Here is a 70,345-nt window from a genome sequence, read left to right on the forward strand (position 1 = left end):
GGAGAACAAAAGGAAATGTTTCTAGTCCTTGAAAATCACACAGAATCGCAGAGGTTGGCAGCAAAGCAAGTCAGTCATACATAGAATTTAAAAAGAGAAGTCAGAGCAAGCTTTTCTGTTGAGCAAATAAAAAGATTATTCTCTACCAATTGTGGCCTGACCTTGGAGTGAGTAGTAAGGGGTAAATACCTGCAATTCTCATCCACCTTTGCGGGATTTCAGCTGGAGAGAAACTGAGGTGCCTGTGAATGGTCCTAATGTGGGTCACAGGAGTGAAAATGTTGGTGTAGAAGGACTTCAAGGTTGCTCTGCCTCTCTAGTATGTTTCAGGAACAACTTCAGAAGTCAACCAACCCAGGGTAGAGGGAAAAACTATGGGGGAAAAAAACCCCAACAAAACAAAACAAAACCAAAACAAAACCAAAACAAAACCAAAACAAAAACAAAACAAAAACAAAACCAAAAAAACCTCTGTGTGCTTCAGGACAGATTTCCATGGGGTTTTGATACCATGTGCCCAGAAGCGTTTTTCACGTCCATGTTGCTACTTTCGAGGGAGATCGTGCCACAAAGTTTGAGTGAAAAGTCCGAGAAAGGCTCTTCCTCAAAACCTGTGCAAGCCTGGCCAGAGTTCAGTAACTCCGCGAGCTCAGTGCATTGCCTGGCCTCCTGCAGGGGCTCCCCCCGCCATCCTCCCTCCTCCCCCAGCACCTCCCGGTGGGACACCCCGCATCCCTCTGCTCTTTGCAGAAATGCCTGAACCCTTCCAGCCCTGGCAAACTAGGTCTCTCCGTACTTATACATGTACATGCATCGATTCAACAAGTTGCTCCGGGGACTGTCGGGCATTGTGGGAGTTGTAGTTCGCCGCTCGCAGCACTACAAGTCCCAGCCTCCCGGCAGAGGAGAAAGAGGAGGAGGAGGAGGAGGAGGCGGAGGAGGAGAGGAGCCGGCACGGCCCAGGCCTGCAGCCCGTGAGGAAGAGCCCCCCGGGGGCGGGCCGCGCCGGCATGCGGCTCCCCGGCCGGCTCGCCCTGCTCCGCAGCACGCCCCTGGCTGCCCGGCCGCCAGGGAGGCTCCGAGCGGGGCGGGCGGCGGCGCGGCGCGGCTTCTCCCGCGGGCGGCTCGGCGGCACCATGGCAGAGGAGGCCAAGAAACGGGCCGCCTTCGCCGCCGTGGACAAGCACGTCCAGGTGAGGCAGCCCGGAGTGCTGCGGGGCGCGGGGGGCTCGGAGCCCCGGTGCACGGAGCGGCCGCGGAGTGCGCGGAGCCTCCGGGAGCACGGACGGACCCGGAGTGCGCGGAGGGGCTCCGGGCGGCAGGGACCCCCCAAAGCACAGAGAAACTCCGGGGTGCAGGGACCTCCCAAAACATACAGAGTGGCTGCAGGGTACTGGGGTCCCCCAAGGCATGCAGTGGCCATGGAGTGCACGGAGCGGCTCCAGGGTGCCGGGACAAGCTCTGGGCTGCCGGGACCCCCCAGTACACGGAACGGCCATGGGGTGCACGGAGCTTCGCAGCGCAGGGAGCGGCTCTGGAGTGCACGGAACCCCCAGGACACAGAGAGATTCCCGAGTGCAGGGACAGGCTTCGGGGTCCCGGGACCCCCCAGTGCATGAAGGGTCCCGGGGTGCGTGGAGTCTCCCAGTTCACGGACGGAGCTTACGGTGCACAGAGCGACTTCTGGGTGCAGAAACACCCCCCGCCCCCCAAATCCCCGGACGGATCTTGGGGTGCACGGAGCAGCTCTGGCGTGCAGAGACCCCCTAATGCACGGAGTCGCCAGCGGCATGGACGGGTCCCGGGCTGCGTGGGGCGGCTCCGGGCGCAAGGACAGGCTCTGGGGTGCTGGGGCTCTGAATGCACGAAGTGCCAGGAGTTGCACGGAGTCCCCCAGTGCACGGAACGACTCCGGGGTGTCGGGACTCCACAAAGCACAAAGCGACCACGGAGTGCACTGATTTTTCCAGTGCATGAAGGGGTCTGGGTTGCAGGGACAGGCTCTGTGGTGCCGGGACTCCCCAGTACACGGAGTGGCAGTGAAGTGCACGGAGCTTCCCAGTGCATGGACAGGCTCCGGGATGCACGGATCCCCCAGCACACCGAGTGGCTCTGGAGTGCCGGGTCTTCCCAAAGCACGAAGCGACCACAGGGTGGGCAGAGTCCCGCGGTGCACGGACAGACCCTGGGATGCATGGAGCGATTCTGGGGTGCAGGGACACCCTAAAGCACAGGGCAGCCACGGTCTCTCCCAGAGCACGGATGGATCCTGCGGTTCATGGAGCGGCTCCAGGTGCAGGGACCCCGCAATGCACAGAGGGGCCGTGGGGTACACAGAATCTCTGGTGCATGGATGGACCCTGGGGTGCACAGAGCAACTCTGGGGTGCCGGGACCCCACAGAACACAGAACGGACACGAAACATAGGAGTGCACAGAGCCTTCCCGTGCACAGACCCAGGGCTGTGTGAGGCAGCTCCAGGTGCAGGGACAGGCTGTGCAGTGCTGGGACTCCTCAGTGTATGGAATGGCCATGGAATGTACTGAACTTCTAGGGCTTCAGGTAGCACGGACCCCTGCAGTGCATAGAGCAGCCCCGAGGTTCATGGATGCAGTGGGGGGCACTGAGAATGCTCCCACTCGGAGCATGAACAGTCCTGGGTGCAAAGGGGGACGGACCCTGGGGTGCACGGATGGGTCCTGCTGAGCCTCTTTCTCCTTCGCTTTGGACTTCGCTCCCTTTAGCTGAGGCGAAGGGAGAAAACTGCTTTTCTTTTCCCAGTGTGTGCCTCCCTGGCAGCTGCTTCATGCCTGATCCAGCTCAGCATTGTGCACGCCGAATTTGGGGTAATGTCTTGCACCTCTAAACTTTCTCTGTGCACCCTCCTGCGAGCTGGGCTGTGGAGGGATTTCAGGCTAATGCCATGTACTGCTCCTTTCTTCAAGTCCACCATGCACACTACTGCACCCCGTTTCTGAGCACCCAAGCAAGAAGCAACAGTCCCTGACCAAGGGGTTCTGTCTTGTGCTCTGCAGGGAGAGAAATGCAGCCAGGGGCTTGAATCAGCCCCTTGAATGTCAGATAGGGCTGGAGCTGCCTGAAGTTTGGCACAGCCTGATTTGGAAGATGAACGGTTACAGTCACGCAGGGTTTATCGGAGCCAGCCCTTTCGCAATAGCAGTGGTGAAATCGGGGTGAGGAGTTGCCGTTAAGAAAGTCGATATTAGCAGTTAGGAGAAAAAAAACCCCATCCCTTTTCCTTCCTGCTTCCTCCTCTCTGGATTAATGTTTTGAAGTTCAGTTGCTGATGGCTTCCCTTATGTCCCATGAAAATTTGGCTGGTTCTGCAGCTCCCTTCCTCTGGGCAGTGTGTACCTGCCTGAGAGAGCACAGCCACATGCTGCGTGAGACCCAGCCCCTGCCAGGCCAACACGATCAAAAGTGATCAGTCTGTGAGATGGGGGAGCCTGGGGGCTCTGGCAGCTGCATAAAAATCCCCTTTCTTACCCAAGGCAAGCCCAAAATTGTGCATTGAGGGGTGGTGGGAGGAGGGACTCGTCTCACAAGGTGTGGAGCCAAGGCACCACTGTTGCTGTGAGTTATAATAAATGGGGGCTCCCTTGATTTGGGGTAAAACCAGTACTTTTGAAAATAGTGAAATAGCTGGCCTTTGTGCTGTTTTATGGCCAGTCAAACTTAGGATAATGTTTCTGGCTGTGTTCCAGCTGATTAAAGTTCAGTGTCCAGCTTGTGATGCTGGTTAAGAAAATTAGGCAGTCTCTGGGGTAACATCCCAATGCTTGTGCAAGCTGGCTTCTGGAAATGCTGGAGAAGGAGCTCAGAGTCACTGCCCAGGCTCTGGATGGTCTCAGCTGTCAGTTTGCACTGTCAGGGGGCAGATGCTGTTTGTAATAGATACGTTTCTGTTTGCTTGTTAGAGCTCTCAGGAGGGAGCAACTTTATCTCTGAAAGCAAAGCTAAGGCTTCCCCTTGCACAGCAGGGATGTGTGGGAGACACCAGGGTTTGGTTCTGCTGGGCGAATCTCTCTTGCTTAACTGTGCCATAAATCTGTGGCACCGAGGATTTGGGACTGGGACTGGATGAGGCTCCTCGCTTGGAATCCACCCTCACACCCATCCCTGCCTTGCCAGGACAGCAGCTCCTTGTGTGGCAGATGTAAACCTGGGTGTGGGAGGGGGGATTAGGAGAGGAAAACTTGTTTCTCTCTTTTTTTTTTTTTTCTTTTTTCTTTTTTTGATTAAAGCTAGATTAGTATATTTACCCAAAGCACTTGTCCCCCGGACAGCTGCAGGGGCAGAGTTCCCCAGTTCTGCAGTGGGCACTGAGATGACCAACCTCAAAGCCCGCGAACTGTGGGGCTGTGACAGCCTGGGGGAGCAGGGCTGGCACAGGGCTTGGGGCTTTAGAGCTGTAAGCTGCTTGGGGAGAGCTGGCTTTGTGTTTATACAACACCTCTGAGGGCGGGCCCTGCCAGTGCCTCTGTTAGAAATGAAAATACAGGTACTGCCCTATGTCCTGCTGCCCCAGAGAGGACTGAGCAAACTTGGGGATTTGCTCTGTGTTTATCTACTGGTTTTAGCTGGAGCTCATTGTTCTCTGACCTTGGAATCTTAGGTTGGACTGGCCAGTGCCTGTGTGCTGCTGATACTGCTCCATGTGTGTTGCCTTGTTGGCCTCTCTAATGCTGGACAGTGTCTTTAGACCCTTGGCTTGGCTGAGAAATGCTGCCCACTTCACCCATATGTGGGTCCTCAGCTGGGCTGTGGCTCACTGCCTTGGTTTTGTTCGGGCTTTTGGTAAACAACTTGAAATGTAATTTTTTTGCATGAGGTGCTGCTCCTCAGTGCTCTGCTTCTCACCAGTGTTTGCCCTGCCCTTGTTTTTAAAAGTGTATGCTTTGTGGTTGGTTTTGCCTCTGGTCTGGCTGAGGAGGGAGAGGTGGGAGTCACAGTAAGGCAGGGGCTGTGACAGCACTAGTTTAGACCGATTTAAAGTGCTGCTTCACCTCTAATCACTGATAAATGGATGGGCTGGGACCCTTGTGAGCTCTTCCTGCTTCATTACAGTGGAGTCGCCGATGCTGAGGCTTTCCCCATCCCTTTAGGGTACCCAACTGCTCCAAGAAGCTGTCCTATCCTACAGAAATGACGGCAAAGAGAAGAAACTGCCTGTCCCCAGGTCAAAAGAAGTCTTTTGGGAGCACTGGTACTGCCTGTGTCCTGCCAGCCTCTGCACAGCTTTGCTTGCCCCTTCCTTGGCTGGCCTTGCTTGGCTCTACCTGCTGGGTGGGTGACATTGGGAACCTCAGGAGCTGCTGGGTTTCTGCTGGCCACGTTGCAGGTGTGCAGCAGTGACCTGTTGCTCTGCCCAGCTTTTGCAAAGTCACGGTGGTTAGTGAGGGCTGGGATGTTAGCTTAGACTCTGGTTTTGCAGAACTCCTGTTTTCTTTAAGCTTTTAACCCGCAGAAGCAAGAGAAATGACTAATCCTAGGGGAGTGTGACCTGTCCTGAACTCTACCTTTCCAGGTAAATTTGCGTGACAGCAAGATTTTAGCTGGTTGAAGTGCTGCAGGTGTGGCTTTTTCCACAGCTTCCAAAATCTGGATTTGCTGCACATGAGGAAGGAGCTCCAGATCTGTCTAATGTCCAAGAGATAATGCACAACAGCTCTGTGCCTGCATCTCTGGTTGTCTTCATATCTTCCTCATCTGAAGTCTCTGTGGTGATACTGGGCCTCTTTAAGTCAATTTAAGCTTTGGATCCCATCCAAAGAAAACGAAGTACACTGAAAATGGGAAGTACAGAAGGCTGCAGGTCACTTACAGGGGATGGGAAACTGAGTTGATAATAAACAGAGAGTGACATGGCAGAGAATATGTCTTGCAGAAGTAACACAAGTGCACCCATCTACCCTCAGCCTGCAGCACCTTTTAGGAGTGTATCTGTGTTCTGGATGACAGGGCAGTGATCCTTCTTAAATCAGGCAATACATAGAGAAAGGCCAGGATGGCGCTGTGGTTAAAATTTCATCCTCTTCAGCACATGCTGCCAGGCTCACCCACCATCCAAGTTTTGCTGGACTCTCCTGTAGGCAGCTTTACACTCTGTTTTGGAAAACATTTTTCATTATTCACAGGAACAGCTGCTGTTCTCTGCTTTGGCTGCTGGTGCATCCGTGCTGTTTACAAACGATATGGTTGGCAGCAAACACAGCCTTTTACTGTGTGGCTTCCTTGGGAGATTTTATCTTGAGGTTGTTTCCCCTTCTTCCTCTGTGGTATTGTCTGAAATTCACAGCCTTCCGGCAGGAGAGCTTTCATGGAATGCCAGCAACCACCAGTAAGTGTGCATTGAACACCCTGAGATCGGACTGTGCTGGTAATTAGCAAGCACATGTCCTTTAATGAGAGGGAGAGTTGATTAAAATCCCTTGGCTGCAGACCATGGCCGTGCCCTCGCTGGCACAGCGTGTTCCCTCCCTTGCCGGTGGAGTGCTGAGATGCTGTGTCCACGTGCAGCCCTGGACAGGGCTCCTCTTGCATGTGTTTATAATGCCAGATTTGCTGGGGAAAGTGGACAGTCTGGAGCCTCCAGTAAGAGCATTCCTCTGTCTCTCTTTGATTTGCAGAACAATCAAGTCCTTGGGATCGGAAGCGGATCTACGATAGTACACGCCGTGCAACGATTAGGTAGGACACTCCCCTTTCTCTCTCTCCCACCGCACAAAGTCCCCTTTTCCATCTGCCCCAACTACTTGAAAAACACCCTAAGTCACCTGCATGCTTACTTAGAGCTGATGCCTTTGGTCTATACACCTGCTGCTGTGTCCTACTTGAAGCTGAAGGTTAAAACTGGGTGTTGGACTCCTAATTTATTGCCTGAGAGTCCTGAGGAGGTAATGATTTGCCACCTGTTCTCCCCACACAGCCAGGAAAAGCTCTCCACTGGCACCCACCACAAACTGGAGCTGAACTCCTTGGTCTGGTTCCAGCTTTGCCCAGCCCTGCCCAGTGCTGACTTGCTGTGTGGCTCGGGGCCATGCAGCTGCTCTGCTTCCTTTAACCCATTTGCCTGTGGCTCATTTTGCTCCCCACATCCACATGATTCACATTGAGGGCCCTGCTGATGTGTAATGAAAATGAGGAATGTGAAATCCTGCTGCATTTTATTTATGTACCCCGCAGCCAGGTTTACCTGCTTGCTCCAGGTGCAGGGGTTTGCTCAGGGTGTGATTCAGAAAATTTCAGCCAAATATTCAAATGCAAATGCAGTTCTGCAAAGTGATTGTGAGGGTAATTATTGTCACGGCTCATTACAGAGAGTGCAGAGGTTTAAAGTTTCTTTTCGGGGCACTCTCAGCCCTAGATCTGCTTGTGGGGGTGCTGAACTTGGACGCAGAGCAGAGCAGCTGTGGGGGCCATGGTGGGTTGTGAGTGCAGGATCAGCCCTGTTGTTCTTGGGGGTCTTGCTTGAATACAGAGGAAGATCCACAGAATCATTAAGGTTGGAAAACACCTCCAAGATCCTCAAATCCAGCGCAGCACCACTGTGTTCACCACCAAACCATACTCCCAAGTGTTACATCCACTCTTCCAGGTATGAAGATTCCACCACTTCCCTGGGCAGCACAGTTCGGTGTGTCCTACCTGGGTGGCACTGCCTGTCTGGGGAGTCTCCTGGTGACCTCCAGCTCCCTTGGGCAGAGTTGTCCTGCAGCCCAGAACAGGCTGAGTTCTGAGCACATCCCAGCCCTTCACTGTGCAGGGTCACAGCAGGGCTGGGGCTGTCCCTTGTCACCCATTTCCCACTCTGTGATGCACTTCATTGTCTGGGAGCTGCTGTTCAGCCTTCTGGGCTTGGCTCAGCACTGCAACCACTCCCTCCTTGAGCACAGAATCAGTCTCTAAATACATGGCTATTGTATTTGAAGAGGAGTGGCTGTTCCAGGCTGCAAATTCTGGCTTTTCATGTCTCCTGATTGCTTTGGAGCTGGGATGTGGCTTGTAACAACATCCAGCCTCATGTATTGCATGTGCAATCCTTCCAGCAGCAGCATTACCTTGGAGCCTGTAGCTCATGTGCTTGCTCTGGTGCATGAGCTCCTGCTGACTCTTGGGCTGTTGGCTTGTGCCTGAGTATTGTAATTACTAAAATAACATTTTGTCCATAATGATATCTTAGTAATAGATTTTAGTCATTTGAGGTTAGCCTGGGGGGAGGAAATATTTCTTTACATTTAATGGAATACTGTACTTTATTAGTTCTTTCCCTGCAATATATTTAAATGTTCTATAATAAATTAACGTGATGTCCCCAGGGCAACAAGCCAGCAAACCTTTCAGACAGCTGCTGGAGCTCTGTGTTTACATGGAGAGCAGCAAAAACCTGTCTAATGGAGTGAGAGAAGGGATGGGGCATATTTCCCAGGTGAGGATTTGATGATGGGGCTCCTCTGCTGCTGGAGACATAAAGGTTGATGGCTCATGGTGGCTTGGGCTCGGCCAGAGTGGGTGTTTAAACATTTCTGGCTGTTGAAACTGAGCCTCAGCCTATGGAGGGGGCACCTGTTTGCGTTTTGAGCGTGACTGAGTTGTTTGCAAGCCAAGCAAGTAATTACGGTGAATCAGAGGGGCTGTGCTGAACTGAGGTTTCTTAAAGTGGAAGTTGCTGTGTTTTTGCCTTGTGCAATGAACAGACCAAGGCTTCTGCTTTTTTTCTTGCAGCTGAGCGAGTTAAGGAGGAGAACCTGACAATTGTCTGCATCCCTACATCCTTTCAGGTGAGTGCTTTCCTCCTTTGCTTCCTGGCAGTCCAAACACTCCTGCAGGGGATCTCGCCTGGGCTGTGGGAGGCCAGCTTGCCTCTCTCTGGTTCACAGTGGTGTGAATGAACCAAAAGCCCCACTGAAAGCAGTTGTGGTGCAGCCTATAGAAAGACCTCACAAAGAAAGTGATGGTCCTGTGTTACCCCGCCCTGAGCTCGAGGCTGGGAGGTGAGTTTGTAGCCAGTGTGGTATGGCTGGTTGTGTCAGGGTTCCTCTGGATCCCACTTGCAGGAAAATGCTGCTTAGTGGTGAACCAGACTTGTAGTGCAAAGCTCACTGGAGACACTTTGTCTCCTTTGAGTCTGTATCAGCCCTGACAGCTGTGAAGAATAATAGCGAGCTCTTGTGTTTTCAGCAGGAACTTCAAATGCATCAGCTGGATTTGATAAGAAATTGCAGAAGAGAAATTGGCTTAACCTCTCCTTTGCTGTCAGCCTTTGCAGGAATTGGTTCATACCAAGCTAGATGTTGAGAGGGCTGGAGGGAGAGGGAGAAGCTGGCTTGGTGGTGGAATACAGATCTGCTGGGGAAGCTTCTGAGCATCGCCCAGGCCTCTGGCAACTGGCTTTGGTCTCTTTGCCTCTGTTCCCTGAGGTGGGAACCTCCTTTTGGGCAGGCAGAGGTGACATGGTTGTGACCACCCAAGGGGTCTTCAAGGCTGAGTGGCAATACCCCAGTCTTAGGAATTGGGCATGTGTCCTTCTCATGGTCCTGGTGTGGGCCTGGGGACTGTACTTCTGTCACAACCATGTCACTGTGAGGGCAGTCAGGCAGTGTGGCAGGCGGGGCAGAGCCTGTCCTGTGAGGTTTTCAGGGTGGGTAAAGCCCTGAGCAACCTGGGAGCTGACCCTGCTTTGACCTGGAGGTTGGATAGAGACCAACCTGAATTATCCTGAAATCTTAGGAAAATCTAACATCTTCTTACCCTGCAGTTGGTTTGGTGTGGGGGTGACAGGGCTCTCTCTTCCCAGCTGTTGCAAACAACTGGAGTATAATGCAAGGTGCTGCAAAGGCCAGAAAGTAAAAAAAAAAACAAACAAACAATTAAAAATCTAACCTATATCAGTACTTCTGTTGCTTATGTAGACTGTGGTGATAGTTTGTCTTTGATCTGTCTCAAATGATTCCCACCCTGAAATGTCATGTCCCCTGTGAATCTAGGAGAAGTGCTCTGAGTTCTGTCATCAGTTCTTAAAGAAAATATTGATGAAGCTCTTGTAGTGAGTGTGGGCTGGAGTCTGTCCTGCCTTGAAATGTTGCATGGTTCATTTAACACCTCTGAGTTACTTACCAGTAAGACAGAAAAGTTGCTGTTAAAGGGAAGAGAGAGACTGTTCACCTACAGGAGCCAAAATTCCCAGCATGGGGCTGCCTTGTATCTCTTGCAGTCCCTTAGACCTCAACCAGTTCTGAGTGGAGCTCCCAGGTCAGCAAAACAGCATTTTATTTTCACTGTGTACAGGTGTAGATGGCTGCCTGAGGTCACTGGCAAGGAAGAGTTGGTTTCAGTGGGCTTTTATACTCCTCCCTTCCCTGTTGTCAGGTCATTAATGCATCACCATCAGTAAAGCTAGAGCAGGGTAAGTATCTGTCCCCCGGCGTTTGCTGCGTTGTCTCTTTTCACCGGGACGTGTGCCGAGAGCACGGAGTGGGACTGCTCCTGTCGAGTGCTGTGCAGTCACCACCACTTCTCCCTCAGTTATGGGAGCTCTGCTTTTGATTCCCACTGCTCCCATCGCCTTGCAAGCAGAGCCTGGAGAGAGCCAAGCCACCTCGTTGCCACACTGCTGACTTTAAGCCTGTTCAGGGTCTGGCCTGCATGTGCAGCACAGTGTTTTTCAATGCTTTCAATTCCCCAGATCCCTGGAAATCTCCTTTTGTGGACACCATGTGATGAATGCCGACCCACTGATTTTTATTCCTTTCATTTTGTGAGTTCTTAGGGCCCCACAGCCCATGAGTGTTAAAACTGCATGCTATGAAATGCCGTGATAAACCCTTCAAAGCATATCTCATTGCCAGGAATGCCACCTGCTAATTCTGATGTTTATGGGATGCCAGTACCTGTGACTGATGCACTCTGTTAGTGTTAGTGGGCAGAATTCAGAGGAATCAGCTGATGCAGGCTTTTGCTCTGGGGTTTCTTGGTCTAGCTGCAGCGTGGTAGCAAGTTTGGACTCGAGCAGAGTCTGTGCAAAGAGGGAATCTCACTCGAATGATGATTTGTAACACAGAAAATTCAACCAGTTAGAGATTCTGCAGAGGACACCAAGCTGGGTGGGAGTGTGGATCTGTTGGAGGGCAGGAAGGCTCTGCAGGGAATCTGGACAGGCTGGATGGACAGACCAAGGCCAGTGGTCTGAGGTCCAACAAGGGCAAGTGCTGGGTCTGCACTTTGGCAACAACCCCCTGCAGAACTCGAGGCTGTGAGCAGAGTGGGTGGAAAGTGGCCCAGCAGAAAAGGCCCTGGGGGTGCTGGTGACAGTGGCTGAACATGAGCCATGGTGTGCCCAGGTGACCAAGGAGGCCAGGGGCACCTGGCCTGTGTCAGCAGTGGTGTGGGGGCAGGACCAGGGCAGGGATTGTCCCTTTGTACTGGGCACTGGTGAGGCCACACCTCGAATGCTGTGTTCAGTTTTGTGCCTCATGACAAAGGCACTGAGGTGCTGGAGTGTGTCCAGAGAAGGGAGTGGAGCTGGGGAAGGGTCTGGAGCACAGGTGTGATGAGGAGCAGCTGAGGAGCTGGGGGGCTCAGCCTGGAGAAAAGGAGGGGAACCTTCTGGCTCTGCACAACTCCCTGACCGGAGGGGGCAGCCACGTTGGAGTTGGTCTCTTCTCCCAAGTAACAAATAACAGGACAAGAGGAAATGGCCCCAGGTTTTCCCATGAGAGGTTTTGATTGGGTATTAGGGAAAATTTCTTCACTGGGAAGGTGGTCAAGCCCTGAACAGGCTGCCCAGGGCAGTGATGGAGTCACCATCCCTGGAGGGATGTAAAAGCCATGTATATATGGGACTTGGGGACGTGGTTTAGCGGTGGCCTGGGCTCTGCTGGGTTAAAGGCTGGACTTCATGTTAGTAAAGCTGGCTAAACAATTCTGTGATTCCCTGTTTGAGCTGAGGGACTGAGGCACGGGCAGCTCTGGGTGCCCTGTGTTGTGTTGCCACTAGAGGGAAACACATGGCCACTGCAGGAAACGCAGATCAGAGCCACCAAGCAGCTGTTTCAGCAGCTTCCCACACTTTTCCCACGAGTTGTGGGTTTGTTGTTTACTTTTTAGCTTATTTCCAATATGAAAAATATTTTCTCTGTTAGAAAATATTTTTAGATATTTACACCATTACTGTGGTGTAAATATTTAATTTTCTTGGTCCCATTTTTCAGGTGAAGGTGATGAGAAGGGCTGGATGGGTGTGAGGGAGAATGATGTTCAAGCTGAAACAACATAGGATTTAAAAATTTTGTATCTGCTTTAGTGCTTAGATACAAGGTATTCCCACCAAGCTGATGAGGCCTCCTGCTATTTAGTATGGAGAGTCCCAAACCCAGGAGTCCTGTTGCACCACATGAGCATTTTAGTTCAAATCAGCAGCAAGATTTTCTTTTGATTAAACTGCTCTGGTCTGGAAACATAATTTCCTCCTTGCTGTGTGTTCCTGCTGCAGCCTCTGCAAGAGCTTAGGGCGGAGCAGTGGAGCTCTCCCAGGGAGACTCCATCCTTGCTGCAGCCAGGGAATGACACCAAGAGTCTGTTTTTCTTTCCTGCCACTGGTAAATGGTGTTTTGTTGTCTTCTTGGTGCACAGGCCCGTCAGCTGATCCTGCAGAATGGCTTAACACTGAGTGACTTGGACCGAAATCCAGAGGTAAGTGGGACCAGGAGGTGAGACCTCCCCTGGCCTTCCTCTCACCTGCTCCTTCAGAAAGCATCCAGGCTCCTTAGTCCTCCCCTGAGGTTGAGTTTGGGCAGCCACAGTGCAGAACATGAGTGAGAACTCGAGTTGGGACAACAGGAAACGGCCTCAAGTTGTGCCACAGGAGGTTCAGATTGGATATTAGGAAAAATTTCTTCACTGAAAGGTTGGTTAAAAAAACCACTGGAGCAGGCTGCCCAGGACAGTGGTGGAATCAGCATCCCTGGAAGTGTTCAAAAAACATGTAGGTTTGATGCTTAGCGACATAGTTTAATGGGGACCTGGCAGGGTTTGCTGAATGGTTGGACTCAAGGATCTTAGAGGTCTTTTCTAACCTTAATGATTCTATGATTTTAACAGATTTAGTTTATTTTTCCCCCAAGTTCTGTCTTAGTTCTTGTCCCTTTAGATGGCAAGAAGGCTGCTGAGTTGTGTTGCCTCCAGGTGCTTGGCATCTCTTCCAAGATGAGGCTTGAGACAGGGATATTGCTGAACTGTCCAAGATTTTCCCTGGGAAAATCTTGCATGCTGGTCCTTGAACACCAGAGGCTAAAGAGATGTGCCTTGCAGCCAGCAGTTGGTTTGGGTTTCTCTTCCTCTCACATGCCTGGGGTTGTTACAGGGGCTTGGGTGGTCTCAGGGTATCCTTGGGTGGCCCATCCGACACTGGTCTCTGGTCAGGCTGCCATCAAGGTGATCCCAGCTCTGGTGACATTTGTGACTTCCACTTGGAGCCCTCCACCCCAGGAGCTGCACCAGGAGCAGGGCCTGGATGCTGCACAGAAGGGGTTTCCACATCCATTTTCTCCTCTTCCCACAGCTTGATGTTGCCATCGATGGAGCAGATGAGGTGGACTCTGACCTCAACCTTATCAAAGGTGGCGGGTGAGCCTTGCTGTCCTTCTGTTTGTGTGTCCCAGTGCTGGTGGTGGGGGCTCTGAGCGTCCCTGTGTGGCTGTGGGTGTCTCTGGGGTGGGCTGGAGAGGATCCTGGGCAGGGCTGTGTGTGCACCCACAGTGGGAGATGGCTCCTGGCCAAGGCTGCCAGGGACAAGGGGCACAAAGTGAGGGGTGGGGAGAAGGAGGATTAGGTGTGGGGCAATGCCAGCAGCAAAACCAGCAGGAACATACTGGAGGGGACTGGACTTCAAGGCCGTTAGGCACAGTGAGGAGCCATCTGATGTTTTCTGGTTTTATTTTTATTTTTTTCCCTCTTGCAGTGGCTGCTTGACACAGGAGAAAATAGTTGCAGGATTTGCAAAGTGCTTCATTGTTATTGCTGATTACAGGTGATTATATTTCTGTTCATAATATCTTTCTCCTCCATGGGAGGTTTCAGATGGTGCTGTGTTAGGCCATTGTTGTCATTCCAATGGTTACAGGAGAGCAGGAATGGGTGGAAATGAGCCTGGCTCCCAGTATTTCAGCAATTCAGTTTATCCTTTTTTCTTAATTTTCAACTCAGCAGGCCTGCTTGGGAGTCAGCAGAGCTTGTGGGGAAGTGGCAGTTCTGCTGTCTGAGCTCAGTGATTGTCAGCATGGGATAAATTTTCCAGCCATGGGCCTGTGGGAAAAACAACTCCTGTTCTGCTTGTCCAAAACATGTCAAAACAGGGCTTGTGAGTGGATAGGGCATCGTGCATTAAACTGGCTCTTGCTGCACTAGGGCACACATGGACTGACGCTGTCTCCTCCTGAGCTTTGTGCCCAGGGGCTTTGCAGAGGGCCTGGGGTTAATGGTGTCAGCAGTGTAATGTCCAACACTAATCCCACCTCAAACTGTGCCCTCAGGAAAAAATCTGACAGCCTTGGGGAGCAGTGGAAGAAGGGAGTTCCGATCGAGGTCATCCCCATGGCTTATGTCCCTGTCACCAAAGCCCTGACCAAAAAGTTTGGCGGTGTTGTGGAGCTGCGGATGGCTGTTAACAAAGCAGTGAGTGTCCCTGGCAGCCCTGCTTCCCCCGAGCAACCACCTCAACGTGGGCAAAAGAGAGGACCAGAGGTCTGGCCCTTCATCTGGTGAAATCTGGGCTTTCACTCCCACAAGTGACATCATGTGTAACTCCTCCTTACTATACTTTGGTTACTGAATTGTGTATTTAAGTGTTCAAGCTGCTCACTGAAAAAAGCCTCTCTGGCTATGACTCCTAAAGAAGCATCCCAGAGCAGGGAGCAGAGGGATTGCCAGCCTGGGTCTGACCTGCTGCTCTGGGGGTGTGGGGGGGCTGCTGGGCAGTCTGAGCTGCCAGTGAGGGTCTCGAGGGGGGGGTGATGGTTTCACTGACATGTTTGTTGTGGGGATGGCCCCAATTTACTTGAATTATGACTAAACCCCTGCAGTGGGGACAGCTGGTTCCAGTGAGGGCTGTGACAATCCCTGGCTGGGATCAGGAGACACGGAACTCATGCCATGACAACTGGGTTTGCTTCCAGGGTCCTGTGGTGACAGACAACGGAAACTTCATCCTGGACTGGAAGTTTGACAAGGTTCACAATTGGCATGAAGTGAACACCGCTATAAAAATGATACCAGGTAATGTCTGATTTCTTCAAAACCACAAAGGTGGCTGAGGCTTGGCGTGTGATAAGTAACCTGGACTGTGGCAGCTCTCTCCTGGATATGAGGAAATGTGTGTGTGTATTTGCTGCCCTCATGCACCCTGCATTTTTTCTACTCAAGAGAGCAGTCAGCTCAATTGGTACAATTGTGGCTTTTTTCCATATGGTGGTGAAAACCTGGAGTGATGCTGGTTGATGTTGACACTTTTCCATTAGGCACAACAGTCCCGTCCTCTTCCTTACTCTCCTTGTGCCCATTTAGAGAGGGACTTCTAGTGGAAACACCTGTGCACTCTGGAGGGAGGGTTTGTGCTGTGCTGTAGTATTTTCCAGGAGCTGCTTACAACTCTGCAGCCTATTCCCATTGGGAAGCCCTCCCTGCTGGCCTTGCTGTGAGGATAAAGCATGCCCAAGCTCTTGCTGGGCTTGAGCAGCAGTGGCTGAGTGCTCTGTTTGCAAACAAAACAGCCTCTTGGCAATGACTCCTGCCTTGCATGAGACCTGCTGCCCAGGGGCACTGGCACTCAGGGAAGGCTCTGAGTCCCCAGGGAAGCAGCATCTGGATGTCTTTCTGGTTATCTTGGCAAAGCCTGTCCCTGAAGTACTGCCTTCACTGATATTGCCAGATCATGCAGGAACATGTTGGGATCTTGCTGCACAAACGCCAACATCCCCACAAAGCAGCCATATATTGTTCTGGCTCCATAGCTGAAACACCAGACCAGGCAGAGGCTCTGGGTGTAGGCTGGGTGAAGAGTGGCCAGTAACTTCTAGTTGTTTCTGGTCAGTGGTTTTGCTTCCCTCATTAGTTCTTATCACAGAATCACAGAACTGTTGGGGTTGGAAGGGATCTCTGGCGACCACCCCTCGTGCAGTGCTCCACATCCTAATCCAGTTGCTGCCCATGGCTGTACAAATCTCTGTATCATCAGAGCTCTGTCTGTGCAAGAGGCAGACAGTGCCTGGTTACCCTGCACAGCAGGAGCTTCTTCTCTGCATTTCTTTTTGGTTGAGAAAGGAATGGTAAATAATGGGACCTGTTCCACCCTGTGGGTGGGGCCTCAGCACTGTTTTCTGCTCAGAAATGCACCTGCTAAGGGAAGAAGAGCTTCTTCCCTACCCAGAAGTGGATGAGCCTAAATGTGAGGCTGTTAAAGCCTAAATGCAGTGCTGGGAGAAGGGTTTTGGCCACCCTGTGCTTTTGGTAGCCCTTGTCCTCCATTTCTATCCACCTTTGTGGCCTCTGGCTGTGTCTCAGTGATCACTGTGAAGTTCGGAGTACCCTATAATTAAATGCAATCAAAAGCACATTTACTAATGGGCTACAAATTGCAGAGGTAGCACTGGAGCTGCCGAGTCTTAACATTTGAACAAGTGTTAGCCAGGTGATCCCTTACAGGATAGTCTTTCAGATGATCCCCAGTCCTGTGGGTGTGTGTAGCTTATTCCTGCTCCCATGGGTCATCAGATGGCAGAAAATGCTTTTCTTGTGATTGTGTTGGTGCAGCAGTGGTGGCTGGGGCAGCGTGAATGTCGGGGGACCTTTGGGAGTTGTTTCTCAGTCTCTGGAGAGTTTTTGCTGGGAGTGGCTGCATTGAAAAGACTTCCCAGCAGCTCCCTGTGTGGCCAGCACAGGTTGGACCCTTCTTCAAACTCCTGATGGACGCTGTGGCGCTTTTTAACGAACACAACCCCAGGCAGAGCAGAGGGCAGGAGCACAGGGGTGGCTCTGGCAGTAACCAGTGACCTCTCATTCTGCAGGTGTGGTGGAGACGGGGCTGTTCATTGACATGGCCCAGGTGGTGTATTTTGGGATGGAGGACGGCTCGGTCAGCGTGCGGGAGAAGCAGCCCTGCTGACAGGGCCCTGCCACAGGGACTCAGCTGTCCCCGCCGTGCCAACCCCGACGTTTTGCCTTAAGGAGCAGCGGCTGTCGCAGGAGACCCGCGGGAAAGCCCATCAGAACCTTCTGATGAGATTACTGAATGTCTTTTTTTAAAAAAAAAAACAAAACAAACCAAGTGAACAAACAAAACAAACAAAAAATAGATTCTATTTATATATATATATTTTTACTTTACAGGAATGTCGTCTTTTTTTAATGAGTCGTTTCAAGGAATTGCTTTAACGTTTTTATTTTCTTTTCTAAGAAATACTTACCAAAACATTACTCCCTGGTTTTGTGTTTGGAGGGTTTTTTTTTTCTTTTTTTCAAAGAGAACTTGAATCCTTCTGGTTGCTCATAATGCTTAAGGATGGAAGTCAGAAATACAATCCTAATGCATCATTCCTAACTATCCTGGCTGGGAGGGTGACGTATGTAACAGGAGCACATCCAGTTCGGACCTGCTGATGCCTTATTTGGAACCTTTTTGGTTCAGTATTTTATGCCTTTTATTTTTCTATACCACTGTTTTTTAATAGTTCAGGATGTCTGGTTGTCCTCTGTGCACCATGACAATTCTCTGAGCCTAGGGTGGTCTCTATGTCCCCCTCTCTGGGACACTAATAAGAGCCTTTTCTGGGCTTCTGTATGGAGGAGACATTCATCCTTTGAGCCAAACTCTGCTCTCATTTAATTCAGTACCTCTGATTAAAGTCTGTCCTGTAGCTGTTTGGGACTTCGTCCTTGTAGACCAAGAGCAGAACTGGGTGCTTGATGAAGTTTACAGGAGCATATTTTAGCAGCTTAGGGGCAGTATGCAATAGTGTTCAGTGGCAAATGATTTGGTTTGGAATGAAGGTTAATTATCACCCCTCACAGCTGGTTGATTTGTGGAAGGATAGAGCAGAACGCACAGGAAAATGGAGTCTTCCTGCCTAAATTTTCCACGTGTAGCAGGAGAGAGACACTCGTTCAATATCTCATTTTTTGGTGTATAGGTGCTTTGCATGGTTCTGATGTTGAAATGCAAGCCCTCTCTTTGTGTTTTAGACACTGAAATAAAGAGCTGTTATACCAGACTTGGTGGTAATTTTGTTCTCAAAGTAACTTATTTTGTGGATAATGGGGTAGATCATGGTCAGACCCACTTCTGCTAACTTCCCCCCTGGCCAAACCCTTCTGTATTTGATTTCTTTTTGGTTAAGGTAAATGAATTATTTTAAATGAACCAAATTATCTGGTCAACACTTGTTATCTGCAGTGCTTTCCTCAACAGACACTGTCTTCAATTTGCACAACTAAAATCTAAATCTTTGCACATCTGTGCATCTAAATCCAGCTCTTGTACTGAGCAAACTGCCAGCGGCTTGCTGGAAACACCGGGATTTCTTTCCCCACAAGTCTGGTGCTGCAGGAGCCGTTTGCAAAGCCCCAGCTCTGGCTAGGAGCTGTTTTCAGATGCTCTTGGGCTGCTAATGTAATCCTGGATAAACAGAGAGCAATCGAGCACAGCTTTGTGCCCAAGTGCCTTCTCACTCAGCGTGCTGCTGGAAATGAGATTAGCGGGAGCGAACGCTGCTGTTGACTCTCCTCTGTCTGAAATCAAACAGCTCCTTCTCAAAAAGCCAATAAACCCATTACTGCACCATTACTTTCTGGCCCTGGACCAGCTGTGATCTCATTCAGCTTTGTGCTTAGCAGGGGCTCCTTAGCCTGAAGATGGGCATGTCTGATTCCTGAGCTGCTCTGGGTGCTGGGATAGATCCCGTGGGGGCTTTTGCAGCAGATTCCCCTGCTGGGTGGGACTTTGAGTGGGTCTCAGGCTGTGGGTTATGGGCATGGTGTACACTGTATCACACAGCTGGAATTAAAATGTCTGTGTGGAATTAAAACGCCTGGAGAAAATTTAGCATCTGAAACCTTGTGCAAGCTCTCCCAGCTCACATTTGCAGAGGCAGTAGATGGGGTTTGACTTAAGGGGCTCTTGGCAATGGTCATGTCCTTTTCCTTGGGCTCTGCCAGGCTCCCTCACCTGTCCTGACCACCCTCATCCTCATCTGCCAGCACATTCAGGTGTGGTGCAGGGAGTCCATCCCCTCTTGGGGTGTTTTTGCCCTGCCTCTGCCCTGTCACCAACACAGCCCACTTACACTGATGCTCAGCTGCCTTGCCACAAGCACGTTTGAAGAAAGTGAAGTGTACTGGCAGCAGAGGTATTTCTAATCCCTGGTCCTTGCTTTTCTAGGCTATCACCATTATTACAAATGTTTATGGAGAGGTAACAGTTGATAGACGAGCATGCTGTGGTAGATCTCCAGCTGAGGGCAGGCACTGTAGCTCCCTGTCACTTCCTTGGGTAGAAGCAGTGTAGCTGCTCCTGAGAGCTCCTGAGCCTGAGTTTGTTGAATTTGATTTTACCACCTTGGCTGGTTTCACTGTGGCATTTGCTCTGGGTTTTGATTTGTCAAGGTGCTCTTCAAAAGAGCCCTCAATAGCCTTTAGAAATGGGCTGCTGCTTCTGTCCCACCCTGCTCCCTTACACCCTGGGAAGAAAAGCAGGGATATGTTTTTAGAAGATGGCATTGGGAAAAAAATGCTATCAAAAGCAGGTGGAAGGAGGTGTCCTTTTACCCCCAAGGCAGGCTGGTTGTGGCTATTTAGGGTGCATTCATGCAGTGGCTTCTGTTACCTGATGTGATCCAGCCCCCCCCATTGCCTTTTGGGTTGCGTGTGGTGGATAATGCACGGAGATTTACCATTAGCACTGAATTATGGATTAACTTGGCCCTGGAGGAAACAAACGTTTCAAGAAAGAGCAACAACAGCACTAAAATTAATGAGCAACAGAGGTAATGAAACACTAATCCCATTCAGGAAAAAAAAAGTGCAATATAAATATAGTAAGAGAGTGCATCAGATTCAATTTAATTAACCAGTGGTTAATAGGTAGGTTAAATAATTAAGATGAATTAATTAAACTAACTAGAAAGAAATTATGTGTTTTTGTTAAACCAACTCACCTTGTTCCATGTTCTATAGAAAGTATTACTATCTGTCAAGGTATTACAGTCAGTGTAGGATGGGATTTATGATCTGACATAATTACTGATCTGAGAAATGTGGCATAAAAAGAGGTGAAAATAATTAAGCAAGCAGCATAGAGGATGTGTGCTCTGGGTATTAAACAAAAAAATTACAGCTAAAGTGATGAGGAGAAAATCAGCATAGCATAACCAGTGAGAAAAAACTAGCTGTGAGGAATATTAGTAAGCAGTAATATGTATTAATATCTTTCAAACATAAAGCCAGATCCATTTTTTAATTGTGTGGATTTAACAAAAAATTGTGTAATGCCACTGTCTGTGGTCCAGCTGCACCAAGAAAAGAGGAGGAAAAGGAAAGATGTCTTCATTTTCAAAGTGATTTTTCAAATTCATCAAGCCTTTTGAATCCTCAAAAGTGTCTTTGCAGTTTTATTTCATTCAGTGCATCAGCAGAAAGGTGATGCATTTCAGATTAAAGATGAACTTGAAGACCTAAAACTGCTGGTTTTTGTACTGAAAACTTGTGAAGTTTATTCATTTCCCCTTCCAGTAACTCTAATGGGAGTTTTATCATCCCTGTAACTCCATAACCTTGGTAGCTGGGACCAGGAGGTTTTTTTTCAGAGCGTGAGACTTTTCTGTTTGTATTTTTACACGTACCAACACAAACACCTTTTACACTTAATTGTCACAACACTTCTAGCCTTCTGACAATCATGTCAGACCATCAACATTAAATGTAGTGAGCAAAACAGTAAAGGATCAGTCACTTGCTTTGCCGACAGGAAATTACATAAACTACTTTTTTAGTGAAAACAGAAGACTTTGTACAAGAATGTCTGAGTGAAAGATAAAACCATCAGTCATGTTGGAAAGCAAAATGCTTTTGATGATTTATGTTGTTTCTGGAAGTCAATAACAGAAAGATGAAATTCAGCAGAAGAAAAAAAGTTACATGAAAAAGCAGAAGAACAAATTAAGCCAAGTAATACCTCAGATCTGTAAGCCTCCCAACACTTCAATATCCAAGTTCACTTGGGGATGTTGAATTAGAAATATTCTTAATCACACTAAATTCAAAGTTCACTCATGCTGTATTGTTAAAAATACATGAATTTGATAATGCAAAAAAACCCCAAAACAAAACAAAACAAACCCCAAAAACAAACAAACAAAAACCCCAACAAACAAAGAAACAAACAAACAAAACCACAAAGAAGCTGTAGTGCCTACTAACTGGAATGGTCTTTTTTTATTGTGCACCAAACTCTAAATTCCCTCATGGTTGTCTTCCAGTGCAGGATTAATTAAAGAAAATAGTACATCAAGTACTCTTTCTGCCTATAAGTGTCTCACAGGTTTGTGTAATCTCCTAGTGAAGCTATTACTAGAATGCCTTATAGATCAAAATCTCTAATTAAACATTAATTCCCTTAAAACATTTTCAAAGCCTTGATTTCAGTAACTTGCAAGTTTTATTTGCCTGCCACAGCATGCTGTCGTCTTGTAATCAGTATTTAATACCCTGTACAGTTTAATCCCAATGTAATGTATTTGGCAATGACAAATGAATCTGAAAAACCCATCTGTAAATCTAGACGGTGAACTGGGATGCTGTTCTTACTATCTTAATTTATTGCTGGGAAAAAGAGAGAGTCCTGCCTTCCTCTAACCCTTAAGTGAGTATTATTTTTTGGAGAGGGGACTATAATCCTTTCCTTTACTTTTATGTGTAACTTAGGGCTGGACCAGATCAGTGAAGAGTCAAATCCAACAGCTCATAAGTAATGTACCAAAATCTTGTCTTATTGAAGAGCAAGCAGATAATCACACCTTCTGTTGAGAGGGTTTTCAGGGTATATGATCCACTGCATATGAGCACATATCTCATATCTATCTCACATTTCTTTTATCCTTATTTGAGAGCTCAAGCAGCATGTGCTGACCCTGGCTGGGGCTTTGGGGGCTGCATTGAGTGTTTTTGCTCACGCTCTGTGTTTTTCCTGTGGATTTGCTGCCGTGATAGCCCTGGCTATCAACAGCCTTTTCCAGCCTCCTTCCAGAGGCTCCTCAGCAGCCCAAGGCCATTATTGCTCCCTCCTCTGATTCTTCGAAGCTGCTCAATGGGTTGCTTTGCGGTAATTCATATCTCTGATGCCCACAAATGCCCAGTGGGCTTCATTTCCAGTTCCTGGGATGCTCTGCCTCACCAACACCATTACCCCAGCACCAGCAAGGCTGGCCAAGAGCTTTTTATCACTTTTAAAGCAAATCAGCAGGAATTTTTTAGCAGATTGAACATCCTCAGCTGTAGAATCATTAGAAAAATCCTTTCTGCTCACTGGGTTGTACAGCTGGGGGTTTTGCCACATGTGACACTCACAATCACATCGAAACATTACTCAGAGGTTCAGTATCATTTAATCCATCCTGCCTGGGTAATTTCTTGCCTTTCCTGTGTTTCAACTAAATCAGTTTTGGGTCATGTATAAAAGATAAAAAAGGTAGATTTTTTTTTTCTGAAAATCAGATGGACATGTTTGTAAGCTCCCAGGCAGGCACAATTCCATGTTCCCTCTCCACAGCTGAGCTTGGCCTGTGTTGAGTTGTGAAGAGGAAAACCCATCTAGTTACTTAGCTGGGACTTTTTTTTCCCCTGGATTAAATCTAATACCTGAGACTTAAAAATCACTTTCAGTTTCCTAGAGACAGTGAAGTGAAAGTAAAATTGATTACATCTCCTATATGCCAGGTCAGCAGGGAATATTTAATCCAAGCTCCTTTATCTCAATGTGACATTTCTTCACCTCAAGTGCCCAGAATTGATACCAGACAGAGGATATTTCTCATTGGAATTGACAGAATTCTGGACACCAGTCAGGAGATGTTGTTCACTGGCATCGTGGGACCCAGCCAGGCCATGGCATATTGGAGTTATTTTTTAAGGACTCTCAGGACACAGCCAATGCAACCACCCATGTCCTTGTGGGGAAATTCCACTGGCCAGATGTCAACTGGGAAAAGACAGGTCCAGGAGATTCCCAAGACACCTGGATGACAACTTCCTGGCAGAGGGCCTTGGGGAGCTAATGTGGAGAGGTGTCCTCTGTGCTTTGCTACTTGTTCCCAGAGAGGCTCTTGTGGGTGAGGTGGTGACTGGTGGCTGTCTTGGCCACAATGACCATGAAACCACTGATTTTTCCAATCTCTGGTGCTGCTGGAACCCATCTGGGTCCCAAGGTGGCTCACTGAACCCTGCTGGCAAATCACCATCTTTTACTGGTGTGTCCTCCTGCAGGAAAGGTGTTGGTTGCTTTGAGTCTCTGTGCAGTAACGAGGGACAGTGGCAATTCTCCAGAGCTCTTTGGAAATATAAAAATATTTATTGACAACTGAACTGTCCCAAGTGAACTGATTTGAATTACAGCCTGGCAGCAGGCACTAATCGTCCATGCAGGAGCACCAGAGCAGGATGCACAGAGCCCGCAGAGCCCGCCTGGGGCTGGAGGGCTGCCTGTGGACACCCTGCAGGTCGCTGAGGCTCTGGGCTGCCAGCTGAGTCCGTGAGGAACAGGGAGAGCAGCAGGGGCTGTCTGGGGAAGGGCACTGTGCCCCTGCTGCTGGAACCTGCTCGTCTGAGGCAGAAGGAGTTGCTGCCTTTGCCTCCTCCTGGACGGGGTGCTGGAAGAGCTCCGAGTACTTGGGGTTGACCCAGACAGTCTGGATTGCGATTCGTCTCCAGTTTTCATGCAGTGATGTTTTGTTGCTGTTGTTTTCCCCTTGGGACAGCTTCTGGATTCTGTTGACTTCCCATTGAGAAAGCTCTTGTTCCACGTGGCTTTCCCCTCAGCATGGCTCAAGGGGATGGCAGACTTCCCTCTTTTCCTCCTTGTTGGCCCAAGCCTCCTCCCCTGGCTCTGGTGCTGCCAGCATTGACCACTGCCTGCTGAGGGTCTGGGCTGCCCCCTGGGCAGATGAGGGGCCTCGGAGAGAGCAGGGGCTCAGCAGGGGTGGGACATGGTTCTGTGCCCCTGAGGGCACCTGCTCACCTGAGGCTGCTGCCTTTGCTGCCTCTTGTGCCTCAGGAGGAGCATTTGGGGAGTGCTTCTTGTTCTGTGCCTGCCTGTGGTCCACCTGTGGCTGCTTCAAGTCCATCTGTGGGACAGAGGAGGCATGGGGTGGAGGGGGCTGTCTTGGCCCACCTCAAGCCCAGCTTTGTCCCATCACCAGCCTCTCTTTCCTGCCCCGTTGCTCATCCTTTGCCTCTTCAGGCTCAGCAGCCCCAGAGTGGGCAATGATTTGGGATTCATCTTCTCCCCCCTAGGTGTCTCTGTCATGCGTTCCTGCAGAGGTTCTCAGGCAGCAGCTGCTGCCTCCTGAGAAAAGTGCCCTTGGGCAGTGGCATCCCAGGGCTCTGTGCCCCAAAAACCTCCCAGAGGTCACAGTGGCCTCTGGGCACAGCACAGCCCCTGTGTCACAAAGAGCCCTGGAGCATGCCTCTGTCACAAAGGGACACCCCAGCACCCCTGGAACCACCTGTGCCCAGCAAGGACAGCCCCTGCCCTGCCCTCTGAGCCCCTGGCTGGCGCAATCACAGCCCTCCCACACAGCCCCCCTGGGACACTTGCTCTGGACTTCTGGATCCCTCTGGATCAGGACTGACCTGCCCTTGGGCCTTTATTTCTCTGAAGCATTGATGGGGGCATCTCCCCTAGGGGTTCATTTATACAGGTGTTCTGTGTTTGAACTCAGCTCCTATACTCAGCTGCCTAAAAGTGGTGCAGGCACTAAGTCCCTAATGTGAGCTCTTGAAGCTTATTTCATTCATCCAGTTTGGGAACATTTTGGTCATAAAGGAGAAAATAAGCTTTGTTTGGTCAGTGTATTAAATAATCTCTTGATTAAATAATACTCAGAGTTCCAAACTGAATATTCAGTAAGTGAGACAGAAAAAAAAAAAAAAGAAAGCCTGATGCCTTTCTAGTCTTCATTTGACTAATTTAAGAGAAATAGATTAGATAAAACCAATGTGAGAGAGAGGATCCACATGTTGCCATTACTCTGTGGTGGATAGCTGCCTTCCTCAAGAAAAATTCAGTGGAGAAATTCATGCCCTAAGGCCTGTATTTATTGCTTGAGGAGTAAGTGAGGTATTTCAGGGATATCATTATTTACAGGATCAGTATTGCTATTTAGCCAGATGGCTGGCCAAGCATGGACAAATATTGTCTGCTATAATTCGTTTATTTGTCTATTGATCTGTCTCAGCACCCATTTTGCTGATCAAACAGATAGGTAGAGCAGGACCAGGAACAACTTACTCCTAGTTTTCCCTCATCAGTAATAGGATTTATCTCACATAACTTCCCACTCAAAAAAAGCTACATGAGCTTGGACAAACCTGGAGCCCTATGGAAAGAGCCAAGTGGATTCACCCCATCAATTTTAGGCAGGACCACTCACCTCCTGGGAGTGCCCACCGCAGATAAAGGCAACCCACATCCCCTCCTACCTACAAGTCTCTCAACACCAGAGAACTATAAAAACACGTCAGGAAAGTGTTGCAGTGCTTACACCAGAAAATGCAGTTCTAGCAGGGATGTGTAGAAGTGGAAAGGATTGCTCCAAGATTTTCCTGAATTCAGAGTATTCAATGGAGGATGCAGAGAGAGTTTTTCAGATCTACTCAAGTATACAGAGTATCTCATGTTGGCCCAAGTTGTTGTTCTACTTGCTAGGAAAACGTGATCTGGTGAAAGCTTCCACTGATCAGAAGGAGACAACCCACGGTGAGTGTTCCTCACCTCCACACCAGGCAGGAACATCTCCAGTGAGGCAGGTGGAGCTGATGAACCAGAAATCACTGTCAGCTGCAGATGGATTCACAGATGGAGAGGAAAGATGTTTTGAAAGTCTGAGTGAAATGCAGTTTTAAAAATCAAGGTGTTTCACAGAAAGATCCCTGATGGGACACATTCCCTGGGCTTGTTCTATGCAGAGGTGTGATCAGGGGGAGGATGTGGAGATTGATGTGCTGAAAAATTCCACAGAACCTGTGTGGGAGCAGGAGATGCTTTCTGGGAACCAGCCAGGTCACTGCAGAAACACGACAGGTGATTTTTGGAGAGTGAAAGGAGCCAACACACTCCAAATTGTGTTATTTACCTCCCCATCAGAGGGACGGTGAAGGTGGCTGTGCTGGGGATGGGGCTGCTTGCCAGGCAGCCAGTCACCCCCTACATCCAGTATCAGCCCTGTCATTGCCTTCATCACCCACAAAGGTCTTATTTAACATACTCAGGTGCCAACAGCCAGGTTGCTAAAGAGAATTTCTGGGTTGTGACCAAACCTGACCAGCCATGGGGCTGTTTGTTTTGCAATACATTTCCAAGAAGACAAAAGAGATGAGGGCTCTCAGTTTTCACCTGGCAAGAGGAGTTGTCACCCCTGCTGATAGACAGATGGTTTGAAACCATCCTGTTTTTCTGGAAACAGGCAAGGCCTCTCCAGACAAACATATGCAATGCTTGGGGAGGTCACTCCAAGCAGTCGAGGCAAAACACACAGGCAACCTTTGGTGTCCTGAGGATGATCACCTGGGGAATCTGATACACCATCAATCCTTGATGGGCTGGTCCAATTGGCACAGCTTGGGAAGTTCACCAGAGGGAGGAAGCCTCCCTGGGTGTCACAGGGTGCTTCCCAGGCTGACATGGGGCAGAGGAGGGGATGTATCTATAGCTGTGATTAATGTTTTCATCTAGGATTTGTTAGATTGATTTAGAAAAAGCTGAGGTACATATTGAGGATAGCAGAGGAGAGGGAAACATTTCTCTCTTTTCTTCCCAGGCAAATTATGGGCCAAGTTTCTTTTCCCTCCAGTCATGAAAGGAGTTGGCATCAGGCTTGGGTGAGCTGTGATTTGGTGTTATCTCAAAAGAAAACACCACTGAGTCCAACAGAGATGCTCACTTAGCAAAGCCTGTCAGCTTGAGCAGACTCATTGGCCTCAGTTGGTTTTAGGCTGCATCTGAAGTGAGATGGACTAAGTATTGCTTTAAAGTGAGGAAGAGGAATTTGACTAAAGCCACTGTAATAAATAATCTTTTGATGAGCAAATCATACAAATTAGGTGAATGTAGACAGGCTGGGAACCCTCTGCCCAAGCCTGAGGCAGTTCAGACACCTTTGTGCTACTCTGGGTTCCTGTTACAGTGGAGAGATGTGGATCCTAACCCCTGGCCACCCCCTGCTTTGTGGTTCACCTCCTCCTCTGCAGTCTACCCCAACGTGGAGGAAGCACAGCCAGAATCAGCCATTTAAAACCTCACTTTTCAAATATTTCTTGTCCTGCACAAGTAAATCCAATCAAAATCATATTTTGTCACACACAGGTGTATGATGAGTTGGCTTCGCTGTGGTCTCTTACAGGACCTGGGCTTGTCTCATTTTAAACCTGTCAATAAATCCCAGAGAGTTTAAACAGTGCAAATATTCCTGTTTGAGGGTAAATGTGCCTGGGTGTTTCAGTGGAGTGTGAGAGCAGACACTCCTCTGTGGTACCCTCTGAAGTGGTGTAAACAAGCAGAAACCTCACTGAGCCAAAAATGCCTCTTGCTCAGGAAAAGCAAGCTCCTGCCTGTGCTTCCAATGCCTTGTGATGGGACATCTCCCAGAGACATGGGAGCACCTCCAGGGGGTTTCCTCTGGAACCCACTGCAGGTCTGATTCAAAGGTCACTCAAGGTATAAAAGTGCCATTTATTTTCTGTGGGATTTTAAATCTGTTTTCCCATTAAATGCACTCTGCTTTTAGAGGACACTTGGGATATGAACTAACTTAGCTGGAGTTCCTGGACTTTCACACTTCATGTCCATTTTAGGGATGAAGTTAAACCAGGTTCTTCACAGAATCACACAATAACCTGAGTTGGATGGGGCCCACAAGGATCATCCAGTCAGCTCCTGGCCCTGCACAGCACCATCCCCCAGAGTCACACCCTGTGCCCCAGAGCATTGTCCAAACACTCCCTGAGCTCTGCCAGGCTGGTGCTGTGACCACTGCCCTGGGGAGCCTGTTCAGTGCCCAGCCACCCTCTGGGGGAAGAATCTTTTTTCCTGATATCCAACCTAAACCTCCCCTGACACAGCTTCAGGCCATTCCTTGGGTCCTGTCCCCGGGCACAGAGCAGAGATCAATGTCTGCCCTTTTTCTTCCCCTCACAAAGAAGGTGTTTCACAATTCAGCACAGTGAGGACACCCCCACCAAGACGTTCGTTCGCTGTTTCTTGTAAGGTGTTGTTAGGTGGTGTTGTTCTGACAATCACTTCTTCTTTCTTTTTCTTTGTACCTTTTAATTTTTTTTTATTTTTATTTTATTTTATTTTTTTTTTTTTTAAATTTGGTGGATGGGTTTTTTTTTTTCACCTTCAGGGAATGCTTTAACAGCAATTTTACAGGAATTCAGTTTTGGTTTTGTTTGCAATAATTGTTGTCACTGAAGTGAAAAAGGAATCCACAGGAGCAATTACTGGTCATGAGAGACTGAATAAATGAATTAATTATCTTCAGCTTTGCTATTATTTTCATGCACATAAGGATGGCACAGGCTGGTGCACTGACTACAGTGTGTTTAGGGGAGGGAGAAAAACTCTCTAAAAGCCTGTGGGAGATAATTACTTTGAACCTCCCTCTGAAAACAGTGTATTTTTCTTTTGTGACAACCTCAGTGCCAAGTCCTGAGGATGAACAGGTTCCTATGGATGACACCAGCAGAGACAGAAATCAGATTGCCTTGGGAACAGAGGAAGAATATTCTTCCCTGACCTTCACATGGGCTGAAGCAACTGTGCTCGCTCCTTCACCTTCCAATCATTTGCCTCTCTGCCACGAGCTGCTAAAATAGGACAGAGATATAGCCAGCCTCTGTGGCAGTTTGGCATCTAAAATTAGCTCCTGCAACAGAAAACACCTCGAGTTTGGCCTAATTAAGTTCAGTTGATGTTATTGCTATTTCTTCACTATTTCAGTAGGAGGAGGTGGGTGGGTGCTTTTTTGTTCCAGGACCATCAAGCATCAACAACCACAGTGACAACACAAATGCCATATGCTATAACTAGGCAAAGTGTAGGAAAGTCACTTTCAGCACTGAAATTATCAGAATAAAAGCAAAAATAATATCCTGTGGTCACTTTGCTTTCCTGCCTCCAGCACAGTTTGTATCGCACATCAAACTTCTTCCCACCAGTTTTTTGCTGTAGTTTCAAGGGGTCGGGGTCTGCACATTAATTTCCTTCATATTGAACAGACTGCAGAGCCTTTTTGTGCCCAAACCGAGAGGATTTGAGAAACATACGACTTTTTTTTCTTTTTTCATGAAAGGTGTGTCCTAAAGCAACCTGCACTTCCTGAGGACAAAAACCTTGGTTTTGCTCAGTTGCCTTTGTATTTTGCTCCTCAGTTAAACCTGCAAAAGTTGTTCTTCAGCCAAGGCTGTTAAGGAGTGAGCAAACAATGAAGCAATTGTGACATCTAGTGGTGCTTGTGGCTGTTACAATGCACGGAAAAATCAGGGAATCGTGGAATAGTTTGGGTTGGAAAGGACCTTAAAGATCATCTTGTTCTAACCCCTGCCATGGGCACCTTCCACTAAACCAGGCTGGTCAGTCTCGTCCTTGAACAATTCTAGGGATAGGCCATCCACAGCTTCTATGGCCAATAAAAATATATATACTAAATAATACTAAAAATGAAAAATAGGTATACTTTGTGAAAGCTGATATTGTGCTTTAAAGGATAAATAGCCAGAGGGATCTCACAGAGGTCACCAGGTCTCAAATGCTGCCATTACAGTGCCTTCACAGCTGCTGCTCCAAATTTAACTGCAAGGATGTGAAATGAGGATTAGCCTCTGTAGATTTAGTTAAAACATTTGTATACATTTTGTAGACATTCAAGAACTAGTCCTGAAGCAAAGGAATTCAGTAGAACATTAACTTGGTGCTGCAGAACTTTGCACACTGGCATTGCTGTGTCATCAAGATTTCTGCAGAATTAAAAACCTAAAAACTCTTCACTTTAGAATGAATCTGGGCACTTTTAATGTTGTCAGTTACTTTTGCAAGGACAAAGCTGGCTTCAGTGTAACAACAAATTTTAGAGAAATTCTTTTTTCTTTAGGTGCAAGACAAATTCTACCATGGAATAAACCTATATTCATATTTTATTCTGGGACTGTTAAGCCTCCAGAGAAATGGTGGACACTACAGAACTACTCTTCATCAATCCCACAGCGCCTGAAAAGACAAGAAATTTTAGTGCAAAAAATTCCAACAGATGTGTTTGTGAAGCTGCTGTGGTCAGCTCTGGGATTTCCAGGCTGCAGGTGACCTGTCTGTCCACTGAAAATGAGCTGATGGCATCCAATAAAAGGGAGTAAAAATGCGTAATTTGTCAGCTCAGCACTTCTTAAGGTGTTTACATTTATTCAGATTGGGCAGGGCTCTGAGAAACCTGGTCTACTCCAAGGTGTCCCTGCTCATGACAGGGTAGTTATCTAGAGGACCTTTAAATGTTCCTTCCAACCCAAAGAACTCTATGGTCCTATGATGCAGAATTAAATGAGTTGCAACTGAGCTTTGCTTTGTGCTTTTGTGTGTCTCCAGGAGAGGTGGGTGAACATCACTAGAATTGAGGGAATAGCCCCAGGAGACTGCTGGAGGGAGAAGTTTGTCACCTGGGGCTAAGAAAAGCCACCAGTTCCTGGTCCAGGACCACAGAGCCCTGCCCAGCCCAGTTGTCCTGCAGTGGCCTGACCAATCTCCCTATGAAATAGCTGATGACAGTGATGGGGGAACAGGACAAAAGGGAAGCAGCTGGATGTACTGCTCTCCATGGTGAAGGTGAACACATTGTTCCATGTGTTTGTGACTTCTGGGGACACCAGACTGGACCTGATCTGTTGTAGGCTGTGCCACATTTAGCCAGGTTGAGACCTTTCACTTGGATGTGGCTTTTGGGTACTCCCAATCCTTACCACTCTCTTATTTTCCGACGCCGATTTTCAGAAATACGGCTTTCTTAAACTCCCCATAGGGGTAAAAAAAAAAAAAAAAAAAAAAAAAAAATAAATCACTGCTCCATGACTAATTATGCAGACACATGAATTACAGTCTTTGAGGGATGCTGAGGTCAAAAGGATGTGCCTATTTCCACTGCTGCAGTTATGGCCCTCAGATGTTAGGGTTTTATCAAGTTTCAGGTTAACTCCTGCTGAGATGCACCTCACAATCCTGAAACCTTAAAACCCGATGTGGCCTCCAGGGAAGAAGACTTGATTTTATTTATCATACAAGGATTCAGTGGTATTCAGTGGAGTCTTTTTCAGGGTAAAGAATTGGTGTTGGAATGAAACGGTCTTTTTTAAGGTCCCTTCCAATTCAAACCATTCCATGATTCTATGAAAGAATTAATAGCCAAACTCAATTCCTGACAGCAGGGAGACAAGCCATGGCCAGAGACTTTTCTGGCATATGCATTACAAGGAACTTACATCCCATTTTGCTCCTGCTTCTTCCTGGGTGGCAGAGGCTTTGCAGGATCCCGTATCCTGCTCCAAGACCAGGAAAACCCCGTGCAGGGTCTCTGAGAACAAAATTTGTCCCAGTCTGCTGTTTTCCCTTTGTGAACCTCTCCCATCTCCAGGTCTGTTCCACTCCTCGTGACCAGCAGTGCAACCTGATGATCTGGAAGAGCAGGTCTGCAGGATGTGACCTTTCCCAGCACTGTGGGGCAGCTCCAGGTCTGACATCTGTGTTTTTAATAAACCAGATCGCTGTGCTTGGCTGCCCCATCACCAGGAGGGAGAAAGGCAGTGGGAGGTGTATGGCTGCAGCTCAGTGAACTGCAACAAAAACCCATCAAATGTCAAGCTTTTCTCTAAGACCTGGAGCCGCTGAAGCATTTCTGGCAAAATTTACTGAATAAAATGAGTAAGCTCCGATAAGCCCCTGATATTTGACAGAGCCAGCCTTGCTTCAAATCACAGAGCAAAGGAAAAAACTATTTAGATGAAGATCACCACAGGTCTTTGGTAAGCATCTTCCCTCCAGAAGAAATCCAAGCCATGATGGACCTGAAAGGATCATTCTGGGGCTGGCAGGCTGCAGGTGTCCATCCTTGAGACTTCCCACTGAAGCACTTCCGATGTTGATGTTGTGACCACAGTTGGTGCCAAGCTGAAATCTGATCTCCTGTTTGTGAAGCACCATAGAAATGTCAGCCTCTTTAGAAATACCAAGCCACGGTACAGCTTAGGGGATGAGGGGTAGTGTTTGTGTGCTTCTTTATTTTCATTTGGCATTAATAATACTGAACACCTCCCCTCCCCCCTCGCCCCCCTCAAGACAACTATACTAATAGCAGTACCACAAAAGTTTGCAGGATTTTTGTCAGAAACAAAATATAGAATTTGTTTGCTGAAAGCATAATGGGGACTGCACAGAAAAAGAGCAAGCTGGATGATCTTTTTCTTATTGCACCTACACCCTCCCTGCCACAACTCTCCACTGGTCCTTATCTCTGCTCTCTGGAGTTATAGAAGTCCCAGCAAATCAATTTCTAGCTAATTCCTTAGCAGATGCTCTCAACCATAGCTCTGTTACTGGAAACCACAGGCTGGAGGTTAAAAATAAAGCAGGTTAAAGCACAAGTTTTTCCCTCCAAAGGGAATCCTCAACTCTGAATTTCTCTGTGGCAGTCCAGCTCCTCCCAGTCACTTTCCCAGGGCTGAGATGCTGGGATTATTTTTACTTGCAACCTATAAATTATAGAAACCCACAAACTTGTCTGTTTTTAGAAGGGTCAGCTCCCCTTAGGTGCTGGATGCTCGGTAGACGTGAGGCCAGGGTTTACCTTCACACTTGGGTTCCTGTCTTGATTCCAGGGAGATGGTGGGGAATGACCAATTTGTTTGCACATCCTTAAGTTCCAGTGATAGGACGTGATGATGCCACTACAGCTAACAAGACTAATGAGGATTTCAAGCTGCTGAGTTGTTTTATTGAGGGTAAGATTGCGAGACAGCAATCAGACATCAGCTGATGCCAGAAATGTAGGTCCAGAGTCATCACTGAGGTGAGTAAGGGCTAAATCAGCTCAAGAACTTTCCCCTGGTTTAGCAATTCCCTAAATACAGACTTTCTCTCCAAGGATGGCCTTCCTGCTAAACCCTCCCTATTGGAACCTGCATTTGTCAATGGGATGACTTTCAGCTCTGGCCAGCACCAGGAGACAAACCTGCTTCAGTTTCTGAATGGGAAATCAGGGGTATATTTGATGCTGTTAAGTACGTGCCCACAAAGTCCATTTTGTGGCTGTAACAACTGTGTAGTTTGTACAGACACCAAGCTGAACACAACCTTAAGTTTTTTAATATGTCTGAGTTTATCACATGGACCAAGTGTGTGACTCCTGCCACAGAATTACAGAATGGTTTGGGTTGGAAGGGATATTAAAATCCATCTAGGTCCAACCCCCTGCCATAGGCAGGGACACCTCCCACTAGACCAGGCTACTCAGAGCCCCATCAAGTCTGGTCTCAAACACTTCCAGGGATGGGGAATTGACAGCTTTTCTGGGCAACAAGATTATTCATGAAGGATTTCTGCCTGGTGGGAAGCTCACCACAATGTTTGTGGCATAAAGGGCTGCAGTCCTAGGACAGTGAGCAGTCCTTTGGTTACCCCACTAGAACTGGGTCTGACCTGAGCTTTGTGAGGCAGCCCCTGTCACTGCTACCTGAGTGTTGATAATTGCTGCATTGTTTCTCCCTGGGCTGAATGGTTTGTTCCTAGGCAGTTGAATAAATCATCAAAATTAATGTTGGTGGGACAGAGTGTTCTCTGACAGGAACCAAACCACTGCATTAAAACAACTGAAAATAAGTTTATTTTTCCTCAATTTCATGTATGTCTGGCCAATTAGATATCGTACAGCTTGTTTCCATACCCTGAAACTTCAACAGTTAGAGTGATGAAGACCTTGTACTTTTGTTAATTACACAATCAAAAGACTCTACACGCAGTAAGGTTTTGAATGCAAAGAACTGAGATGTTTTTGCTACTGAGGTTTAAAAAATAACAAACCATCAAACCAACAACCTCTACCCTCATCTTACATGGTCCTGTTAAAAACACTAAAACAGTAAAATGTTTCTGTATACAGAATGACAGTGCATTGGCATCTAACTCAAATTCTATAATCTCCACAAGAGTCTTAGTGAAAGCCTTAAGGAAAAATTGATTTGGAAATGGATCCAGGTATAAATCATCTAGTAGTGGGGGTGTTCCTTATAAAATCAATGTGTGTGTGTTCTAAGGGGATAATCTATATCTCATAAAGAAGCTTAACATCTGGATACTTCATTCATTACAGTCTCCTTCTGGCTTCAGGTTTAGGGATATGATTAATTAATAAATCAGGAAGAAATCAGAGTATGACTTTGCTTATTTTTGTTCCAAAGCAATACTTTGTTTTGACCCACTCCCACAGCTCTCCCTACCCCATGTATGCCCATAAATGCACAGTTATTTGTACTGGTTATATTTACAGGACGTGTTTCTGGAGGCAGCTGATGTCACGGGCTCAACCAGGTAATGCACTGCGGTTCCTCCCAACCTGACCCATCCGGTGATTCTGTGAGGTGATGGAGTCATGGAATCACAGAACAAACTGAGTTGGAAGGGACCCACAAGGATCATCCAGTCAGCTCCTGGCCCTGCAAAGCACCATCCCCCAGAGTCACACCCTGTGCCCCAGAGCATTGTCCAAACACTCCCTGAGCTCTGCCAGGCTGGTGCTGTGACCACTGCCCTGGGGAGCCTGTTCAGTGCCCAGCCACCCTCTGGGGGAAGAACCTTTTTCCTGATATCCAACCTAAACCTCCCCTGACACAGCTTCAGGCCATTCCTTGGGTCCTGTCACTGTCACCAGAGAGAAGGGATCAGTGTCTGTCCCTCCTCTTCCTCCCATGAGGAATTTGTAACTGCGATGACGTCTCCCCTCAGTCTCCTCCAGGCTGAACAGGCCAAGTGCCCTCAGCCTCTCACACGGCTTCTCCTCAAGGCCCTTCACCATCTTTGTTGCCCTCCTTTGGACACGCTCTAATTGTTTAATGTTTTTCTGATATTGTGGCACCCAAAGCTCCCCCGGCACTCGAGGTGAGGCTGCCCCAGCCCAGAGCAGACAGGACAATCCCCTCCCTTGCCCGGCTGGCGATGCTGGGCCTGATGTCCCCAGGACAGGGATGTCCCTCCTGGCTGCCAGGGCACTGCTGGCTCATGTTCATCTTTCCACCGACCAGGACCCCCAGGTCCCTTTCCCTGGCACTGCTCTCCGGCCCCTCATTCCCCATCTGTCTGTACATCCAGGGTTGCTCCATCCCAGCTGCAGAATCCGGCACTTTCCCTGGTTGAACCTCACACGGTTGGTGATTGCCCAGCCCTCTCATTTGTGGAGGTCTCTCTGCAGGGCTTCCCTGCCTTCGAGCGAGTCAACAGCTCCTCGCAGTCACCGTCCCTGGCGGTGTCTGAGGACAGACTGGACGTGTCCGTAGCGGTGCCGGGTCGCGGCTTGGACTCGGTGATCCCGGAGCCGTTCCCCGCCCTCATGGCCCCCGTGCCTACAACACCCACAAGGCCCCGCGGAGCCGCTTCCGCCGCCGGGGCGGGCCGAGCTCGGGGCCGCCGCCGCCGTCATTGCGGACTGGACGATGTCTCGCTGCAGCCCCGCCGTCGCCCGCCTGCTCGGCCGCTTCCTCCGCCGTGAGTACCGGGACCAGCCCTCCCGGCCGCACCGCGGGGGCCGCGGGCAGCGCCGGGGCCCGGGCGGGCCGGGCAGGGCAGGGGCCGGGCAAGGTCACGGCGGAGCGCGGCCGGGCGCGCTCGGCCCGCGGGCACCGGGGCGGGACTCGGGGCGGCCCCGGGGGTCCCGTCCCGCGGGTCCCGGCGCTGCTCCCGGCGCTGCTCCCGGCGCTGCTCCGCCCTCGCTGGGCGTTCGGAGCGGGGCAGCATCGCCCCGTTCGGGACGGGGGCACGGCCGCCTGCGAGGAGCTGTTTGTGAATGTAGTGGGAAGTTTTCCCGTGGAGGGGGGGCGGCCGCACGCGTGGGGGCACGGAGTGGTTGTTCCCGGCGTTGTAGCCCCGGGAAGACTCCAAAGGGCAAGGGTCGAGGGAGCCCGTAGGGTTGGGGCTGGTCACTGGGAGGGCGGGAGGCCTCTGGAGGGCCTTGAATTACCCTGTGGTAAATTTCTTTTTGGTGCCAAGAATAAGGTTACAGGCTTCCCTTTGTGGAGAACACGAGCATTCTGAGACTAGTACTTCAGCTTGAAACATTTGTGTTGTTCTGAACATCACAATGGAAAATAAAGTGCTTTTCTCCCTCTTTTTTTTTTTTTTTTTTTTTTTTTTTTTTTTTTTTTTTTTTTTTTTTTTTCCCCTCCTTTTAATGTCTTTCCGTGCTTTTTTTTTTGGCTGCATCCTCTTGAAGTGGAGACTTGTAGTGATAGAACAAGGGTAGTGGCTTCAAAGCAAAAGAGAGTAAGTTTAGATTGGATATTAGGAAGAAGTTCTTTACAGTGAGGAAACTGGAGCAGGTTTCCAAGAGAAGCTGTGACTGCCCCATCCCTGGACATGTTTTAGGCCAGGTTGATGGGGCTTGGATTAACCTGGTCTAGTGGAAGGTGTCCCAGACTATGGCATGGGGTTGGAGTGAGATGGTCTAAGGTCCCTTCCAACCCAAACCCTTCTGTGAGATCAGTGTGGGTATGTCCAGGCACAAGAGCAGTTACTAGAAATCTAAGCAGAGGAATTTGTGCATTAATGTGGTTCTTGTAGCTGAAAATGAATGAACAATCTTAAACCTACCTCATTTGACTGCACACACAGTGTTTTTGTCTCAGTGGGATGGTGACTTGCAGGTAAGGTAATGTGATCTCACAGCCACAGGCTGATCTGAGTAGTTCCTGTGGCACACCTGCTGTCCAGGTGGGTATCCATTCCTGCCTCTTCTCCACAAACAGGATCAGAAAACTATTTATGCTGTTAATTTCTGCCACTTCAGCTTTTTGAATTGGCTCCCCTGGGCCCATTAAGAATTGGTTCTGATGGAGAGGAACAGATGGGAATGTAGCACCTTCCAATTTAGTTTAATTTATATTCCCAGCAAAGCTGCTCTTGGGTCCAGTTTTATGTGTTAAAACCCCACATTGTTCCCTTTACAAATAGCAGTGAGAGATTCAGGGAACAGTTATTAAAATTACTTTGAGGGGTAGAAAGGAGGAAGAAATCTTAGGCGACTCAAGAAGTGTCTTTTTGCAGCTGTTCATGAAGTTTTTTACAGAAACTCCTGCAAGATGAAGTAGTCCTTCATTGGAAATCCTTGGTCTGATACTCTTTAAAGACTGCTGAAACCTTAAATGTGGGCTTTGTACATACATTTTCACTAACAATGTCTGCTTCTCTTAGTGATTTGAAATCATGAGTGTCCAGTGTGTTCTGTTGCACAAGAGGTGCAAACCTTGTTTTTGTTGGTGCACTGCTTTGGGAAACATGCAGGGTGTGTATCCCTGAGGCTGAGATCAGGAAGTTGTGGAAATGGCGTATGAAATCTGTCAATGAATGGTGAGTGCTGCTCAAAGGTCAGCTCAGAGCACTGCTGGTGTATGGACCAGAATCAGGAGAGACCTGTGCTTGTCCGTATACCCTTGAGTTTTTGTAGGCATCTGAACTGACTGGAGAGCCAGGATTAGGGATTCCATGTCCTGGATGTGTTAGAAGGCTTTGGAGAGCCCTTAGATTAAAAGATTATAGTAATTATGTGAGTAACCCTGGCAAAGGATTGCTGCAGAAATAACAACCCAAACTGGAGAATTCTTTAATTGTTTTTATGTCAACAGTAGAGGGAGAAAAGCTCACAAACCTCTACCTGCTCACATTCTTGGTGGAGGATACCTGGGGAAAAGCAGCCTGGCTTACAAGAAACAGAGGGTTTGTACTGCAGAGAGACTTTAATTAGGAAAGAAAGATGTGTTGAAAGAACTGAAATTTTTCTAAATGTCATTTCCCACTAGGCCTAGATTTGTTTTCATGTGATGGGTGCAGTGTAGGCATTGCCTCTGCCCTTTGCAGCCTGATTAATTTACTTAATTCCTCAACTCCTGTTTCATGGTCACTGATCTGGGTTTCCATAATTAACAGGAATTTGGCAAGGGAAGGGCGAGAGAAGAGAACCTGGGGGCTGAAAAGTGTGCATAAGAGTGCATAATTCTCTTAAACAAAGGAGTAAGGTGTTTTGAGCAAACCCTTATAGCATGAAGGCTTCTTTGTCATCAAGGAGCATCTTCTGCTACTGTAACTGATAACTTCAGGTGTGAGTTCTGGGGATAGGTTCACGGTCTTCTGGATTGTCAGGAGCTCCCCAGAACTGTTCCTGTTGTGTCTTCCTCAGGCCTTGCATTTGTCAGAAGAGGAAGGAGAAAAGAGGTGGTCATAAAAATGTAAATTAAATGTGTAGAAAATATTGAAAGGAATTCCGAGGAGCAAGCTGAAGTCCCATAACTGATGGGAGATAAAGGGGGGGGGTTGGGATGTGTGTGTAGAAAAAAAGACAGCAGTTTAAGTAGCATTCCTCATACCTCAGTCTTTCCCTGAGCTTCCCCTGCTTTGGCCTCCGTTTTCCCTACTTACATGGAAGCTCCTATGATTTCTAAGGCTTTCTTCTTTCCTTACATAGGTTATAGAACAGAAAAGGAGTATCTTTTATCGTCTCCGAGTTCTGTGCCTATGTCAAGGAGCAGTTGAGGAAGAATTTCAGTCTTCTGGCAGAGTAGCTGTCAGCTCAGGTCATTGTGGAGAGGAATCTGCTGTTTCACCTTGCTTTTATCTTGGGCTTGTTTTATGAGCAGCCTCAGATGTTACCTCAGCTTACAAATTTTTTTTATTTTTATTTTTATTTTTATTTTTATTTTTATTTTTATTTTTGGGGGGGTAGATATGGTTAAGAAGGAGACACTTTGATTGGATTTGGGTCCATAGGAAATCTTACAAGAAGCCCTGAAAACAGTAAGTTTTGAGCTTTGTATAGTTTGGATGAAGAAGAGATTCAGCCTTTAGTATCTGCGCTGTCCCCTGGTTTGCACTTCCCAAACAGGGAAGGGCTTGGACTAGATGACCTCTAAAGGTCTCTTCTAACCCAAACCATTCTATGATTCCATGGAATGTAGCTTGAGTTGCATTGTTTTAAATGAGATTTGTGCCTCAGAGGTGTTGCTGCTCAAGGAGGGCCTGAAAGCTCAGTGTAAATGGTACTTAAATTCCCTGTGTGCTTTAACGTACCTTGTGAATGGATCAGTTTGCTTTTAAACGTGTAAATTCCTGTTTGGACTCCATGATAAATAATAGGGTTTTTTCTAGAAAGGCTTGTTAATTGTAATACACAACTGATCTTTAAGTCCTGCTTGAGCCTAGGGATTGTGAGCTTTTTTCCTAAGAGGTAAATGAGGTGGATTTCCCAGTTATTTGTACTGCAGTGAGTTCTGCTCTTGGCTGGGACCTTGTTGCCTGGAAATGCCAGAGTAACCAGCAGCAGTGTGTGGTGCTGGAGTAACTCTGTCCCTTAGTTTCTAATAAGGTTTCTTGACTGTAAAACAGCTGGTGTTCCATACACAGGCTTATGCCCCATTGCTAAATTTAGATACTGCTTTTCAAATCTCCCCTGAGACAGTAGGGGTTGGGTACTTGAGCAGTTTTTATAATTGCTTGGTTTTCCTGTACAGTGGACCAAAGTAGGCTCTTGCCAAAGAACATCTCACTTTTTAGCTATGTAGAAGTTAAAGTACTGGAAAGCCAAAATAAATGCATCTTGTTATTTGTATAACTTTATTTTTAAACCACAAACTGAACAGGGGTGGGGCAGAAATGAACGATATGCCTGGGAAGGATTGTCCAGTCTCTTATTTTATTTTTAATACACTTTCTCTAAAGGTCTGTTACAGGTCTTGGTTGTTGGCCATGGTAATGATTGGTAATGTCCAGTCTTAGAACTATGACTTGACAAAATATAACGTTTCCCCTGTGCTTTTGGGAAGAATTGGATTTGATAGGACTTGTCATTATGCTCTAGGACTTCATCTGGAGTCTTCACCTTTGTAACTTGGCCTGTAATTTAGATGTGAGCATTAAAATAGCGTCATCAATGGGTTTAGCCTTGCTGGTTCACAGCTGAAGAGCATTTTGGTTTTAATTTTTTTTTTTTTTTTTGGCCCCCAGTCTTCATGAAGCAGCATGCATTTACACCTAAGCACCCAGATTTTTTTTTTTTTTTCGTGAAATCGATTGTCTGGATGGGTTTGGAAGTTGTGAAGCAGATCCTAAGTGGAAGTTGAGACTTTGCTTCTATTTCTGACTCATACCTGCTGTGAACTTGGGCATGCCATTTCCACTTTCCACCTGTTTCCTTCTCATCTTGTATCTGTCTTAGCTATTGAAATTGCCAGCTGCTTGCACCCAGGACTTGCTGTTTGTGCCACGTGGAGCAGAACCTCATCCTGACCCATGGCCCTGCTGCTCCCACTCTGCTGATAACTGGGGCCAACGTTGCTGCTGCAGGCAGGGCCAGGAGCAGAAGGACAGAACTGTATCAAGCCACTTTAAAAACCCCCAAAACTCAGACTCATCCAGCCCAGAGACTGCAAGGTGATTTTTTGGGACTTTTTTTTTCCATAAATCACTTCAAAAATATTTTGCTCTCCAGACATTTGCCCGTGCTAAGCTGCCTGTCTCTGGAGACAGCAAATGGCTCAAATCATGATTTTTGAACCAGCTGTGTTTTCTCTGAAGGAAGGCCATACAATAATGTAAGAAGCACATACGGTTTTCAAGGGTAAATCTATACAAAGCTTAAATTCTAAGCTGCTTTTTAGGTATCAGTGCCTATTTTTTTTTTGATAGTTTAGAAAATGTTCAAAAGCTTTTTATCCTTGAAAAATATATTTATACAGTCTTCTGAAAATGGTGGATTGACAAACTTGAGCTTTCAAAAACATTTTTGTGCAATGTTATAAATGCATGAAAGTGTATCTGGAATGAACAGTTAAACTGGGAGTGTAGAATTGCTGTAAGGTGTAGAGAAATGTGACTATTTGTCAGTTTGTCAACAACAAAAAGACTGTGGAGTCTCCCTCAGTGGAGATATTCAGGAGCCGTCTGGACACAATCCTGTGCAGTGTGCTGTGTGATGACCCTGCTTGTGCGGAGAGGCTGGACCAGCTGACCCACTGTAATCCCTTCCAACCTGACCCATTCTGTGATTTTTATTTTTATTTTTTTCCAAGCACTGAAATTGCTCAGTGGCAGATATGTGGCTGGCAAGCATCCCTCTTTTACTTTGCAGGTGGATTTGTCAGTGGTTGGGCACAGACTCTGTAAAACTCAGATCTGAATCAGTTTATGTTGCCTGTTTGTTCTTTTGCCTTGCAGGCCCATTTTCAAACAGTCATTGCCATTCTCCTGGAAGCCTGGAGTGTTCTCCCTAAGGCCTTGCTGGTGGTAAGGACTGTAACAGCTCCTTCCCAAGGGAGATCATCCTCTGCAGTCCTCAGGGTTGGCTTTCACCCAGGCACATCTCATGACCATGAGGGATAAGCCTGAGTGGCTGGGCTCAGGGGGATTGATTCCCTGCTCTCCTGACCAGCATTCCAGCTGTTGCTGTTTTTGTTTTGCCTTTCCTTTGCTGGAGGCAGGCTGCTCTTCTCCAGATGTGCCTTTGAGTTCATTGAGGTGCTGCCTAGGAAGGCCGAGTCCTCAGCTGAGGACAAAGATCATTCTGTGCTGTCTTCTGCAGCAGTGGCTTCTCTCTCCCCTCCCACAGCCAGCCTGGTAGCCTTGTTCATTAAATCTCAGCCTTAGACATATTTTCATAAAATCATAAAATCACAGAATGGTTTGGGTCGGAAGGTGACCTTAAAAATAATCTTGTTCAGCCCCCCTGCCATGGACAGGGACACCTTCCACTAGCCCGCATTGCTCCAAGCCCCATTCGGCCTGGCCTGGAACACTCCAGGAATGAGGCAGCCACAGCTCTGGACAACCTGTGCCAGGGCCTCACCACCCTCAGAGTACAGGTTTTTTTTTCCCTAATATCCAATTTAAATGTGCTGTCTTTCACTTTGAAGCCATTCTCCCGTGTCCTGTTACTACATGCCCTTGTCAATAGTCTTGCCCCATCTTTTCTGTAAGTTCATTGAGTCACCCCAAGGGTTCCTCTTTTCTAGGCTGAACAAACCAAATTCTCTCAGCCTTTCCTCATAGCTTCCTCATAACTCCATCCCTCTCATCAACTTCCTTCCCTCCTCTGGACTCACTTCAGCAGCTCCACATCCTTCCTGTGCTGGGCCCCAGAGCTGCAGGTGAGGTCTCACCTGAGCAGGGCAGAATCCCCTCCCTCACCCTGCCCACCCTGCTTTGGATGCAGCCCGAGATACAATTGGCTTCTTTATGGCTTTTCCTGGGGATTACGCATGGATTTTGTCTGTGACTGCTTTGTATTTCCTGGCATAATGAATTCTGCAACAGGATTTGTTGTGATTTAGGTTAAAACCTTGCAGGTCACTGAGCTGAAGTGCACTTTTGCCACTTCTCTTACAAAGTTTACTGCATCCTAGTCTCTGCCTTTCTGTATGGAGTTTTACTTTGTGTCCATGTGAACCTGAGGATTTGCTGCAGCTCCTTAGAGAACAGCAGAAGGTGGCTGGAGTTAAACCCTGGGTTTGCCAGCACTTTCTAAGAACAGAGTAAGGACTTTGGGTTTAGCAATAGCACTGAGGTGTGTAGGCTGCTTCTGGCATGTTTTGGTTTTTCTGTTCACTCCTTTGAATACAACTAAAGCATAAAAGCAGTGTAGCACAAAATTTTAGTTGGCAAGAGAGAACTGTGTAGCTCTGTGATGGAAATGTGTGTGTATGTGGGTTTTAAAAAGTTTCTGCATATTTACTAACCCACAGAAATTCTGTTGTTATACTAATTTAATAATGCATCTTAACAATTTCTGTGCATTATCATAAGAATACTTTTTTACTTCTTTCTCCTTAAAAGCTTTTACTCCCTTCCTAAAAAGAAAAAAAAAATTCCCCTGTTCAGACGTGCATGAGTATGTATATGGAACAGTCTGGGGACCATGGTTCAGGATCTGTTACTTTGATTTCAATTTCACTGTTTATTTTTTTAAGTTTTAGTTGCTGAAGTTTTAAAAGAGCTAAAGGGGTAAATTGTAACATATTGGTGTATATGTTGAAGATCCTGTATTAGGATTGTGCCTTCCCAGGTTCACTCTATGTATAAATTATAAATTAAGGTTTTTATGTCAAACACTTGGAGGGAGTAGGTTGGTCTTGATCCCCTCAAGACTGGTGTTTGACAAAGCATATGGTAATAAACTTAGATGTGCTACCTATTTATACCAGAAGCTCTCTCCCTTCTCATCTCAAGCTTTCTTCTGTGGTAACACTCTGTACATTTGCTGTCATCATTCCTTTCCCTTCAGCACAGATGCAGTCATTCCCCTTGGCTTTTTGTTGCCAGCACACACTGTGCTCTTTTTCTACAATTGTGGTGTGTTGTTTTCTTTCAGCACCAGAATTGTGAGAAATAAATTAAAAATCACTCTAGTGGAGTATCGAGAGCTGTGTTTCCTCACAAGCCCAAATGAGTGTGCAGCACTGATGCCATATCTAGGAATCTGTTGAAAAAGATCTCTTGCTGCCTGTCTTAGTTGGCATCAGGTTTTTCCTGGGCTGAGGGACCCTCGAGCTCCTCAGTGTCTCTTGTTGTCTGCTCTGGACTGTGCTCTGTTCAAAGCAGGTGTCACATAGTACCAGTGTTGTAACAGCCTCTGGATATGGGGATTTGAGTTCTGCTTTGTCACTCTGCAGAATATCTGAGAAGATAAAAATATGCTTGTTTGCAAATGAAAGCAGTGTTTAAGATGTTGTTTCTGTCTGTCAGGAGGAATCCTGATATCAGTACTGAATATGAGAAACCTCTCCTAATTTCTAGTAAATAGTGTAATCAGCATAATAGGGTGAGCTACAGGTGTTTTATGTCTTAGAATGACAAGCACTGAGTGAGGCTTCAGAGCTGCTTTTGAAAACATGAGCTGCTCAAGGTTTTTTTGATACAAGCATTGATTGATATGCACTTACTTGGTAGGACATTTTTTGACTCAGAGTCTACCAAAGGAGTGGATTAATGGTTTGTGCTCTCTTTTCTCTGCAGTTCAACAGAATGGAGTCAGGCACTGCTCCTACACAGCGTCCAGGAAAAATCTGTATGTTAACAAAAACACAAAGGTTATCTGTCAGGGGTTTACAGGCAAACAGGTATGTTTATTAATCATTTCTTCTATCAGCCTTTCAATCAGAAAGATAATTGCTCGGAAACATAATGATATATGAAATGGATTGTATACTGCCTTTGTGTTGATAGGAAGCTGGACTTCCTTCACCATCAGGAGGGTCCCTTCAGCACTGTAGTTTACATTCTTTGGTCCAAATACTTGTGCACAAGCTTGAGAGTTGGTTTTGAGTCATCTCTATTATGGTGCTTTTCATTTTTGTTTTTCATATTGCATACAGCTGAAAGAGTTTCTTTGTAAAAGGCCGTTTGCAAAAAACCAGCAAAAACCGGCCCATTTTTGAAGTGTTTCTTTCACAAATGCATTTCAATATCAATGCCTGTGAATTAAATTTCTGTTTTTACTTCAGGATATTTAATAATTTTCTCAGATTCAGTCTTTTACACATTTGTAGGCAGAGAAGGCTGGTTTTGTAAAAAAAGCTAGTCATGGATGAGCATGCTAATTTCTTCTGTTTCACTGTAGTATTTGTCATCTGCCAGACGTGATGTGGAAAAGAAACTGTGCTGTGTCTGCAGATGTGTTAGCAGCAAACAACAGAATACCCTTTAGCATGAAATTACAGTGCTCTGATGGAAAAAAAGGAGCATATTAGCATATTCCAAATTCATTTAAAACGTTTGGATGCACTCTCCAAAATATCTGATTAAATATATATGTAGTGAAAACTTTCCTTCTCTTTGCAAATTTCAGTGACATAAATTGCTTTCAGAATTACAGATAACATCAAACTTTTTGTTTAACTTTATTTGTTATTATGTGCCTTCTAACTTTACTTATTTTCTCTCTCACAGGGCACCTTTCACAGCCAGCAGGCATTGGACTATGGCACCAATCTAGTTGGAGGAACTTCTCCAGGGAAAGGGGGAAAAACTCATCTAGGTCTGCCTGTGTTTAATTCTGTGAAGGAGGTAATTTGCAGCAGTGACTGGAGGGCACAGAGTTTAAAGCTGAAGGGCTCCTTATTTCATTGCTCATACTGGAGAGACAAATATTTGAGCTGTGGACGTCACTGGACCAAGAGTGAAATAGAAGCCTTGTAAAAGAGGGAGCATTCAGGGTGATCAGGCACAAGTTTGTCTTCCACTGTGATGTTCACAGAGTCTGGGTACATTTGCTTCATGAGTGCAGCTAGTTTCTGATTGATTCTGCTGTGCATGATGAATACTTAGCAAACTTTTATGCAGGGGTATTTATGATGGTGATTATGGGGCAGATCCTTTCCAGACAGTGGTCAGTTCTCAGTTCCCTTGTTGTGTCCCATCCTCAGGGAATTTAACACTTGCTTAGATTACAGTAGATTGATACATATCCTTAATTCATGCCTGAGACTGGCTGTCTTTTAAACGACTTGTTGTCAAACATTCTCTTCAGCCCCACTAAACACATGGTGCGTTTTTTGTTGCAGGCCAAAGAACAAACAGGTGCTTCAGCCAGTGTCATCTACGTCCCTCCCCCGTTTGCTGCTGCTGCCATCAACGAGGCCATCGATGCAGAGATGCCCCTGGTGGTGTGCATCACTGAGGGCATCCCTCAGCAGGACATGGTGCGGGTCAAGCACAGGCTGCTGCGGCAGGACAAGACCCGGCTGGTGGGCCCCAACTGCCCCGGGGTCATCAATGTAAGTGACCTCTGGCTTTGGTCCAAGGCTGAACTGTTCCTAGTGGTGGTTTGAACGTTCCATCTGACTTCTCCCACTCTTTCCTTAGCCTGGAGAATGTAAAATTGGTATCATGCCTGGTCACATTCACAAGAAAGGAAGAATTGGTGAGTTTTTGAATATTTATGCGTCATCTAAAACACAAGTTTGGTGTTCTTGCCTTCCTCCTCATGAGGCAAGGCACATCCTGCCCTGGAGAGAGTTGATAATACTGTGGGACAGCTTGTCTGTCCTCAGTTTGTATGTGAATTTTAGCATTATCAATCCTGAAAGCCCAAACTGGGAATCTTCCATAGTAGACACAGGGTGCGGATGGTAGAGGTAAAGCAATTGGGAATTCCTGTAGGTAATGATTGACTTGATATCCTCAAAGGAGAACCTTGAGGAAACTTCCATTTTTCTTGGGACGAGAATGTTAAGATCTCCTCACACTATTCCTCTATTCCTTCCAGCAGCTTGGCTGCTTGGAACTGGTATCCTACTCTTCTAGTCATGTCAGTACTACAGCAAAGAGAAGAGACTACAGACAAGTTTAGAACATAATTTAGACAACTATGAAACCATCACAAGTGGAAGTAACAAATATAGCCAATTTTCAGGCAGTGTTGTAAAGGATAGGAAGGCAGTGACTTGTTCATAATCAGTGTTGGTCACACTCCTGCGTGTAGTGAGTTACACACCCTGCTACATGCAAGTCTCTTGTCCTGACTTCTGTCAGCTCCTTGTTGTAAACTATAGAAATAACAACTTGATTTTTTTTTCAAATAATGCAGTTCAGGAGCTGTAGAAAAAAATCTTCTGAAATGTACCTTTGTACTTAGGTAGAGCTTCAGAAATATTGTTGTAAACAGCACATGCTGCTGTTGCCTATCAGCAAGGTAACCAGTTTCACTTGAGCACAGTAGTACCCTTTACAGCATTACCATTTCTTTTGATGGAAAGTGTGTTTATTGTGGGAAAGCCTGTTCAATGCTGTTGAACTACAGGGACTCTTCTAGTGTGAGGAGCTATCTCTGCTGACTTGAGAATAGACTGCACCTAGGGAATGCTGGAAGATGTGTTAACATTCATGTTCCAAGATATGTTCCACCTGCGGCTTTCACAAGTACCCATAAACCTGAAATTGAAAAATCAAATGGCTGCAGTTATGCCCTTTATAAAAACCACTGAGACATTGCTCTGTGACTGTAAAAGGTAACATCAACCAGTGTTGCCCTGAGGTCCCTTCTGAATCAAAGTTCTGTTCAGATTTTCTAAATATATTCAAGAAATGTGTTGCAGTCACAAGCTATTAGAATCTGAATGCAAGGCATATCAGGTGCAAAAGAATATTTAAAATCTTGAATCCAGGAGCTCTGCCATTGCTGGAAATGTTTCCAATGGTGATCCAGGAATCAAGGAATAAAAATGCAGATTTGCCACCCTCCCAGTTTCATCTAATGTGTGACCTTTGGTGATGTGCTTTCCAGCTTTCTATTACTGTGAGGCATCCAATAATCATCTGAATAAACTGTGATGCAAGGTATAAAAATAGCCACAGTCTTTGAACTTTCATCTGTAGCTTCTCTGAGGCAATCTGATCCTAGTGGTAAACAGGGAGGCCTTTGCAAACATAGCAAGGAAAAAACCCTGTGCTGGGCAACAATATAAAGTGTTGATAAAATTAAGGTTCTTAGTCTAGTGGTGTATTTTCTCCTCTGTTCATGGAATGTATGTGTTATATTCCTTGTTATATGGCTTGAAGTAGATGGGAGATGATGTCTGTTTTTCCTGAAAGCATTTTCTTTTGTAGTGTTCACAGAAGTCTTGACTTGAAAAAATGAAGAAAAAGCCATGCAAATATTTTGCCCCTGCATCTAAGCTCTGTGCTACCTTCCATCCTGAATTTAAAACTGGGGTTGTGGTCTCTTGTGATATTGTAATGTAAATGCTAGATGTGTTCTGTAATGCAGCAACAAATACTTTAATAGTGATAATTTGCATTTGTGCAGCATTTTTCTGTTCTGGAAGATCTGTTGCGTGCCTGGTCATACTGGGGATGTGATTAATACAGAATTCTTTGGTTAACTCTTGAACTTCAACTCTGTTTCAAGTCCAGTACATCAGTTACTCAGATACAAGATAAGGAGTATGTTCTTTTATTTGCTTTTCAGTTTTCTTTCCTGGTAAGGCTTTAGTGTCACAGAAATATTACTGACTTTCTGGGCAGCTTTAGTTCATTGACAGTTAAGTGTCTAAAGGTGAAAAACAAGAAATAGTACAGAAAGAATCTTACAGAGTGTTTTGGCAAGGACAGCTGGAAAACCTGGAATCTCATGTTGTTTGTTGAGGTGATTTTTATTACTATAAGAACAGCTGTCTCCAGTTATGTGCTGTGTTAGTGGTAAGTTTATCTTCTTTTCTTTCCTCAAGGTATTGTGTCAAGATCTGGAACCCTGACATACGAAGCTGTTCATCAGACAACACAAGTTGGGTTGGGGCAGTCTTTTTGCATTGGTAGGTTCCCTCAGAATGAGCCTGTTGGACTTAGACTAATCTGCTTTTTCTTCACAAGCGTAAATCCAAAATAATTCCTTTTTGCAAGTGTAGAATTTGCTGAATGGCAGTTGTGTGGAGAAGTGGGATCCCTATGTGCTCTTAAGAGTACAGCCCTTCCCTGTTATAAATTCCACATAAAGTTAATAGAAATCTTAAAACCAGCTTTTAACAGAGAACTGCCAGCAAATAATGACGTCTATTTGGAAACAGACTGTCCCAAGAAGTTTAGTGTTATAAAGGATTAGGGCATTCTTAGGCATTTAGTTGGGTGTGTTAAGTAAATTCAGTTTTCTTACACCAAAATTGTGGAGCTGGGGTCTTGGTCCTACTGTGTCCATAACATTTTGTTTGTGGTTTGAAAGGTGAACATTCAGATACCAAAGCTTTCTGTAAATTGTGGGGGAGGTACTTGGAGCAGGAATTTGACACACTCTGACTTGGGTAGGGCCTTCAGAGCTGCCTGTCTTATCAGCCTTTGGGAATACTCCTCATGCTGAAATTTACTTATAAACTTCTGTTGTAAGTGCAGTGTCTTTATTGTGAGTTACTTTTCTTTTTGTGGTTTTAATTTTTTTTTTTTAGGTATTGGAGGTGATCCCTTCAATGGAACTAATTTTATTGACTGCCTTGATGTCTTCCTGAAGGACCCTCATACTGAGGGGATCATACTGATTGGGGAGATTGGAGGAAATGCTGAAGAAGATGCAGCAGCATTTTTGAAAGAAAATAATTCTGTAAGTCTTAAAACACTTTGCTTCCAGACACTTTCATACTTAGCCAGCTTCTTTTGCCACATCAAAGAAAAGTCAGTTCAGTCCCTCATCTCTATTAACAAAAACCCCCAAAACTCATGCTTTTTTTAAAGAAAAAGAGTTGAGAATAAGAGTGTTGTCCAGATTAAATCTAATGGTTGGACTTGGTGATTTTAGAGGTCTTTCCAGCCATATTCTATGGTTGTGTGAACTGGAGAACAGAATTGTCAACTTCTGAATTTTATTCCTGTAACAATATTTGTAGTGACTTTTTTTTTTTTTTTTTTTTTGTAGTATACATGGGTCTGTAGAAAGATTTAAAGATTGTGTTTGTTTCTGGTTTATGATGATTATCAGGAGAGAAAGTATTCCACACTTCTTTGTGCTGTGTGGGCTGTTTTATAACTTTGCCTGGCGAGTTGGTATTTAAAGAAAAAATACAAAATGAACAATTTGTATTTGGAAAGGAACTGCTTTTCCTCTCACCCTCCTCCGTGTGACACATTTCTCTCTTCCCAGGGCCCCAAGGCCAAGCCAGTGGTGTCCTTCATAGCTGGCCTGACGGCTCCTCCGGGCCGGCGGATGGGCCATGCTGGAGCCATCATTGCTGGGGGAAAGGGGGGAGCCAAGGAGAAGATTGCAGCCCTGCAGAGTGCAGGGGTTGTGGTCAGCATGTCCCCTGCTCAGCTGGGCAGCACCATGTACAAGGTTGGTTCCTCAGGCATTGCCTCATCCAGAGCAAGAAGCCCCTTCTGAGGGAATAGGAGCTGGGAGTCCATCTCTTATCCAGATACTCTGTTGCTCTGAACTTGCTTAAACATAAGAACTCTGTTGGTTGGACAAACTGAAATTACTACATAAAATATATGTGCACACAGTTTTATTTAATGTTGTTTTATAGAAAAGTAAATGCTGCAAAATAGAGAAGAGATTACATTCTGCTTTCAAGCGTAGCTACTTGTTGAAATTGTTTTCTGGATGCAAAGAGCCTGAATTAATGTAAAATATGAGAACATTATGTCCAAGTCGGGTATTTGAGGAAGGAGAGCCTTGGCATATAATTCAGAGTTATGGTTGAATATATGCTGAAAAACTGAGGTGTGCAGTGGGATTATTTGCATTTTACTTAATTTGTATCCAAAAAAGGGATTGCTTCACAGCTAGAGGAGATGCATAATTCAGCTCTGTTAGGTATTTTTTGTTTCCTATGGTGACTGTATAGTACAGCATCTCCACAGGCTGCTGTGGAATTCTTCCTTTCTTCTGTTGTGCTTTTTCTTTACTGAAATGAAAAGCTTGATTTTGTTGCTTCCCTGGCTTGAGTCCTTTACTGAAAGGGTTCTGCTGCGGTTCTGATGCAGAATTGGTGTTTTTCAAGCCCGTTATGCTGTGTCTGGGAGCAAATGGTTCCTTGACAGCATTGCAGTCTGGCAGTGACTACAGTCTGGCTTTTCAGAGCTGGCTTGTTAATGTGAGGTGGGAGAATGCTCAGAGTCCTTTCCCCTGAACTTGCACACTTTATGATATTTGTATATTTTAATTTTTAATACCAATTTTTTGTTCTTAACATCAGATTTCCTAAGATATGTACAAAGTAATTTGAAATAGAAGAATAATAGAAGCATTTTCTGTTTTCCCTGCTGGTAACATCTGTGTGCTCTTTGCAGGAGTTTGAGAAAAGGAAATTGCTCTAAGAGAAGACACTTTGGAATACTCTCTCCAAAACACCAGTGCAGCACCCGGCCTCCGCTTTCCTTTTGTCTGTTAATCTTCAGTTGCCCCAATGACTTGACGTTGGTCAATGAATTTGACTCGGAAGCCATAAACCTCCTGGCTAAACCTGTTTTGGTGTCTCCTTGTTTCAGACGTTGTCACCCTGTTGTAAATCACAGCAAATTAATAAATCTGCTACTAAATCTGATCCATCTTTTGAATTCCTGAAGCAGAGCTGCTTCTTCGGTCATCATAAACAAAACCTTTTGTAACTTAAGCACTGCCCCTTTTTAAGGTAAAGTTGCTTGTAGAGCTGCTTTTAAGGATCAAGGCACTGACTTTATGCACATACCAGACTTGGCTTTATTTTTAAGAAGCCCAGTCCTGCTCGTTTGTTGCTGGCCAGTACCTTTGAACAATAGGCCAAAGTTTCCGTCTGTTAAACCAAAGCTGCTGGATCTGAAGGGATTGGTGTTGATCCACGTAGCTGGATATGCCTGAGGTCCAGACTTTCTCTTCAAGGCTGATTAGCCATGCACAGTGCAGTCCTCTACTGGCAAGGAATTCTGTTTGTTGTGTATAGAGATGGAGTTGTTATTGATAACAATATAATTTCACATGCAAAATATATATTCAAAATTGTCTGTAACTGTGAAGATAATTTGGTCTTTAGCTGACATTACCCTAATTTCCACTTTATCTTAACTAGCATTGCACCGCTTGTGTTCTGAAATCCAAGTAACAATGGGACATAGTGGACGAGAATTATTTTTCTCCAGAAAATAACATAAGGTAACCTCCTTGTTAACCACTCCCAGCACTGTAATGGAACCTCCCTTTTTTTTACTGTGGATATGGCCCAAGTATTGTGCCTATAAATGTTGCAAGTTTCATCAGGATGGACTGAAACCCCAGATTGCTTTATATAGAGGACTGAAAGTTCATGTAACCTGGTACTTGTTTAAAGCTAACCTTGTGTTCTATAAAGGTGCTGTTACAAAAACTCGTGTCGTTATTTATTTAAAACTGTTCTTAGTTTTCCTACTCAAATTCATCCCTGTGGAATTTCTCTTGCTGAAGCAAGCAGGTGTGTCAATACTGACATTTGCAGCTCCTAGAGCTAAGCCTTGATGAAGTGCATAAGGGACAGGTTGTACCTCTGCACACTGAAGCTGTATTCATGCACTTGATGTATGGTCTGGCATCAGCCAGGTGATCCAGGCCTTGGGACACAGAGACCAGGTGCTGCATTGTTCACCTGAGTGTGATTTACTGAAATGAACCTGATGCCCTGTCACTGGACAGCTGAAAGCAGCATTGAGCAGTAAATCATTTGATAAAGCCTATGACACCAGATAAGGGTGGGTTTTTTTGTTGTTTTTTGTTTTATTTTTTGTGGGTTTTTTGTTTTTGTTTTTAACTACATCTGCTCAGTTTTCTGGTGGTGCCTGTTTTAATATGGAGCAAAAAGACCGAGAGGTGCCCTTTAGAGAAATAGCAGTGCTGAATTGTCTCTGTGCAAGAGTGCAATTCCTCAGCAACAAGTGCCAGGGAATTGCAGCCAGTCTTCTTATGAGCCTGATAATCAGAGTAACTCATGGTAGTGCTGTGCTGGTGCCCTTTGGGATGGGCAGCGCTCTGTGATGAACTGCCTCAATTTCATCCCTGGAACAGTTGCTCTTCCAGGACGACTGAGGAGGAGGGAGTTTCCTGCTAGGGACTGCTCCTTGGAAGCTCTTTTAGAGGCACCAGTCATTTTAGATGACAGCTATAAACTCCAATGGTTGCTGCACCCTGAGAAAGTGTACCCTTCTGTCTTGAGATATGAGGATGGGTTTAGCAGTTCACCCCTGGTTCTGAGGTTTGCAGCAGTGTCCAGTGCTGTGGCTCAGCAGCTGCCTGGATCTGCTCCAGCCTGGGCAGCAGTTTGTACTAACCTGGCACTGATGTCCCCTCAGGATATGGGGAAGGACCCTGACCTTTTCTGAGAGAAAGGCTTGGTCTGCACAGTTTTTTCTTGCTGCCTAAAAATGTGCTCTTGACAAATATCAGCTAATTAATGACAGCGTCTCTTTGGAAAACATTCACATCTGTTTAGTACCATATGTTCTTGTGGATAAATATTTTGAGTGATCTGGAAAATTGTATATTTATTTTTTTTTTATGGCAAAACTTAAATTAGTGTTAAGCCTTGAAGCTGTTCCTACTTGATAACCTAGTAGTTAACCCATATAACTATAATCTGATATAACCTAGGGATTTTTTTATGTGCAAGAGAAATGCTGCCAATGTTGGTGTTCCCATAGCATTTTATGAAATAGTCCTTTTTGTGTTTCTTGATCTACACTTGACAATGGTGTCAATCCATAAATCACTTTCACTTTTGAGAGATGAATCCTGGAGGTTCATTTTGGTCAGGGAAATTTACTGCCATGCTGATTTTTTTCAACAAATAGAGAACAATGTAGACCCTCTTGGGTTTTTTCTCTCACTGGACAATATTTGATTTTGGATGATCCCTAATACTTTCTATTGATTGGATCCCCTGGGTGGCAGCCAGGTGTCAGTGCAAACTGGGCCAGAAAATGCCAGGATCTGAGCCATGAGAGATACATTTGAAGAACTTCAGACTGACTTCTGTGCTGATGGTTTCAAAGCAATTTTGTTGAAACTGTGGAATTAAATCTTGTGCTCCAACATGACTATTTGCTCAGTTTACCATCACCTTCACCTTCCCTTTCCTGCTGCCTGTTGCTGGTTAGGATTAGATGACAGCTTTTCCTAGGAAGGACTGTCTGATACCATGGGCAGGAGCCTGCAGGTGATTTTGGAAGGTGGCACTATGTAGTGGTTTAAAGTTCGTCAATTTCTGTTTCCCAAAATTAATATGGTTTGAGTGCCTGCTAGAATTATTTACTCTATTTCTGCTGTGAGATAGGATTAGGAGAAAAGCAAAGCAGGCTCAAAATTTAAAAGGGTATAAAGACAGGTTTATTAACAAAACTAGAGAAAAAGAATAAGAATCAGCTGTGCTGCTGTGGATAACTGGCAGCAGCAGCAGGTTCTGATTGTTGTACACAGTGGGCTATTCCTCCTGGAGCATCTGTACAGGGCTGGGAATGCTGAGGCAGCCTCAAGCTTTGGGATGACTGGAAAATACTGGTGAAGAGGGAATAGTCCAGCTTTGATGTTTTTTGCAGAAATTTTAGCACCAAAACAAAACAAAAAAATCTCTTGGACATCAACTTGCAGCACTCCAGTAGCAATTAAGTGAGCTTTGTGCTACTGGCCATATTGTTAAATAATTGTTTTTCCTGAGTTACTGAATAAGAGGTTAATCTGTATTTCTCTATCAGAGATTATATCCCAGCTCAGGGTGGTGCAATTAGTCTGTAATTAAGGCTATAGGCAAGAGCATATTTGGGAATTGGTTGATTGCGTCCAACCTTTGCTCTGTGCAGCCCTTCCAAGGCTCTGAGGACCTTTCACAGAGGGCTGATTGAGGTGAGTGGTGTAGATAGGGTGTTTCATTCACAGTGTAGGGTAAATGCACAATTGCGAAATTACCTGCCTCTTCCTTCTTTCCTGCCTGGGCTGGATGATGAACTAGGGATCCCTGTGACTGAATGTGTGATGGAGGTGATTCTACGATACAGGAATTAAAACCTGTTAGGTACCATTGTTAGGGAGAGGTTACTTCAGGATGTCCCCTCTCCTTGTATCTCTAAGTTTAGTTTAGTGTTGAATTGACCTGAAATCAATGTCAGCAATTTTGGAACATTTCTTGACTCAGAAATGTTGGAACACTTTCAGTTTTCTTAAGGAATTTGTCAGCTCCTCCCATTTGAATTTGAGGTGCAAACAGGGTATTTCCCTAGAAGTGGAAATCTGAGAGTTTTGCTCAAGTTAAAAACCTCAGGGAATTTGATCTGGGTTGCATCAGGGTTGTGTTTTGTTTGTTTATTCTTTTGTGTGTATGGTGTGTTGCTCTTTGTTTGTTTGGTTAGGTTTGGGGTTATTTTTTTGTGTTGGGGTTTTTTTTGGTGGTTTCAGGTCCCAGCTGATACTTGTTGGACCTGCTGACCATCCATAGCTCACTCACAGGGCTCAGACTCAGGGAATTCTCTGGTACTCGGAGCATCCAAAAACTCTCATTAAATCTGACTTTATTTCTGCAGCAGTTACGTGATCTCAAAAGAAAAGGCAAGAGATGCCTCTCTGTTTACAGAAACACATAAATTTCTAGGACTGGGAGTAAACCCATGTTTCTGTGCTGTAATGAGTAACCACACAGAGCAGTGTTGGTGCTGGGAGTAGGAGCAGTATCCTGTAACGATGTCTGTGCTGTGCAGATACATAATTGAGGGTCTCTTAAAACCTGTTTTGTTGCTGTAAAAGACAGAACAGCAAATTTATAGTTTCCAGCACATCTGTAACATTACGAGATAGTTACTTTAAAAAACCCCACCAGCCTCCAAGCCTGTTCCTTTCCATTTGCTGTTTTGCTCTCTAGGTGGCAGGTTTTGACTCCAAAACGTGGGTTTGGTTCCTGCTCTGAACTCGGACTCAAAGTGTACTGGAGAAATAAAAGATGGAAGCAAACCACCGCTACTTTATTCTTTCTGTGTGTTAAATTGATTAATGATCATATCCTTTTATATGAGTTGGAGAGAGGTGTTAAAGAGCCTGCCTGGTTTCCTCATGGTGTTCTCACTACGCTCGTGATGTTGGAATGTTGTCTTGTTTTTCTTGCTGTATTTTGTCTGAACCGTGTGGATTTGGCAGTCAAATGGGACCTGCCTTAGAGAAATACCTGTCTTCATTTTGAAACAGGCAAGAAATGGCTCAGACTGTTTCTTTAAGGGCTTAGCAAATCCGACTTTACCTTTTTTCCTTTTATTCAGTTGTTTGCCCCTTGGAAGAGAGGCATCCTCCGTGCTGCTGTGCCCACCAGGCTCTGTAACCTCCAGGGCAATGGGTCACCTGTGCCCGCAGGGCTGGGACCAGTCCTGCTCCTCCTGGGCATGAGACCAGTTTGGTTTAGTGGAAGCAACCCAGTCTCGTGGGAGGTGTCCCTGCCCATGGCAGGGGGGTTGGAACTGGATGATTTTCTGAGGTCCCTTCCAACCCAATCCATTCTGTGATTCCACCATTCGAGGTCTAAAGTGCCAACCCTTGCATGGAAGAGGCTGCCAGGGCTCTTGTGGTCCAGGAGCTGTGTATGGGAAGAGCTGCTCTGTGTGTGGAGCCAGATGTGTGCATGTAAAAGTGTCCTGGAAGGATTTGTACCCTGAGGGACACTGCCTTGCTCAAGGTCACTCTCTCCTCCCTTGCTCTGCTTTCAGACTGCAAGTCTAATTATTGACTAGAGCCCTAGCTACAAAGAGGAGAGGCAATAGGCAGAAGATTTAGTCTCCAATCATTTCAGCCATTTAGCTCAGTGTATTTTATTTATCTTTCTGTAGGCAACTGTTACGTTTGTTCAAGACAGGCACTAAATTTTTTTCTTGCCCAGAGTATAGATGACTTGGATATAAATCGAACCAAAGCTCACAGATGCCAGCCTTGACCGTGGCTCAGCCCTCTCCTGAAATGTGGAATCTGGGGAAAGATTCATATCCCAAAGTTTAGACATGTGGTAGAATCCAGTACTTGTGGAACACATAAGAAACAAGGCAAAGAGAGGAGAACCTCTGAAATGGTCACATTTCAGGCGTGTTTGATCACTGACCTCTCCTGGTTAGAGCAGAAACTTTAACACCCTCACCTGCATGGAGACAGCTATGCCTGCAGGACAGCTTGGCTGGCTCTGCCTGGAGCTGCAATCTCCCTCCCCTTGGCCAAGTGACTTGCCCAAAGTCATGTTGGAAGTCAAATTGCCACTCCCACATTTCAAAAAGTCACCTGAGCTTTCCTTCCAATTTTAAATTAGTGCCATTTTACTGGCACCGTGCACCGTGTCATCCTCATTTCTGATGCATTGAAACACAGCAGCAGATCTGTATTTTTCAATTTGTCCTGTTTATTGTACAGCCCATTTCTGTTGCAAAAACACAGTTAATAATTTATCTAATGTGTCTTTTATTAAACACTTGAGAACGCCAAGATCTGATTTTGTACAGGGAATGAAATCATACAGCATTAATCCACTCTTTCGTGCGATGATGGAAAACAATATAATTAGAAGCCATTCTTTCAGCCTGGAAATTGTAATTGGATTGTGAATTTTATAGCGTCAGCCTTCAAAGAATAAACAAGAATTAGTCAACTAAAGAAAATAAGCTCAGCTTGTTTTCAGCAGGGACTGTCTTCTGTGGTTAACTTTAGGGGTTGTTGTTTGTTCATTTTTTTTATTTGCTGCTGGAAAATAAAGCATCCTTAGAGGCTTCAAACATGGATTTTTCTCCTAGGAAAACCTGCTGTGATGCTTGTCACTCAGCCTGAAGCACCTACTGTCCTCCTGTCCTCTTTACTTTGCACCTTGAAGTTTGCTTGGAGCATCTCTGGATGTATCAGTGATCCTGTTGACCAGATTTTGAGATTTGGTGGGGAAGCCAGTGTACCCTAAATGGAGGTGATATAGCAATGGCAAAAAATGAAAGAAAATACCTCAAACCCCAAAAATGGGAGTGTTGGAGAGCGACAGAGGCAGAAGAGAGCAGGCAGCAGGGGAATGGTGGAGAGGAAGGGGCTTGTCTGTATTTACTGCTCAACCATTTAACCCGCATTGAAGCACAGAAAAGGAATTGCTTGTCAAGTATTTATTAGCTCTGCTTATGATAAATGTTAGAAATTATCTTGTGTGAAGCACTTAATGAGGACTGGGTAGAAAAAGGCTTCTCCTCCAGTGGAAATCACAGAATCATTAAGGTTGGAAAAGGCCTCCAAAATCATCAGTTCCAACTGTAAACCCAGCACTGCCAGGTCCCCACTAAACCATGTCCCTAAGCATCACATTGACATGGCTTTTGAACACTTCCAGGGATGCTGATGCCACCACTGGGCAGCCTGTTCTAATACCTGACCATCCTTGCTGTGAAGAAATTTTTCCTAATTTCCAGTCTATTTGGAGTTTTTTTCTAGCCCTGCCAGCCCAAGAGTGAGAGTGGTGGCTGGACCTGCAAATCTATAGAGGTATCTCAGGGCATCTCCTGCACAATGTTTTGTGTCCCAGCAGCCTGTGGACATGGGTGTTCTTCCTTGAGGAACTCCACCCTGCTCTTCTCTCCTTAACCTTGTCTCTGGTTTCCCAGATGAAAAGCTGTTTGCAGCTCTCTCCAAACACCACATTGTGAGCTTACACAGTAAGGACCCTTTGAATTTTTTGTCAGACAGTAAAAAGTGAGATTTTGGTAAACACTGCATATTCTTATGGAGATGTTGTTACCTTTAGTTTATGGTTAAATAAACTCAGTAATGACACAGTCTCTCGGAAACGCTCCTATCCATAAATTTGAGATCCTCCATTCTCCCCCCAGCCCATGAGGCTTTGCAATTGTCCTCACTACATCACTGTCCCACAGACAGGGCTGGGGACCCTCCCGTGACAGCTTTATGGCTGATGCCTGAAGAATGAGCTGTTACTCCTTGCAAAATAATTTTCTAGATTGTCACCAAAGTATACATCATTGTGTCATGGGATGGCAACTATATTAAATCTGGTTAGATAGTTAGGGTGGGTTGCTGTCATAAATCAGCCCCTGCCTGCCTTGTTGTGGTGGAAATACAATCAATAATTGTTGCAGCAGTTGATAGAGTTAAAAACATTTCTTTTTGCAAAGCATGTTTTTAATACTTTTCCAATTCGTTAGCATCCTGTCTATTTAGTGCTTTGAAAAAAACCCCAAACACATCCTCTCGGAGTCTGCATTGTCACTTCAGCAATGCATCCGTAGGAACATTTGGAAGTCGTTAAAAAGGGGAATTATTTCATCATGATAAAAAAAGAAGGATGAGAACAGCTCAGCTGAAAAGATTGCGTTGTCAGTTCTGATTTAATGTGTGAATAATGCTTGCAAGATGGGGAGAACATCTTCTGCTGGGTAGATTGTTTTTATGCTGTTCGAGTCTGAGTGCTGGGATTTACAGCTTCAAACTATGTTTCTTTTTTTCATAGGATAGTTGTAATGAGCTGGGGTTTGTTTCATTCCCCTTGACTATAAGGATCTCCTGGAGGCCAGTCATGCAGAAGCCTGAAGATGGTTTGGATTAGAGGAACTCATCTTAAAGTTTACAGCAAAATCCCTGCTGCCAACTCTCAAGTTCTTGCGTACCTTGTAACGTAATTCTGCTCCTTAAGTGCTCAGCTCCAGGGGCTGGAATCCAGTAGCGTCCCTGTGAGGCTGCCAGCCCATTGCAGCGGCTGTTTCTCCATTTGGAAGGGCCCTTTTGGAGCTTGTACCCCAAGGCTGTGGAGAAAATCCTGAAAAATCTGACCTGCCTGCAAGCTGAGAGCTCAGAAACTGAAATGAGGGGAGCTCTGAATCCTCTGGAGACAGAACAGCCACAGAGGCCTTTTGAAGAGTTTCTTTTGCAAAGGCATAAGCAAGGAGACAATTCTTTAGAAGGTTCAAGAGCTGGAGTTCTGAGGATCTTTGTCCTGGGTTGAAGTATATTCTATCACCATCTTCATGAACTGTTGAAACCAGGTGAGGCAGTGCTCCCTGCCTCCCCCACTCTGATTATCTTCTGTTAATGGGCCCATCAGCACCTTTGCCACATGACTCACAGATAACCCCCTCCTGGACTATCTCCTGTTAATGGGCCCATCAGGCCTTATCACATGACTCACCATCCCATTGTGAGATGCTCCGCCCAGAGGGAGGAACCAAGCATTCCAGCCTGGATATAAGCTGAGACTCTGAACACCAGAGCAGTGCTGACCTACTGGACTCCCAGAAGACAAGAGCTACATCTGGATCTTCAGACCCATTATTTCTACAGGATCAACGCTTCAACAGAACCACTCTGCTTGAACTGCTACTACCATAGGGTGTCAGGTTGTATTCTGTCTTTGTGTTCTTGTACTACTGCATTTATTTATTTCTTTTAAATTTTTTCCTATAAAATTATAATTCTGACTTACGATCTCCCACTGGTTTGATTTCAAACTAGTACAATCCTTCCTACAGTGCAGCAGGTTCCCAACTTGGAAGCTGTTAAGCAACGTGGCCAAAACTTCCGGGGAGGTTCTGAACAAGGGAGAAATGGGGAAGTTTTTGTTCCTGGCCACACCTCTGCAATGGATATGAGTGAGCTGCCTCAGGTCTGGGGGTTACAAGGTGTCAAGAGACAGTTTCCAGGTGGTTCACAGAACCAGAATTTGATTTGGATTGGAAGGGACCTTAAAGACCAGCTGGATCTTCAAGTCTTATCCACAGGCTGGACGAGACTTGAAGTCACCTGGTCTAGTGGGAGGTGTCCCTGCCCATGGCAGTGGGGTTGGATTTAGGTGATCTTTAGGGTCTCTTCCAACCCAAACCATTCCATGATTCTGTGATAAAACACCCTGTTCCCATGTGGCTGGACAAATATCCAGCTCTGAGTATCCCAAGAATTCCGGTTTGTGGAGGTTTTTCCAGAACTGTACAGCCTGGACTCTTCCCAGGGAGGCTGTTTGATGTCACTAAATGAACTAGGTGATTAAAGAGAGGGTGAGAGTAGCAGCTTGCTGGCATTTCATTTGGAAATATTTCTGTCCTATTCACTTGTTTGTTTTATGTGTATTTTTTCTGACTGGACAAGTGAATTCCAGCCTTAGAATTTGAAAATTGTGTTCTCCACAGATGCAACACTAAAGATCAGCTGATAAATGCCAGTTATCCCAGGCAGCAGAGTGTCAGGAGGCCACCAAATTCAATTACTTATTTGAACTACCAGTTATCTCTGGTGCATCAAACCATTCCTGCTCTTTCCTATGGCCTGGCAAGGCCCTCTCATGGAAAATATTAAAGAAGCACACCTGTAATTAAACCACTGCTTCCACAGATGGGACAGTTTAAATCCTGCTCATCAGGAATAAGGATATTGATATCCTGGTTATTAATGACTTATCAAATAATTGACTTTTTTTTTTCCATGAAGACGCTAAAAGCCCTTTAGGAACTTTGAAAACTAGCAAATGATTCCTTAGAGGGTGTTTTAGGGGGCTGTGAGATGGAGCAGAAGGGGAAGAGACATCTGATGGTTTGAACAGTTGGCACAGAAGAGTAAGAGAATTCTTTTGTTCAGCTCCAGGTTCAGGCCTAAATCCAGATTTTGACAAATGTAGAAGTGGGATTCAGCTTTCCACATGGAGATGCCAAATAGGCAAATCTTCCACGTAGGGTTTGTGAATCTGATACAGCACCTGTGGAAGATTAATGGGCTAAAGGAGAGCAGATGGAGGTCAGGGAGGGCAGCCTGAGACATCCAGACATCAGCTGCTTGCCAACTTGCCCCTGTGATCTCCACTGAGACTTAGAGAACCAGCTAGTTCCTGTATTTGGATGGCAAAATGTGTTTCTCATGCCGAATCCCATTTTTAATGTTACTCAAAAATAAAAGGGGTGCATGTGTGAATTCTGACATGAAAAATGCTGTGTTCATTAATTGACTTCCTTCTTTGTGTGTCTGTCAGGCTGTCTGTCTGACCAAACTGACCAGCATCTGTGCTTCTGTGCTCTGTGGCTGTTGAGGAGATCTGTGCTGGCAGATCATTCTGTCTTATGTGACATGGGTCCAAGAGTTCAGCTCTAAATTCATCAATTCAACTGCCAAAATGTTAGAAATGTTTTCAAGTTTCTCCTGAGCCTGTGACTTACAGGGTATGTTGTGTCACTCTTCACCACCAAGAGATTTAAGATATGATATATAAAAAATTTTTTGAGTCTGGGTCAGTCTTGCACCCATTTTCAGTCTGATGTGAATTCCAGACCCAGCTTTAATCACAGGTTGTGAGCCCTGTGGGGAGAACAAGGGTGGCTGAACAAGAAGAGGCTTTTCTCTGAGGTCCTAAATTGTTGCTGGAACCTCCTCTTTCCTTTTGTGGTTAATGAACAAGCACCTGTTTCAGCAAAAAGGTTACAGTGCTTTTTTGCTACACTGGCATCATCGTAAGGGATTAAGACCTTCAGGTATCTCAGTTCTGAAGGTGTTTGCAATACTTCTGCATTTATGGTCAAGGTGGCCATGGCAAATAAATGTTTAGTGCAGAACACTGGCTAAAATGCTTTTGCCTGTGTGTTCAGGAGGTCAGTCTCAATGACCATGATGGTTTTTCTGGCTTTCAACGCCTGTTAAGTCATTTTTATCCTGCAGACCTGGTTAGATCATCCCAAGGCTCGCTCCTAATGTGTGCTTGGTTTGGTGTATGCTTGCAAAACAATCAAAATAGTGATTTGTATCATGGATTACTGTTCTGCAAGGGCCTTGACCAAAGCCTTTGAACACTTTGCCTCAGGGAAACTCATGCTACGAACACAACCAAGGTGGCAGGAGGTGAGTGGCTGGGGGATCACAGGATAATGCAAGTGGGGAAGGGACCTCAGGAGGCCTCTGGCTCAGGCTCCTGCTCAAAGCAAGGCCAGCAATGAGGTCAGTGCAGCAAACCCAGGCAGGGAGCAGTATCTTTTTTCAGAAATTTGCTATTTGAACATGAAGCTGCTCTTTGCTTTGTATCCCCACTGTAGTCTCTCACTTCAGTTTCCTGTTTACAGCTTGATTCTGCAGCACCCCCAGTAAAGTTTGGGTATTTTAAGCTCTTTGTCTACATGGACACTTGAATTATTTACTCTGGTTGGGCTTGGTTTCTTCAATACTCATTGTATGGTCTAGAGGTGGGGTGACTCATCTTCAAGCTGTTTCAGAAGGAAAGGAAATTTTACTGTTCTTGCCCATCACGGTTAACCTGAAAGTTGTGCTTCTGCTTCACAATCAGTTTTGCTTCCTAAACCCTCTGAAGGTGGCAAAATTTCTTGGCTTCCCTTTCATTTATCTACACACCTCAGGAAGATTTAAGTGAGACATTTCAAGGCTTCAGACCAGTTTGGCATTAAGATTTAAGAAGCGACAAGAAGACGAAACAGTTTGATGTTGAAGGCAGCACATGCCACAGCTTCATGGCATTTAACGGCCCTTCACTCCTAGAACATCCTGAGCTGGAAGGCACCCACAGGGATCATCAAGCCCATGAGTAACAATCCCAGCTCCATTTCCTGGGATCCCTCACCATCTTAGCTGGTGAAACTATTCCAGCATTTTCTGTAAACAACCTGCACTTTTTAAGCCATAATTATAATTCTGAGAGGAAAACTAAGGGAAGGAGGAAGACAAAGAAGTAGTTCTGTTGCATTCCCTTTCCTATTAGTTATATTCTTCTTTTATCCCTCCTTTTCTCCCCCTCCCTCCATGTGTTCTTGGCAGTCCCTGCAGGAGATTATCCATTTGAATGGGAGCAAGAGTGCCACTTGAAGGTAATTGTGAAGGATTACAACCACGATCATGGCAAAAGAGCTGAGGTGTTAAATTCAAACCTGCTTGATTTGCAGAACCAGGTGCTGATCCATGGGGCTCCCTCCTCCAGACAGAACCATTCCTGCTTCCCACATGCAGTGATGGACTTTGCAGCATCAGCCACCATGCAGGGGAAAAGCCTCTGTGGGTACTTTTGGCAGCTCTGTGAAAAACCTCAGCAATAAGAAGACCTCAGGGAAGGAAAATTAAAAGAATCAGCCCCACGAAAAAACATCTGCTGAGAAAAATGAATACAAATGATGCTGTAAGAAGTGAGTCTATCATTCAGGCTTTTCTAGCCACACTAGAGGAGGGAGCCTCCTAATGAAACACATTTTAAAGTGATGAAAGCAAACCCCTCAGAACAAATACAGAAGTACCTGGAAAAAAATCAGCAGGAGATTTTCTTGGGAAAGGCATAGTGAATTAAAAGAAGTGACACTTTTACCAAAAGTATAGTCATCACATGGGAAGGGGACATCAGGAGAAGTTGCCTGGGTTGGGGACAGGTAGAGGGGAAGGAGCCAACTGCAAAGGTTGACACAGGCAAGCCGAAGAATATTTTTTAACAGGCTTGAAGCCAGTGGTGGTTTTAACCCCTTGTTATTTAATGAAACTGGACCACCTGCAGCTGAGCCTTGCCTGAGAGGCAGATGAACCTTTGGCATCGGAGTTAGGAAGCTTTGGTCTGTCCTGGGAAGAAATCTTTCCTTCTGTGAGCAGCAGTGTGAGGGTACCAGCTGTGCAGGTTACCAACCTTCATCCTGGGAGCTGTTAGGCCTGGCTCTGATTTGGCAGGCCCTGTAGAACAGATATTCCCCTAGAATCCCCTGCAGAGACACTGATTCAGCTCACACAAAGTTAAGGCCACTTTGTACTTTTCTAACAAAACATCAAGCAGAAATTCCAGATAGTTCAGGAAAGGCTGATACTGCCCAGTGCAAGAGAAAATTTTGTCCTTAAGGACCAAAAATTTGTTATGGACAGTGCAGCAAGAGTATGAAAATATTCCTGCCTGCTTTCCCTAGTACTGGGAATGTTCCTGCCTGGATGCTTGCTCTCTCATTGGAGAACAGTGGCAGTAGGCTGGTGAACCAGCCTTCACCTGCCATCCAGTCTGCTCTGAGCCAAGCACCTTCTAGACAATAATGCCCTGACTTGGTAAGTTTATTCATGGATCAATGCCCTTAGAGGCTGATTCCCCTTGGGAATCCTTGCACCATCTCTTTTTCACCTGAACACCCAGTTTGAGAAGTAAACTCACTGGGAAGGGAGCTGCAAAGTAGTTTTACAAGCTGGATGATTTTCTTTCATTCTGAAGCTCTGGAGCTTTCAAAAAGCTTCATGAGAGCAATTCCACACACAGCTCCATCTGACACTCTCTCTACTTGGATATTTTGCCCTCTCTTTTTCCCCTAAAATTTCTTTGTACTTCTATTGCCTTAACCCTATTTTATTTTTGTCTCAAGGCTCTGCCATGTGCATTCTTCCTGCTGACATGGTAAGTTTTTCCTTCTCCACTGAGAAATGACTCATTTATTACAGTGGGGGTCCCAGCTCTTTTCCAACTGTGTACAGATGCCCTTTGAATCGAGCTTTGAATGAGCTTCATGAATAGTAATACAAAAATAACCCAGTGATGTGAGTTGACTTTGGCTCTTGGAAACCTATAAATCATCTTAAGCACAATTGGTTAAAATAGTCCACTGTGGAGATGAGCACGTGTGCGCCAAGCCAGAAATAGACTCTGTGCAACCTGTTTGCAAGACTTTTACACCTAGGCAAGTGGGGAAAGTAGGTCATTTTGGTGACATGTGGAGGCTTGGGCAAGGCACTCACCACTCTGAGAGCTCGGAGACATCCATATCAATTCTGGGAAGGTGTCAGAGTCCAGATGGCTCATGCCCAACAGGGAATGGCAGAGCCAGAGGAGGAGAATGTTGATGGATATGGGACAGTCTGGGCTGTCTTGGTTTAGAAAGACAGGGGTCTTCTAGGGAAAGCTGGAGCTTCCTTTGGAATGGAGAATGTAAACCTGCTCCTTCCAAATTATTAAAATTTTGGAATTAAGGGGCTTTCAGGCAAAGACATGGGAATAGGAATTTTTTACTACAGGTTTTTTACTAGGAATATTAAAAAATACAAATGTAGCAGTACAAAAAACCAAAACCAAAACCAACAACAACAAAAAACCCAAGCAGACAAAACAAAATCCTAGAAACACTGACAGAGTCAGAATAGGACCTGACACCTGTTGGTCAGGGTGTTGGGAGCAGTCCAATCAAGTCCTCCTGGAGTGACAGATGTGGTTCTGTTGGAGCAGAGATGATCCTGTAGAAGGGTCCAGTGGTGGTGAGATGGATCCAGTCCTCTTCTGGGAATCCAGTGCAAACAGGCTGTCCTGGTGTTCTGACTCTCAGGTTTTATCCAGGTAGGAATTTTTGGCTCCTCCCACTGGGTGGAGCATCTCTCAATGGGATGATGTAATTGTATCAGTCATGCAGTGAGCATTGATGGCCCATTAACAGCAGATATCCCCTGAAGGAAGGATGGGTAGTGGAAGAGATAAAGAACACTGCCCCACCTGGTTTTAAAAGCTGGGCCAATAACAGAGGAAGAAATGAGGAAAGGAACGCCTCTCCAACCAGTTTCAACAGATAGGAAATAGTATAAATCTTGCATTGAACCCAAGACAAGGCTTAGGCTGCAGACACCTTCCTGCTCAGCCCGGCATAGGGGCAGGGCAGGCCCACACCAGATGTGAAAATCTGGAGCTCTGCTGCCATATGGAGGGGTGGATGTCTTGGATTCATGATCTGTTTTCCATTCAGGAGGTGGGTGCAGGTGGGTGGGAGTGGTTGGTTGGGCAGCCCCACTGGGGTAACCAAGCACGGGGCTGTGCTGCCTCTTTGGGCTGGAGCAAAGGTGTTGAGAGGAGGAGACACCCAGAAGTCCTGGCTTTGCCTCATGGACAGAGGAGTGACAAGGCTCAGCCCATGAGGATGAGGAGATGAAGTGGATAACTTTTCTTCACAGGATCTGCTCTATGCAGTGCAGTTATGAGCCTTAAAGTGCAGCTCATTTGTAAGCAACACTTGAGTCTCACTGGGTGCATTCTCATGGACAATTTGGGGTTAATTTTTCCTCTTCTTCCGCCCTGCTATTTATCAGTGGCTACCAGACAATGAACCAGTCTTTTTTATTTATTTTTTTTTTAAATTTGCCTTTCTCATTATCTTCTTTCAACCATTAAGCTTTTATTGAGGAAGAGGGGAAAAGAAACATTTCCATGAGTTGTACTTCATGAGAATAGTCAGTTCATAGATCCCTTGTTTTTGGTTGCTGTGTCAAGCATGTAACTTCTATAATTCCAGTAGTATCCTTCAGTCTGGTAGCTTCACCTGTGCCAGTCTTTCAGCTACTCCTGCATCTGATTTTGAAGGAACTCTGGTTTGCTGGTGATCTAATTTGATTCTGTACCCCCAGCAGTTACTCCATCGCCCAGTGGCATCTCCCAAATATCCTCTCTGTCCCGTAGCAGCCCCTCTCTGAAATGCTACATTTGCCCTGCAGGGACTGAGGTAGGATAAGAAAGAGTTCTCCCTGACAGTTAAAGGGTTTTTTTCCTCATCTTTTTCTTGGTGTTTAGTGGCTGTTTGCTCTGCTAGTGGAGAATGGTGTAAATACCAGAGCAATGTCTCCCCTGTAAGAAAGCTGTGGGTGAGCCCCTTCTTGCCCTGGAGCTGCTTGCTGTTGCTTTGGCAGCATCTTTGGGAGCTGAATGTACAGCTGGTCTGGCACTACTGGAGCCTGTTACTGCAAAAATTGATCTTTTTAGTCCTGAAGCGCTTATTCTCAGGAACTTTACTGGATGTGCATGTGCAAAACAGGACAGTAAAATTTGCTGGGCAAACTAGGCTTTAACCATCATCTCTGCAGATTCAAGAATTACTTATAGTCCTTTCCTTCATGGCCTGGTGAACACAGCAGAGTTTGATAGAGACCAGATAAATTATGATGAATATAGCTGCACAATAATGGGCTGGTTGTGTCTCTGCCAATGTCATAGATCAAATTTGGTTCAGCGTTTCCATGTTTCGACTAAACTGAGATCCTGAAATATTGTGTCTGCTAATTGTGACTTAAATGCTTGAACTCAGTGGAAGCTTGGCGGCTGACTGTGATTAATTGTCATATTTTAGTGCCGTTGATGTTATGGACCATAAAGTTTGTTTCAACAAAATGCCAGTGAAAGCAAAAGTTAAATGTATTAAAAGACAGAAATGGTAAAAGGGTCTGGGCAGAACACCAAGCTTGGGACTGGCATTTTTTTTCCCTTACTCGGCTGTTGAGTAACTATAATAAATTTCCTAGGTGTTTTTTTTTTTTTTTTTTTTTTTTTTTTTTTTTTTTCTTCATCTATACCCAGCTCGGGAAAGGGACTGTCTCTTCAAACCCATCTGCGTGGTGCCTGGGGAAATGGGGCTGTAAATCCTGCAGTGTGTCTGTGTGTTCCTGGAGTAAGGTCATGGCCATTCAGTCTCCCCACAAGCGTGTCCGAAATGTGCTCCTGTCACAGAACACACAGGGAAAACAGCTGGGGAAGGTCACGGGTGAAACTGTGAGCCGAGCAGGGTGGTGATGGGACAGGTCACTGTCTGAAACACAACTGGAAAAAGAAAGACATGGACACAGTGGGACCTGTCCTAGGCAGGGACAACTCTCCCAAGTGCTGAAATGGTGACCTGTGAGGTTTTTATCTTCTTTTCTCCGTGTTAGAGCTGGGATTAATGCACAGGAGTTGCAGTGTTCGTGTTCGGACTCAGTGTTTATTAATTCTTATCTATATTACAGTCTCAAGAGCCGTGAAATCTTACTAGCGAAGTAGAAAATGGAGGTGTCTCTAACTCTTTCCAAGATTATTTAAGCATAAACTATCTAATAATGAGATGACACCTATATTATTTATACTTTTAACCCAATAATTGACCACACAAGGTCCGCAATGCGGACTTTTTTCACCCAATTAGAAAAAACCACATGAAACCAAGAAGAAGAACGTGAAGAAGAAGGACTTAGGCAATGCCTTAAATCCTCCATATTGCCCCATATATATTACTATAGACTAAAACCTTAAATTCAAAGTTTTTCACCCTGTGAGATCACACAATACTATTCAAACTACACACCCACAACTCCAGTGCCATCACTCAACTTTGGAAGCCTGTTCCATGGCCTCAAGTCAAAATGCAGTACTTGCCTGAGGGTCAGTGCCTTTTAGCACAGAAAGGCCAAAATCCTCAGCTTCCAGAATTCCAGCAGTGACCAGTGCTTTTCTTGCGTCTGAAAGCATAAAGACACCTGGCAGTTTCATGGTGAGCTCAGTGCAGCCTTTTGGGGGGCCCAGACTCTGTCCATGACTTCTCTCTGGTATCCAGTTTGGGCTGCCCATCCTGATCTGCTGGCAGCCAGGCAATAATCAGAGTCCACTCCTGCTGCTTCTTCCTATATTAAAATCACTTCCTTGGGACCCTGTGTCTCATTCTTTCAAGACTTTTTCTTTTCTTGGCAGTGAGACCACCTATTCCAGGAGTGTGCTTGCCTGGAGTTCCCTGCTCTATCATGGGATGCATCAGGTTAAACATAACCCAAGTCCCATGGTGTCTTTAGGTGGAAAGGGGCCTTAATTACCTTTTCTAATTAAGAGGAGAACATTTGAAGAGCTCATTGATTTTATCAAGTTTTGAGACTGCCTGTGAATTCCAGACCTCTTTAAAGACATCTCTCAGCATAATGTTTTAAAAGAGATTATTTCTAGTTGATATCACTTATCTTATTTATCTAGTGATAAAAACATCAGGGACCAATATGGGAGATGGCTTGACCCTGGTTAATGTTCTGTGCTGTGTTTTTTTCTTGTGCTGAGCATGGGGATTAGAGATACTGATTTGGTTCAACTGAGAGAGAGATGGGTCTGGCTGTGGCATGGATTGAGGTGACATTGATTAGAGAAAACACCATGGAGTGTACAGAGACTTTAAAGGAGAGGCCAGGTGCTGCCTAAGATGTCCCAAATTAGACCGAAGGACATGGAGTTCTGTGGGTCCTGTGTGGTTCATGCCCACTCCAGGAGATTGTCTCATGTCCCAGAGCATCCCAGATGGCCCAAGGTACCAATCTGGGTCATTAAATTGTGCCTTTTTGTCTCTTCATCTTTTGTACCCCAGATGGAGGAGTCTGCATTTTGCTTCACCTTTAGCAGTCTGGTGAGTGGCTAGACCTACCAAAATCTGTGTCCACTGCTCCCAAAATCAGCTTCTGTTTCATCACAGCCAAGTCCTGTCTCCCCTACCAGGGCGGCTTTGAGAGGCTTTCAAGGCACTTGAGACAGGCTGTCTTGCTGTGTGCTCTTTTGAAGAAGGACACAGATTCCTAATTTGAGTGTAATCTCATCCCTTTGGTGCTGAGCAGAAAGCCAT

General features: G+C 45.9%; 2 protein-coding genes across 2 annotated transcripts; both read left to right on the top strand.

Moving 5' to 3' along the window:
* The first annotated feature begins 942 nt into the window (after positions 1 to 942).
* On the top strand, positions 943 to 18,281 carry RPIA (ribose 5-phosphate isomerase A). Its single transcript, XM_066185386.1, has 9 exons — positions 943 to 1,193; positions 6,651 to 6,711; positions 8,746 to 8,801; positions 12,652 to 12,711; positions 13,580 to 13,644; positions 13,979 to 14,047; positions 14,550 to 14,691; positions 15,192 to 15,291; positions 17,079 to 18,281. Exons 1-9 carry the CDS (start codon positions 1,011 to 1,013, stop codon positions 17,174 to 17,176), a joined length of 834 nt encoding a protein of 277 aa, XP_066041483.1. The 5' UTR covers positions 943 to 1,010; the 3' UTR covers positions 17,177 to 18,281.
* A 17,674-nt stretch (positions 18,282 to 35,955) lies between these two features.
* On the top strand, positions 35,956 to 52,377 carry SUCLG1 (succinate-CoA ligase GDP/ADP-forming subunit alpha). The gene is made up of 9 exons (XM_066185387.1): positions 35,956 to 36,067; positions 44,573 to 44,676; positions 45,506 to 45,622; positions 46,120 to 46,332; positions 46,421 to 46,478; positions 48,784 to 48,867; positions 49,492 to 49,643; positions 50,181 to 50,369; positions 51,329 to 52,377. The coding sequence occupies exons 1-9, from the start codon at positions 36,016 to 36,018 to the stop codon at positions 51,353 to 51,355; spliced, it is 996 nt and encodes a 331-aa protein (XP_066041484.1). The 5' UTR covers positions 35,956 to 36,015; the 3' UTR covers positions 51,356 to 52,377.
* Positions 52,378 to 70,345: the final 17,968 nt, after the last annotated feature.

Source organism: Chamaea fasciata, unplaced genomic scaffold (genome assembly GCF_029207755.1).
Source record: "Chamaea fasciata isolate MVZ Bird 193981 ecotype frontalis unplaced genomic scaffold, bChaFas1.0.hap1 SCAF_6, whole genome shotgun sequence".
Classification (NCBI taxonomy): domain Eukaryota; kingdom Metazoa; phylum Chordata; class Aves; order Passeriformes; family Sylviidae; genus Chamaea; species Chamaea fasciata.

Bases quoted from the DNA above. Each gene is read 5' to 3' on its own strand.
- RPIA (XM_066185386.1), top strand. From the start codon at position 1,011: ATGCGGCTCCCCGGCCGGCTCGCCCTGCTCCGCAGCACGCCCCTGGCT. The intron at 8,802-12,651 runs GTGAGTGCTTTC...CTTGGTGCACAG, and splicing joins GCATCCCTACATCCTTTCAG to GCCCGTCAGCTGATCCTGCA. The intron at 13,645-13,978 runs GTGAGCCTTGCT...TCCCTCTTGCAG, and splicing joins AACCTTATCAAAGGTGGCGG to TGGCTGCTTGACACAGGAGA.
- SUCLG1 (XM_066185387.1), top strand. From the start codon at position 36,016: ATGTCTCGCTGCAGCCCCGCCGTCGCCCGCCTGCTCGGCCGCTTCCTC. The intron at 36,068-44,572 runs GTGAGTACCGGG...TTTTCTCTGCAG, and splicing joins GCTCGGCCGCTTCCTCCGCC to TTCAACAGAATGGAGTCAGG. The intron at 50,370-51,328 runs GTTGGTTCCTCA...TGCTCTTTGCAG, and splicing joins TGGGCAGCACCATGTACAAG to GAGTTTGAGAAAAGGAAATT.